This window comes from Salmo salar, chromosome 13, assembly GCF_965601325.2.
Source record: "Salmo salar chromosome 13, fSalSal1, whole genome shotgun sequence".
NCBI classification, from domain to species: Eukaryota; Metazoa; Chordata; class Actinopteri; order Salmoniformes; family Salmonidae; genus Salmo; species Salmo salar.
Window position 1 is genome coordinate 99,897,088 of NC_138303.1, and position 56,571 is coordinate 99,953,658.

Here is a 56,571-nt window from a genome sequence, read left to right on the forward strand (position 1 = left end):
AAATCTGTATTTTAAAAATAATTATTTGGCCCTCTCACAATATACACATTTTTGTGGAAATAATGACGATATAATTACATAGTTAAAATGGTATTTATGTGTTATAAAAAGCACCACAATGATTATGGTAACAAACATTATGTACTTGATTGTGACCTCAGGTAAAGATAACTAAAATGTTTTTGGATGTTAACCCGGCGACAGTAAGACCCAGTGGAAACCTCAAACGCAGACTCCTCTCTGTATACTTGCCTTTCCAGTACACTTGCATTATGGTAGCGAAGCAGGCTAGTGGCTGTGAGTAATATGCATTTAGCACCAATTTCATTCACTACGTTACCCAGTCCTTCAAATAGTACTGTAACTGATGTTTATATTCTTCCATACGGGTTTGTTTTTGAAGGTTCCAAATTCGCTTTTCTTCACACCACTGTAACTGAGTCAAGCCTTGTATCGCAGCAGGGGAGAAGAGCTGTCAAGATACTTGAATCCGTCTGGCTAGCTGGTGATGCGTAAAGTCACTATACCCTCGTCCAGAGCAGGGGCATCCCCTGCTCCAGACTACTGGATAGATGGATCGAAGAAGGAGACCCTGGCTGACTACTATGAGTTGGAGTCCGAATTGGGACGGTGAGCGTATCTCTGTACGGGTACTGTACTCAGGGTTCTCATGTTTTGACTGCTAGTGTTTTATGGTCTAATCTATAGTTCTAAAAATGTATTGGGCTACTTAGTAAACGTGATCTAAGGATACAGTAAATGGTATTGCATCTAATGAATTACCTCTATTTTGTTGTTTTCAATGGAAATATCATCTACACACTGACTCTCCCTCCCTCCTCCCCTCTCTCTCTTTCTCTCTCTCTCAAATACACACCGGAGAAAGAGAGTGCAGTGGGTTACCACAATTTCCTGCTTATCCCCTGATGCTTTGGCTAAATGAAACTATTATTCTACAGCAACAATCTAGCAATGCATGTAATTGTCATCTAAATACTGGATTGACAAATAGTTGTCAAAGTTATTAAAGGTACAGTTGAAGTTGGAAGTTTACATACACCTTAGCCAAATACATTTAAACTCAGTTTTTCACAATTTCCTTCATTTAATCCTAGTAAAAAAACAGTTTTAGGTCAGTTAGGATCACCACTTTATTTCAAGAATGTGAAATGTGAGAATAAATGAGAGAATGATTTATTTCAGCTTTTATTTCATTTCATCACTTTCCCAGTGGGAAAGAAGTTTACATACACTCAATTAGTATTTGGTAGCATTGCCTTTAAATTGTTTAACTTGGGTCAAACGTTTCAGGTAGCCTTCCACAAGCTTCCCACAATAAGTTGGGTGAATTTTGGCCCATTCCTCCTGACAGAGCTGGTGTAACTGAGTCAGGTTTGTAGGCCTCCTTGCTCGCACACGCTTTTTCAGATCTGCCCACACATTTTTTACAGGATTGAGGTCAGGGCCTTGTGATGGCCACTCCAATACCTTGACTTTGTTGTCCTTAAGCCATTTTGCCACAACTTTGGGAAGTATGCTTGGTGTCATTCTCCATTTGGAAGACCCATTTGCGACCAAGCTTGAACTTCCTGACTGATGTCTTGAGATGTTGCTTCAATATATCTACATAATTTCCATTTTCCATCCTCATGATGCCATCTATTTTGTGAAGCGCACCAGTCCCTCCTGCATCAAAGCACCCCCACAACATGATGCTGCCACCCCTGTGCTTCACAGTTGGGATGGTGTTCTTCGGCTTGCAAGCCTCCCCCTTTTTCCTCCAAACACAACGATGGTCATTATGGCCAAATAGTTATATTTTTGTTTCATCAGACCAGAGGGCATTTCTCCAAAAAGTACGATCTTTGTCCCCATGTGCAGTTGCAAACCGTAGTCTGGCTTTTTTATGGCGGTTTTGGAGCAGTGGCTTCTTCCTTGCTGAGTGGCCTTTCAGGTTATGTCGATATTGGACTCGTTTTACTGTTGATATAGGTACTTTTGTACCTGTTTCCTCCAGCATCTTCACAAGGTCCTTTGCTGTTGTTCTGGGAGTGATTTGCACTTTTCGCACCAAAGTACATTCATCTCTAGGAGACAGAACGCGTCTCCTTCCTGAGCAGTATGACAGCTGCGTGGTCCCATGGTGTTTATACTTGTGTACTATTGTTTGTACAGATGAACGTGGTACCTTCAGGCATTTGGAAATTGCTCCTAAGGATGAACCAGACTTGTGGAGGTCTGCAATTTTTTTCTGAGGTCTTGGCTGATTTGTTTTGATTTTCTCAGGGTGTCAAGCAAAGAGGCACTGAGTTTGAAAGTAGGCCTTGAAATACATCCACAGGAGCACCTCCAATTGACTCAAATGTCAATTAGCCTATCAGATGTCAATTAGCCTATCAGAAGCTTCTAAAGCCATGACATTCTTTTCTGGAATTTTCCAAGCTGTTTAAAGCCACAGTCAATTTAGTGTATGTAAACTTCTGACCCACTGGAATTGTGATACAGTGAATTATAAGTGAAATAATGTAACGGGCGTCGTAAGGATTGGACCAAGGTGCAGCGGGAACGTGTATACTCATCTTCTTTATTAACTCAAAAGAAGGAAAAAAAACAAACAAATCACATATACAAAACAACAAACGACACTAAACAGTCCTGTCAGGTGCACAGACACAAAACAGGAAACAACTACCCACAAACCCCCATAGCACAAACACCCCTATACATAGGACCTTCAATCAGAGTCAACGAGGAACAGCTGCCTCCAATTGAAGGTCAATCAACAAACCCTAAACATATAAAATAGAAAGACTGAACATAGAAATACACTAACATAGAACATAGACCAAAAACCCCGGAACACTCTAAACAAACACCCCTCTTACATAAGCACATAGACCAACAAACCCCGAGACACTCTAAACAAACACCCCCTCTTACATAAGCACATAGACCAACAAACCCCGAGACACTCTAAACAAACACCCCCTGCCACGTCCTGACCAAACTACAATAACAAAATACCCCTTTACTGATCAGGACGTGACAAATAATCTGTCTGTAAACAATTGCTGGAAAAATGACTTGTATCATGCACAAAGTAGATGTCCTAACCGACTTGCCAAAACTATAACAAGAAATTTGTGGAGTGGTTGAAAAACTAGTTTTAATGACTCCAACCTAAGTACATGTAAACTTCCGACTTCAACTGTATGTAATGTTTACACAGTGTCTTCAGAAAGTATTCACACCCCTTGACTTTTTCCAAATGTTATCGTGTTAGTGGGAATTTAAAATGTATTACCCCATAATGTCAAGGTGGAATTATGATTTTAGACATTTGTACAAATTCATTAAAAATTAGAAGAGAGTGAGCAAGTATTCAACCCCTTTGTTATGGCAAGCCTAAATCCGTTCAGGAGTAAAAATGTGCTTAACAAGTCATATAAGTTGCATGGACTCACTCTGTGTGCAATAATAGTGTTTAAAAATATTTTTATTATGACTACCTCGTCTCTGTACACCACACATACAATGATCTGTAAGGTCCCTCAGTCGAGCAGTGAATTTCAAACACAGATTTAACCACAATGACCAGGGAGGTTTTCCAATGCTTCATAAAGAAGAGCACCTATTGGTAGATGATTGAAAAAAGCAGACATTGACTATCCCTTTGAGTGTGGTGAAGTTATTAATTACACTTTGGATGATCAATACACCCAGTCACTACAAAGACACAGGTGTCCTTCCTATCTCCGTTGCCTGAGAGGAAGGAAACCGGACAGGGATTTCACCATTAGGCCAATGGTGACAGAGTGAAAAGAATGAAGCCTGTACAGAATAACAATATTCCAAAACTTGCATCCTGTTTGCACTTAGGCACTAAAGTAAAAATATGCAAAATATGGCAAAGAAATTAACTTTATGTCCTGATTACAAAGAGTTATGTTTGATGCAAATCCAACACATCAGTAAGTACCACTCTTCATATTTTCAAGCATAGTGGTGGCTGCATCATGTTATGGGTATTATTGTCATTTGCGAGGACTAGGGTGTCTTTTAGGATAAAAAGAAACGGAAAAGAGCTATGCACAGGCAAAATCCAGGAGGAAAACTTGGTTCTGTCTGCTTTCCAACAGACACTGTGAGACAATAACCAAATTCACCTTTCAGCAGGATGAGGGAGAGATCGGTTTGTTGTTTTGGAAAGTTTTGAAAGTTTCTTGAAAAGTTTCTTAGTTGCTAGCTACCTTTTGAGTTTGGATCCCGTGATGCGCTTGGCATCAGTTTCTGGGACTGCTACTATCTGTCCAGTGATCCTGCCAACCAAGGCCAGGTCTGAGGAGTTGTTTGGCGTAGCAGCTAGCCTAGCTGCTAGCTAGCAGCCTATCAAGCTAGCAGGGTTTTCTTCAGGGCTTGAACGCAGCCTGCAAACTGGTTAGCCTTTGTAGCTGGGACCGCGGATTGTCCCGGGCTTGTAGCTGTCTAGACCCCTGCTGTTTGTTGTTGTATGGAACTGCGAAGGGTAACAGAGTAACCTACATTACTAACATGGCAAAGACCAAAGCTGGTGAGACTACCATTGGGGACAGTGTTGTCTGTCTATCACAGGTGAAGGATATTTTAAGCTAACCTGAAGAACAGTTTGCAGTTCTCCCAGGGTCAGCTCGATGAGTTTAAACAAGAGGACGGCAAGATGACAGCAATCTGCAAGTCATTGAGAGAGGACTTCAGTTCTGTATGTGAATCCATGATAACAATGACAGAGAAATCTGATTATCTCGAGGGACAATCAAGGCGAAAAACATGGTTGTGGACGGAATTGCAGAGTCTCCACATGAGACCTGGATGGAGTCTGAGGACAAAGTGAGGGAAATGATCTCAGAGAAACTGAAGATGGATCACAGGAAGATTGTGATGGAGTGCGCCCTCAGAACTGGAAAACCGGCCCAGGTGACAGGCCCAGGCCGATAGTGGTCAAGTTCCTGAAGTTCAAGGACAAGGTAGCTCTTCTGGAAAGAGCAAAGAACTGGAGAGGAATGTATATCTTCCTCAACGAGGACTATCCTGAAGCTGTGCGCCAGAACAGGAAATAACTTATCCCAGCCATGAAAGCTGCCAGAGCGTGTTGGGACATTGCTTACATCCACTATGACAGGCTCATTGTCCACCCTCCCTCCCAAAAGCCTGGAAGGGATGAGAGTGCTAAGCTTATGGGTTTGTAGCTTCAACCCCGCAGCACACACACACACCAACTAATAAATGGACTTCTGAATGTATATATTTTTTCTTGCTTTGTTTTCTCTTTTCCATATTATGTCTATCTCTGATAAGCTACCCAAGAAAGGGTAGCCCATATTAATATATGTAGCCTTAAAAATACAGTTCACGCAATCAATAACTTACTAACATCAGATAACATTCATGTATGATCAATTTCTGAGACTCACTTAGATAATTCATTTGATCTGTCTGGCTGACTTACTGCAAATGGTGAAATTATGTGATTAAACTCAACAAAAAGAAGAATAAACTGTATTATGAAGCCAAGATCAATGATATTTCTGTGCAGTCTTTGATACTATTGACCATAACCTGTTGTTGAGAAAACGTATGTGTTATGGCTTTTCAACCTCTGCCATATTGCGGATTCAGGCTATCTATCTAATAGAACGTAAAGGGTTTTCTTTAATGGAAGCTTCTCTAATGTCAAACATGTAAAGTGTGGTGTACCGCAGGGCAGCTCTCTAGGCCCACTACTCTTTTCTATTTTTACCAATGACCTGCCATTGACATTAAACAAAGCATGTGTGTCCATGTATGCTAATGATTCAACCATATACACATCAGCAACCACAGCTAATGAAGTCACTGGAACCCTTAACAAAGAGTAGCAGTCTGTTTTGGAATGGGTGGCCAGTAATAAACGAAAACTAAGAGCATTGTATTTGGTACAAATCATTCCCTAAGTTGTAGACCTCAGATGAATCTGGTAATGAATGGTGTTGCTGTTGAACAAGTTCAGGAGACTAAATTACTTGGTGTTACCTTAGATTGTAAATTGTCATGGTCAAAACATATAGATTCAATGGTTTTAAAGATTTGGAGAGGTCTGTCCGTAATAAAGAGATGCTCTGCTTTTTTGACATCACATTCCAGAAAGCAAGTTCTGCAGGCTATAGTTTTGTCTTATCTTGATTATTGTCCAGTCGTGTGGTCGAGTGCTGCAAGGAGAGACCTAGTTAAGCTGCAGCTGGCCCAGAACAGAGTGGCACGTCTTGATTAGAGGGCTGATATAAATACTATGCATGGCAGTCTTTCTTGGCTAAGAGGTGAGGAGAGACTGACTGCATCACTTCTTTTTATAAGAAACATTAATATGTTGAAAATCCCAATTTCTTTGCATAGTCAACTTACACACAGCTCTGACACACACCCATCAGACATTCCATCAGGGGTCTTTTCACAGTCCCCAAATCCAGAACAAATTCAAGAAAGTGTACAGTAATATATAGAGCCATTATTGCATGAAACTCCCTTCCATCTCATATTGCTCAAATGCTCAAATGAACAGCAAACCTGGTTAAAAAAACCACATAAAGCAACACCTCACGGAACAATGCCTCTCCCCTATTTGACCTAGATAGTTTGTGTGTATGCATTGATATGTAGGCTACGTGTGCCTTTTTTAAATTGATGTAGATCTGTCCTTGAGCTGTTCTTGTCTATAAATGTTCTGTATTATGTCATATTTCATGTTTTGTGTAGACCCCAAGAAGAGTAGCTTCTGCTTTCGCAACAGCTAATGGGGATCCTAATAAAATACCAAATACCAAACCTAAAACACAAGGCCAAATACACACTGGAGTTGCTTACCAAGACGATATTAAATGTTCCAGGGCCTAGTGTCAGCTTTGACTTAAATCGGCTTGGCAATCGATGGAAAGACTTGCAAATGGCTGTCTAGCAATGATCAACAACTGACAGAGCTTTAAGATTTTTTTTAAAGAATAATGTGCAAATATTGTACAATCCAGGTGTGTAAAACACTTTGAGATTTACCCCGAAAGACACCCAGCTGTAATAGCTGCCAAAGGTGATTCTAACACTTATTGACTCAGGGGCTTGAATACTTATGTAATCAAGATATGTTTTATTTTTCTTAAATGTTTTACAAATGTTATAATTTTCCTTCCACTTTGACATTAGAGCATTTTGTGTAGATCGTTGACAAAAAATGACAAAAAATGTATTTTTATCCCACCTTTAATCCCACTTTGTAATATAGAAAAAGTCAAGGTGTGTGAATACTTTCTGAAGGCTCTGTATATATACTGTCCATTTCCATTTTTATTATACCGATAATTGTTATTTATGACCGTGGTCCATTTGGAAAATGTTTAACTTCATAGCACATTGCTGTAGAACTGTCAACACTTTCAAAGCATGAACAATAGATACAAATAATTCCCTCATCACTTTTGCTCATGAGTCATAGCGGCAAAATTAACATATTGTCCTCATTTGAGACACTCTGTGGATTTCATAAGAGCAATGTGGATGTCACCTACTACCGAATCAATCTCTAGACAATGACACTGTGAGACACCAGCAGCAGCACATGTTTATGATTTCATAGCAGATTATAACAGATACATTTTGGTGGTCTGGTGACAGCATATATTGAGACAATGTGGATTGTTGCATGTGTTATTTTATTTGCTTTTGTTTACCCCTAACCTTCGGAGAGAGGGTGAGATATGGAAACATACAATAGGGCAGGCTGTGTTTCAATGAAGTACATTCAATATTATCATATAGTATCGTAATATGAGGTGTGCTGCTTGAGGTTTAGGACTACAGTCTAAACCAAAGGTGCATTACTGATCGTTCACTTGCACTGCATTATATGTCTCTGTCTCTGCTGCAGGATCTATAAGAGCCCCATTCCGTATTCATAATGAATTGTACTATACAAGGCAGTCTGATAGCATCGGGACAACAGCTGTGCTTAAGGATCTGCCACTGAGCCCTAATCAGGGATATGTAATAGAGAGAGAGGGAATCTAATGCATAGGATCAGGGGAAATTAGAGCCATCTACAGAAGACCCATATGGAGCTGCTTCTGCTTCCCATGCTGTTGAAATGGGATGAAGCCGTCTGTTGTCTGTTGTGAGCAGAGAGATGGTGCCCTGTGGAGTTAGAATTAATTAAAGTTGGTAATTAATTTAGCTGACAGGAAATAGGGGATATAGGGCTATATTTTAACAAACCTAACGCAATGGTAACTTTAAGCGCTGGCAGTAGCGCTATAGATTCGGGGAGTGTCAGAAATATTTTGGGCTATTTTCACAACCAGAATTATCGGTGCAGTTGCTGGCAGGGCGAAAGGGCTGAGCTTTGACGAATAAACAAGTTGTGGGTGTGTTGAGGCTTGGCCCCTCACTGGCCAATCAGAAAGTGCTCCATGGCTAAATATGTGGTTCCTTCACGGTCTTTTATGTATTGCCTTAGAATCAACTCCATTTCCAATGTTAGTCCTTTGTAGTTTGTTAAACAGCTTACAGAAACAAAATAATACAATGTAGACATATCCCATCTTTGCTAAATATGTTCATTTGAACCATCTGCAATCCACATTGTTCTAAGTAATTGCATGTCTTCAATAGCATTCACACTGATATAGGGGCTAGACCTACTGTAAATTACATTATGGCTGAGCATGGACATGCCAAACGTTGTCAATAAGAAAGATTTCATTCATTATTGATAAGGCCTAAAAAGAGAGCAAATAATTTGAATCAAATTCTTAACAAAACAACTTATTTTAAATAGGCTGTCTAAATACACTTACAGGCACCATCATTTCTTCCTGTGGGCATATACAATGAAATATGTTTTACAGACATCCAAACTTTTCAGTTGCTGAACAAAGATCCAATATAAAGAGAAAGGGAGAATGTCCACTCACCGTTATACTGCTCCCAAATATGTTTTATATACAAATTGGAACCATCTTACAGATCGCATTCACACTTCTCCAGAAGTTGCATTGCATGCGTGCCACAGACATTCTCACCATAAAACCAGGACAGTGAAAGATTCTAATAAGTTTGGTTTTAATCAAATTAAACAAAAAACAAGCTGTTTGTTTTTTCAACAACAATAAATACATGTAAAATGTAATGACAAAATCGGCAGCATAAAAAAAGACACATGCATTGCTGTTGAACCAGCCTTCGGTATAGTAGGCCTAGGGTTTAAAAAAATATGGAAAACTGTTACAGGAAAATAACTTCTAAGTACAAGGTTACGGGAGTAGTAATTCACGTGAAATGAAAGCCATGTGTCACAAAACAAACAATACCTCACAGTGATAGGGTGCAAAGAACTGAACTAAATAGTGTGTGATAATGACATACAGGTGTGTGAACAGGTGATCAGAATTCAGGTGATTGGGATCTGGAATGAGCTGCATTCAGAGGATCTACATGTTTGAGGGTGTGAGTTGGAAGCAGATGTTACAAGCATTGCTAAAATAATGTAGGCCTGCCTACAATACATACAGTAGATAAAAATGGAATGTCAGCTCACTGTTTTAATCCTCTCAAACTTGATATTTTAATAATGCTTTGGTGATTAAGATTTCTTTCCAAGTGGTCTCAGGAGCCAAACCCTTTATTGACGGTCTTGACTAGCCTACTTGATTGCATTGGGCAGGACAAAAAGAAAACAGACTTAATTGAGAGTAGGGGAGGCTATGCTTGGTTTTTAATCAAATAAAATGAAATGGGGAAGAAGCATGAGTGTTTTATGTTTATAAATACGAAGTATACAGGCCCCATATCACATATTGTTCCATGCGCATATGGGCAGTGTGCATCATGCCATAACCAACTATGTTACCGCTAAAACTAGCTTTTGGTTGGTCTTAAATATCCCTACATGCGCTGCCTGAAAATAGCACTTTGGATCATGTTTTTAAGGACACACCTCAAATATTTCCACACCCCTGTCAATTGCCAAACCTGGCGTTAGGGCTGGAAAATGCTGGTGCACCAGTTTTTACATTTTTGTATTTTTATTTAACCTTTATTTAACTAGGCAAGTCAGTTAAGAACAAATTCTTATTTACAATGACGGCCTACCAAAAGGCAAAGGCCTCCTGCGGGGACAGAGGCTGGGATGAAAAATACAAATATAGGACAAAACACACATCACGACAAGAGAGACAACACAACACTACATAAAGAGAGACCTAAGACAACAGCATAGCATGGTAGCTACACAACATGACAACAACATGGTAGCAACACAAAATGGCAGCAGCACAACATGATAGCAGCATAAAACAGGGTACAAACATTATTGGGCACAGACAACAGCACAAAGGGCAAGAAGGTAGAGACAACAATACATCACGCAAAGCAGCCACAACTGTCAGTAAGAGTGTTGATGATTGAGTCTTTGAATGAAGAGATTGAGATAAAACTGTCCAGTTTGAGTGTTTTTGCAGCTTGTTCCAGTCGCTAGCTGCAGCGAACTGAAAAGATGTGTGTGCTTTGGGGACCTTTAACAGAATGTGACTGGCAGAACGGGTGTTGTATGTGGAGGATGAAGGCTGCAGAAGATATCTCAGATAGGGGGGAGTGAGGCATAAGAGGGTTTTATAAACAAACATCAACCAGTGGGTCTTTCAACGGGTATACAGAGATGACCAGTTTACAGAGTATAGAGTGAAGTGATGTGTCCTATAAGTAGCATTGGTGGAAAATCTGATGGCTGAATGGTAAAGAACATCTAGCCGCTCTAGAGCACCCTTACCTGCCGATCTATAAATTATGTCTCCGTAATCTAGCATGGGTAGGATGGTCATCTGTCATCTGAATCTGGGTTAGTTTGGCAGCTGGGGTGAAAGAGGAGCGATTACGATAGAGGTAACGAAGTCTAGATTTAACTTTAGCCTGCAGATTTGATATGTCTTGAGAGCCGGACAGTGTACTGTCTTGCCATACTCCCAAATACTTGTATGAGGTGACTACCTCAAGCTCTAAACCATCAGAGGTAGTAATCACACCTGTGGGGAGAGGGGCATTCTTCTTACCAAATCACATGACCTTTGTTTTGGAGGTCATGTGGTTTGGTAAGAAGAATGCCCCTCTCCCAACAGGTGAGACGAAATTGCAAAGTAACGTGCGTGTGACACTAGCGCCGCCTAAACGCCAGCCGAAAAAAGAGCCCATTGCATTATACTTAAAGTTTAATATAGGCTATCCCTGTTGGCTCAGATGGGTTTAGCCTACATGAGTTTACAATACCAAAAACCTGATTGTTACTATAGGGGGTCTTACACTTTGTAAGGTGAGGCCGATGTGTTAATGTCTGGTGTGTGATCAGACTAACTATATGCCTGCAAGCTTGACGAAATATCTCTTAGCACTGGCGAGTTCAATGTTGAACATATACAGTTGAAGTCGGAAGTTTACATAAACTTAGGTTGGAGTCATTAAAACTTTAAACAGCTTGGAAAATTCCAGAAAATAATGTTGTGGCTTTAGAAGCTTCTGATAGGCTAATTGACATCATTTTAGTCAATTGGAGGTGTACCTGTGGATATATTTCAAGGCCTACCTTCAAACTCAGTGCCTCTTTGCTTGACATCATGGGAAAATCAAAACAAATCAGCCAAGAAAAAATGGTAGAGCTCCACAAGCCTGGTTCATCCTTGGGAGCAATTTCCAAATGCCTGAAGGTACCACGTTCATCTGTACAAACAATAGCACGCAAGCATAAACACCATGGGACCATGCAGCCGTCATACCGCTCAGGAAGGAGACGCGTTCTGTCTCCTAGAGATAAACGTACTTTGGTGCGAAAAGTGCAAATCAATCCCAGAACAACAGCAAAGGACCTTGTGAAGATGTTGGAGGAAACAGGTACAAAAGTATCTATATCCACAGTAAAACGAGTTATATATCGACATAACCTGAAAGGCAGCTCAGCTCCAAAAGCGCCATAAGAAAAGCCAGACTACGGTTTGCAACTGCACATGGGGACAAAGATCGTACTTTTTGAAGAAATGTCCTCTGGTCTAATGAAACAAAAATAGAACTGTTTGGCCATAATGACCACCGTTATGTTTGAGGAAAAAGGGGGAGGCTTGCAAGCCGAGAACACCATCCCAACAGTGAAGCACGGGGGTGGCAGCATCATGTTGTGGGGTGCTTTGCTGCAGGAGAGACTGGTGCACTTAACAAAATAGATGGCATCATGAGGTAGGAAAATTGTGTGGATATATTGAAGCAACATCTCAAGACATCAGTCAGAAAGTTCAAGCTTGGTCACAAATGGTTCTTCCAAATGGACAATGATCCCAAGCATACTTCCAAAGTTATGGCAAAATGGCTTAAGGACAACAAAGTCAAGGTATTGGACTGGCCATTCCAAAGCCCTGACCTCAATCCTGTAGAAACATTGTGGGCAGAACTGACTCAGTTCCACAGCTCTGTCAGGAGGAATGGGCCACAATTCACCCAACTTATTGTGGGAAGCTTGTGGAAGGCTAACTGAAAAGTTTGACCAAAGTTAAACAATTTAAAGGCAATGTTACCAAATACTAATTGAGTGTATGTAAACTTCTGACCCACTGGGAATGTGATGAAAGAAATCAAAGCTGAAATAAATAATTCTCTCTACTATTATTCTTACATTTCACATTCTTAAAATAAAGTGGTGATCCTAACTGACCTAAAACAGGGAATTTTTACTAGGATTAAATGTCAGGAATTGTGAAAAACTGAGTTTAAATGTATTTGGCTAAGGTGTATGTAGACTTCCGACTTCAACTGTAGCTTGACATGTCTCTGGGTAGAGCACTTATACCATCACTAGGGCCAGGTGTTTACTCTGATCAGGAATCATTATGGGTTACCTACCTAGGGCTCGAGTTTTTCCATGCTCAATTCACGTGGTCTGGAATAACTCCTAGCCCCAGTTATACCATCACACACAGTTAAAGTTTTGGACTTTGAGCATTCTCAATCAGAGTCCAGAGGGAAGCTATTTGGCTCTGTGTCTGAGCAGACAGGCAGTGGCCCCAGCTGAATGCATGAATGTAGCTCGTCTTGCTCCTGAGAGGAGCAGCAGCATCTCTTCTGGGATTACATAATGCTGTGTGAGTACAACACTGAAACAGGAGCAGCTTGTGTAATTTAAAGGCAGGCAGCAATGAGCTGCAACAGCAAAGATGTGCCTTCATTCAGAATACTTGTTTTGTTGGTTTAGAAAACCTTGAGGGTTTATTCGAATTCCATTCAATCGGTATAACTTCTACAGTTGTAGTTACATAGTCATATTGTTGAGTAGCATTAATAATATAAATCTCTCTTGGGGGTTTAGGCCTTGTTTGCTGTAATGCACTTTACGACAAATTAATTTTGTAAAAGCTCTGCATTAGTTAAATTCAAATAACTAAGATTGAAAAGAACCAGTCATTTTTTTCAATTGAAGTTCATTTGTTATTTTCATTCATGCTGTGTAAAGCCACATGACAGGCACTAATCCTGTACAGTCCTTGTGAGGACGACAACCATCAATTGTGTAAAAGATTAATGAGACATTTATTTTAAACAATGGGCATCTGAAATAAGGTTGTCGATATCTTAGGTTGCGAGTGACATTTGCAGTCATCATATTCCACTTGTCCGACATTTGTCTCACTTCATAATGGAGATATAAATGGGATTGGATTCTGCCTGTCACTTATTAACTGAAGAGGGTGAGGTCAGTGTAGTTTCCAGGGGGAATCGTATTATGCCATTCAGATTGCAGATGCTTTATTATTATTATCCTAGTGCGTAGTTAACTAACGGTTAAATAAAATAAATATAATAAAATAAATAAATAAAAATCCTTTTGTCTGTGTCATCCTCTTCATAGACAGTTCTTATCTTAACTCATCTAATTTGTACCATATTAAGATTTTTGTAGAGAATTAAATGAAGATCCCTTAAAATAAAGGAGTATGACAAACATTCACATTTCAAACAATTGAGCCCACTTTTATTTAGTCTCCCTAGGCATACTTGTTGCCTCCCACAATGTATCAATGTCACTGCTTTTGCCTAGGGTCGGGTTTTCTTTTATTCCCTCCTAAATGCAATATTGTCCCACCTAAAGTACTGTTGCATTTTGAGTTCTTGGGATTAGATATTGGAGCCTGTTCATGGGATTAGCTATATGACGTTGTTTATGGGATTAGTTTTATGAGCTTGTTTATGGGATTAGCTATATGAGTTTGTTTATGGGATTAGCTATAGGAGCTTGTTTATGGGATTTGCTATATACATTTGTTTATGGGATTAGCTATATGAGTTTGTCTTGTTCATTGCTACTAAATGTCCTACTTTCAGTGTGACTTACTTTTGCAGATTTCCCCCCAATAAACCCATTCTGATGTTATCTTGGTGCTGTGGATGGATATGGCCATTCCAGAATGATGAATATGATCCATTAGTCGATTACTGGAACTCATCACTGATGATCTGGGATGGAGCTCTCTGGCCTTGATGTTGAAGAACAATCTGATAGTTACAGTTGAAGTGGGAAGTTTACATACACTTATGTTGAAGTCATTAAAACTCGTTTTTCAACCACTCCACAAATTTCTTGTTAACAAACTATAGTGTTGGCAAGTCAGTTAGGACATCTACTTTGTTCATGACACAGGTAATTTTTCCAACAGTTGTTTACAGACAGATTATTTCACATATAAATCACTGTATCACAATTCCAGTGGGTCAGAAGTTTACATACACCAAATTGACTATGCCTTTAAACAGCTTGGAAAATTCCAGAAAATAATGTCATGGCTGTCACGACTTCTGCCGAAGTCGATGCCCCTCCTTGTTCGGGTGGTGCTCGGCGGTCGACGTCACCGGTCTTCTAGCCATCATTGATCCATTTTTAATTTTCCATTGGTTTTGTCTTGTCTTCCTACACACCTGGTTCCAATCCCATTCATTACATGCTGTGTATTTAACCCTCTGTTTCCTCTCATGTCTTTGTCGGAGATTGTTTGTGGTTATGTGTTCGTGTATTTTGTATAGGTGTGCGATGGGTTAGTTTACCCATGTTTATTTTTATGTACGTTGGTTTCTTGGAGTTTGTTTTATATAAATTAAACTACTCCAGTTATACCAAGTTGGTTTCTCCTGCGCCTGACCTCCGTGCCACCTACACACAAGTCAATGACAATGGCTTTAGAAGCTTCTGATAGGCTAATTGACATCATTTTAGTCAATCGGAGGTGTTCCTGTGGATATATTTCAAGGCCTACTTTCAAACTCAGTGCCTCTTTGCTTGACATCATGGGAAATCAAAACAAATCAGCCAAGACCTCAGAAAACAAATTGTAGACCTCCACAAGTCTAGTTCATCCTTGGGAGCAATTTCCAAACGCCTGAAGATACCACGTTCATCTGTACAAACAATAGTACGCAAGTATAAACACCATGGGACCACGCAGCCATCATACTGCTCAGGAAAAAGAAACATTCTGTCTCCTAGAGATGAATGTACTTTGGTGCGAAAAGTGCAAATCAATCCCAGAACAACAGCAAAGGACCTTGTGAAGATGCTGGAGGAAACAGTTACAAATGTATCTATATCCACAGTAAAATGAGTCCTATATCGACATAACCTGAGCAAGGAAGAAGCCACTGCTCCAAAACTGCCATAAAAAAGCCAGACTACGGTTTGCAACTGCACATGGGGACAAAGATCGTACTTTTTGAAGAAATGTCCTCTGGTCTCCATCGTTATGTTTGGAGAAAAAAGGGGGAAGCTTGCAAGCCGAAAAACACCATCCCAACCATGAAGCATGGGGGTGGCAGAATCATGTTGTGGGGGTGCTTTGCTGCAGGAGGGGCTGGTGCATTAAACAAAATAGATGGCATCATGAGGTAGGAAAATTATGTAGATATATTGAAGCAACATCTCAAGACATCAGTCAGGAAGTTAAAGCTTGGTCGCAAATGAGTCTTCCAAATGGACAATGACCCCAAGCATACATCCAAAGTTGTGGCAAAATGGCTTAAGGACAACAAAGTCAAGGTATTGGAGTGGCCATCACAAAGCCCTGACCTCAATCCCATAGAACAATTGTGGGCAGAACTGAAAAAGCGTGTACGAGCAAGAAGGCCTACAAACCTGACTGTTACACCAGCTCTGTCAGGAGGAATGGGCCAAAATTCACCCAACTTATTGTGGGAAGCTTGTGGAAGGCTAACCGAAATGTTTGACCAAAGTTAAACAATTTTAAAGGCAATGCTACCAAATACTAATTGAGTGTATGTAAACTTCTGACCCACTGGGAATGTGATGAAAGAAATTAAAGCTGAAATAAATAATTCTCTCTACTATTATTCTTACATTTCACGTTCTTAAAATAAAGTGGTGATCCTAACTGACCTAAGAAAGGGAATTTTTACTAGGATTAAATGTCAGGAATTGTGAAAAAACTGAGTTTAAATGTATTTGGCTAAGGTGTATGTAAACTTCCGACTTCAACTGTAAATGATCCCACAGTTGAATCCCTTATCAGATAAAAGCATTTCTGAATCTGATGATAGCAGAAGCTAATTTCTCTGTGTGAGTGTGCGTGTTCCTGCATGGGTGTGTAGATCTCTGTTCAGTGTAGTGGATATGTAGATCTCTGTCCAGTTTAGTGGATATGTAGATCTCTGTCCAGTTTAGTGGATATGTAGATCTCTGTCCAGTTTAGTGGATATGTAGATCTCTGTCCAGTTTAGTGGATATGTAGATCTCTGTTCAGTTTAGTGGATATGTAGATCTCTGTTCAGTTTAGTGGATATGTAGATCTCTGTCCAGTTTAGTGGATATGTAGATCTCTGTTCAGTTTAGTGGATATGTAGATCTCTGTTCAGTTTAGTGGATGTGTAGATCTCTGTTGCCAGTCTCTGTACAGCTTAGCACTAGAACTGACAGCAACAATAAGCTTCATTCTCAGGGTGTCATCTTTCCAAGCTAAATGAACCAGCATCTTCACTCATCTGCAGTCTGTACAATGACTGCAGGATGAAATAATGCTTATCTCTGCTAGGGTTGAGAGGTTCAACACAATGTTAAATAATTCATGAAAATCGTGGAATAAGGATGACAGAAACAATACAGGAAGAAGTTTAATTAGGAGGTGGATTTATAAAGTGGATTAAGGCATGCATTGATTAAAATGAATTAGTAAATGAATGGAATAAATGGGTTGTTTATTCAAGAACTGACTCAGACATTTAGACATATTTTGTCGGACGAAAACATAAGGAAAATGGAGGATATGATAATACAAGACGTCCCTTTGTTCAGGTCAAATCAGCTTTCAATGTTCTTTTTTTTGGAAGGAGTGTGTACACAGGCCTAGACTGTACTAAGTGTTGATTGATATTACCTCTTCACTTCTTCATTGTGTATTTCAAACTCTTACTCCTTTACCAATGAAGGGTCTTTTCAATGTCGTGCAGTAAAGTGGTCTCATACAAGCAGGGCAAACACATGAATATAGATCCCTCTGTTCTGTACGACATTAACATTTAATGATTTAACAAAATTAGGCATTGTAGACGTTACAGGGAGGGATCCTAGGAGGGAGGAGGGTACGCTAGTCAGCCTGATAACAGCCTGATAACAATTTGATGATATTTTGCAATTATTGTTTATTTGATTTGCGTCATTTGCTCAGATAGGCCTAGCTTTTACCCCTGAGCTCCATTGCACAATGATAGAGTACAGTCCAAGTCTAGCTTTTCTCCTCAGACTCTTGGATGTTGTTGTGCTTGGATTGAAGCTGTGATCTGGCTGTCATGCCTGCCTTATGTCTGTTCACATGGACCAGCCGTGATGGTATTCCCCACTGGCCAAGAGAGAGAGAAGAGAAGAGAAGAGAAGAGAAGAGAAGAGAAGAGAAGAGAAGAGAAGAGAAGAGAAGAGAGAAAGAGATAGAGATAAAGAGAAAGAAGGTGTGGAACAATACCCAATAATGACAAAGCAAAAGCTGGTTTTTCGAAAAATGTAGCAAATTTATTTTAAAAAAAATTATGAAATATCACATTTACATAAGTATTCAGATCCTACACTCAGTACTTTGTTGAAGCACCTTCGGTTGCGATTACAGCCTTGAGTCTTCTTGGGTATGACGCTACAAGCTTGGCACACCTGTATTTGGGGAGTTTCTTCCATTCTTCTCTGCAGATCCTCTCAAGCTCTGTCTGGTTGGATGGGGAGGGTCGCTGCACAGCTATTTTCAGGTCTCTCCAGAGATGTTCGATCGGGTTCAAGTCCGAGCTCTGGCTGGGCCACTCAAGGACATTCAGAAACTTGTCGTGAAGCCACTCCTGCGTTGTCTTGGCTGTGTGCTTAGGGTCGTTGTCCTGTTGGAAGGTGAACCTTCGCCCCAGTCTGAGGTCCTGAGCGCTATGGAGCAGGTTTTCATAAAGGATCTCTCTGTACTTTGCTCCGTTCATCTTTTCCTCGATCCTGACTCGTCTCCCAGTCCCTGCCACTAAAAAACATCCCCACAGCATGATTCTGCCACCACCATGCTTCACTGTAGGGATGGTAGCAGGTTTCCTCCAGATGTGACGCTTGGCATTCAGGCCAAACAGTTCAATCTTGGTTTCATCTGACCAGAGAATCTTGTTTCTCATGGACTGAGAGTCCTTTAGGTGCCTTTTGGCAAACTCCATGCAGGCTGTCATGTGCCTTTTACTGAGGAGTGGTTTCCATCTGGCCACACTACCATAAAGGCCTGATTGGTGGAGTGCTGCAGAGAAGGACAACCATTTAAGAATGATGGAGGCCACTCTGTTCTTGGGGACCTTCAATGCTGCAGAAATGTTTTGGTACCCTTTCCCGGATCTGATCATCGACACAATCCTGTCTCGGAGCTCTACGGACAATTCCTTCGACCTCATGGCTTGGTTTTTGCTCTGACATGCACTGTCAATTGTGGGACCTTATATAGACAGGTGTGTGCCTTTCCAAATCATGTCTAATCAATTTAATTTACCATAGGTGGACTCCAATCAAGTTGTAGAAACATCTCAAGGATGATCAATGGAAACAGGATGTATCTGAGCTCAATTTCGATTCTCATAGCAAAGGATCTGAATTCTTATGTAAATAAGGTATTTCAGTTTTTTATTTTTAATACTTTTTTAAACATTTCTAAAAACCTGTTTTTGCTTTGTCATTATGGTGTGTAGATTTTCTTTAATCTATTTTAGAATAAGGCTGTAACGTAACAAAATGTGGAAAAAGGGCAGGGGTCTGAATACTTTCCGAATGCACTGTATATTGAAATAGAGAGAGAATGTGTGGGAGAGAGGCAGGAGAAGGAGAGAGTGAATGTGTGGGAGAGGAAGAGAAAGAGAGAGGCAGAGTGGAGGTGTGTGGGAGTAAGAGAGGGGGTGAGAGAGAAAGAGAGGGGGAGAGAGAGAAAACGAGGGGGAGAGAGAGAAAGCGAGGGGGAGAGTGTTCTGTAGTAATGGTGAATATTGGGGTCTGGACACCTGAGAGCCCAGATGCTTTCCCCTGAACACAAAAGCTGCCAATCTCTCACTCTCTCACTTTCTGCCTCTTCCCTCTCCCTGCTAATTGTAAGCCGTGCAGCCAAATTAGATGTATTTGCACATTGGAATTTAGCCTACCTTTTTATATACATCCATACTGCAGCACAGTGTATATTCCTCTTGCATTCTTGGACCCATTAACCTCTATGGGCTAGGTGGGACGCAAGCGTCCCACCCGTGGTGCACTCCATCAACAGCAGGTGCATTTCAAGAGCGGCAAATTTGAATCCAAATAAATGTCAAAATTCAAATTTTTCAAACATACAACTATTTTACACCCTTTGAAAGATAAACATCTCCTTAATCTAACCACGTTTTACGATTTCAAAAAGGTTTTACGGCGAAAGCATAAATTTAGAGTATGTTAGGACAGTACATTTACAAGAGTTGTGTGTAATGTTTTGTCAATTCAAAGACAGGGTCACCAAAACCATAAAACCAGCTAAAATGATGCACTAACCTTTTACAATCTCCATCAGATGACACTCCTAGGACATTATGTTAGACAATGCATGCATTTTTAGTTCTATCAAGTTCATATTTATATCCAAAAACAGCGTTTTACTATGGCATTGATGTTGAGGAAATCGTTTCCCTCCAATAACCGGCAGTCAAGTCAGCACCACAAATTAAATAATTAAAATTAGAAAACATTGGTAAAATATTATATTGTCATTTAAAGAATTATAGATTTACATCTCTTGAACGCAATCAACTTGCCAGATTTAAAAATAACCTTACTGGGAAATCACACTTTGCAATAATCTGAGCACTGCGCCCAGAAAAATACGCGTTGCGATACAGACTAGCCGTCATGTTGGGGAGATCTAAAATCGAAAATACTATGTAAATAATCCATTACCTTTGATTCTCTTCATCAGATGTCACTTCCAGGTATCACAGGTCCATAACGAATGTAGTTTTGTTCAAAAAAGCTCATCATTTATGTCCAAAAATCTCCGTCTTGTTAGCACATGATCTAAGCCCGCCGGACTTCACTTCATGAACGAGGGGAAAAAATATATTTACGTTCGTTCAAACATGTCAAACGTTGTATAGCATAAATCATTAGGGCCTTTTTTAACCAGAACATGAATAATATTCAAGGTGGACGAATGCATTCTCTTTTATAACGTATTGGAACGAGGGTACCCAACATGAACTCGCGCGCCAGGTGTCTAATGGGCCATCATCGTTCCATGGCTCTTGTTCGGTCAGATCTCCCTCCAGAAGACTCAAAACACTTTGTAAAGGCTGGTGACATCTAGTGGAAGCAATAGGAAGTGCCAAAATATTCCTCAGCCCCTGTGTTTTTCAATGGCATAGGTTTAAAGGTAATACAACACATCAGGTATCCACTTCCTGTCAGAAAATGTCTCAGGGTTTTGCCTGCCAAATGAGTTCTGTTATACTCACAGACACCATTCAAACAGTTTTATAAACTTTAGGGTGTTTTCTATCCATATATAATAAGTATATGCATATTCTAGTTACTGGGTAGGATTAGTAACCAGATTAAATCGGGTACATTTTTTTATCCAGCCGTGCAAATACTGCCCCCTAGCCCCAACAGGTTAAAGGAATCTTCTCTTTAAACTCTCATTATCAACTCCTCTGACACTAGCAGGGTCAGGTTGTACCTGTAAAATATGATATATGCAAAGTGGAATTATATTCACAATTAACAATACTACTTGTTTTGTTTGAATACATTTAAAGTAGATCTTAGTTAGCTTTGTCTTAGGGTAGGAGTGCTGATCTAGGATCAGGTCCCCCCTGTCCATATAATCATATTCATTATGATCTAAAAGGCCAAACAGATCCTAGATCAGCACTCCTACTCTGAGAGGCCCAGGGATTTTCATTTCCCAGAGCTAGTGGCTCAGGTGAACGAACTGCTGACCCATTTCAACTGAACACATGACAATGTTTAAACCTGAAGGAATATAGGCCTAATCTCCATGTCTGCCTACTACTGTTGTACTGCATAGGTCTATGGGATTGTGTTGGAATTTGCCTAGTTTATTTTGGAGAATTGTACTAACCAGCCATAATGGAAGTACAATTCAAACAACCTAAAAGGGTTTTTCGGCTGTCCATAGGAGAACCCTTTGAAGAACTCTTTTTGGTTCCAGGTACAACCCTTTTCAGTTCCACATGGAACCCTTTCCAGAGAGTTCTACATGGAACCCAAAAGGGTTCTACCTTGAACCAAAAAGGGTTCTCCTATGGGGACAGCCAAAGAACCCTTTTGGAACTCTTTTTTTCTAAGAGTGTAGCCACTGTAGGCTACCCAGCCATAATGGAAGTATAGAAGAACTACATCAAAGCCTATTCACCATTTCCCAGGAGTTAGTTTCTTGAGCGTTGTGCACAATGTGTTGCTACTCCCTACCCACTTGAAAGTTGTTCTTGTAGCTTAACTGTGTATTCCCTCTGCATTTAGGGGAGCGACGTCGGTGGTGTGCAGATGTCGACAGAAGGGAACACTGAAGCCGTACGCTGTGAAAACACTGAAGAAAACAGTGAGTTCTCACTGGATGTTCATCATATTCTTAGTGTAATATTTTTACCCAGAGTACAACAGGTACATGTTTCTTCCTTAACCCAGTTCTGTTTTGTTTCTGCAGGTGGATAAGAAGATAGTTAGGACAGAGATAGGTGTTCTACTTCGACTCTCTCACCCAAACATTGTAAGGGTTCTACACACTTTTGTGCTGTCCTTGCATAGAATTAACAATTGTTATTATGTTTTTTATTGATACTGAATTTATGTTTGTTTTGTTTTATTTCTTTCAGATCAAACTAAAAGAGATCTTTGAGACCCCTTCAGAGATCAGTCTGGTCTTGGAACTTGTGACTGGAGGAGAGCTATTTGAAAGGTTAGTTAACTGCCTTAATGGTCACACGCACACGCACCCACACTCTCTGTACCATTCCTCTGTTACATCACAACATGTTTTTCTCTCAGGGTTGTGGAGAAGGGCTTCTACACTGAGCGGGATGCTGCTGATGCTGTCATACAAGTACTAGAAGCTGTTGCAGTAAGTTGACTTCCTTCCTCTGACACCTGTCAGAAAGTAGGCTAATAAATGTCTAGCAAACTCTTGACATACCGTAATGCTTTTGACCTGCATAGCTGGGGGGCACCATCACACATTCACTCTGCCTGTCCCTTTATCTATACATTGTAAAGAACAAAATGGCACCAATAGAACACTTTTTCCGTAATCAAATCCTAAATTTACTATCATTTGAACCAGCATTGTTGGACCAACAGTGTAAATGGATCAAGTATGCTGGATTTCATTGAGTCATCACATAACCATGTGGCTGTCTCTCACTGTGCTATCTTTGACATGTCATCAACATGGACCAAGGCATATGTCTTCTTCCTCATGTTAAGAGTCCTGTTGAACAGGCATTCCCATGTTAGTGTATTCCATGATCCTTTGTTAGATTGCTGTTGCTAAGGAGAATAGTTAAACAGTGATTTTTTTAAACACATAGACCCCTTTCCTTGGGGCGTTAGGTAGACTAGTGGTTAGAGAGTTGGGCAAGTAACCAAAAGGTTGCTGGATAAAATCCCCGAGCTGACAAGGTAAAAAATCTGTCGTTCTGCCCCTGAACAAGGCAGTTAACCCACTGTTCCCCGGAAGGCTGTCATTGTAAATAAGAATTTGTTCTTAATGTTCTTAACTTACTTGTCTAGTTAAATAAAGGTACAATTTTCCAGTACACGACACAATGACGTCACGCACACATGCGCGCGGCAGTAAGAAAGCCATCGCCAACTGCGCCCATTCCAACATATCCTAGATGTGTTTTATTACTTCTAAACAGAATACGTGTTTTGGGTTCTCATAGGCTTACAATTATGTTTCGATTCTTGCTTGAACAGTCGCTAAGATTATATTTGGCTGTGATCTTTTCAAAATAACTATTTTGGATGCAGCAGATGTTAGCTAGAATGCTATAGCTCAATGATACAAAGAGCCATTTTTTCTGGTTGAAGTTGAAGTGTTATTTTTAACCTCTATGGCCAGTGTAATCCCGTGGCGCGATATTCAAATACCTCAAAAATGCAAAAACTTAAATTTTTCAAACATATGACTATTTTACACCATTTTAAAGACAAGACTCTCGTTAATCTAACCACACTGTCCGATTTCAAAAAGGCTTTACAACGAAAGCAAAACATTAGATTATGTCAGCAGAGTACCCAGCCAGAAATAATCAGACACCCATTTTTCAAGCTAGCATATAATGTCACATAAACCCAAACCACAGCTAAATGCAGCACTAACCTTTGATGATCTTCATCAGATGACAACCCTAGGACATTATGTTATACAATACATGCATGTTTTGTTCAATCAAGTTCATATTTATATCAAAAACCAGCTTTTTACATTAGCACGTGACTAGCATGTGACTAGCATTCCCACCGAACACTGCCGGTGAATTTACTAAATTACTCACGATAAACGTTCACAAAAAACACAACAATTATTTTAAGAATTATAGATACAGAACTCCTCTATGCACTCGATATGTCCGATTTTAAAATAGCTTTTCGGTGAAAGCACATTTTGCAATATTCTCAGTAGATAGCCCGGCATCACAGGGCTAGCTATTTAGACACCCAGCAAGTTTAGCACTCACCAAAGTCAGATTTACTATAAGAAAAATGTTATTACCTTTGCTGTTCTTCGTCAGAATGCACTCCCAGGACTTCTACTTCAATAACAAATGTCGGTTTGGTCCCAAATAATCCATTGTTATATCCAAATAGCGGCGTTTTGTTCGTGCGTTCAAGACACTATCCGAAAGGGTAAATAAGGGTGACGAGCATGGCGCATTTCGTGACAAAAAAATTCTAAATATTCCATTACCGTACTTCGAAGCATGTCAACCGCTGTTTAAAATCAATTTTTATGCCATTTTTCTCGTAAAAAAGCGATAATATTCCGACCGGGAATCTGCGTTTAGGTAAAAAGAGGAAAGAAAATAAAGCATGGGGTCGACTCGTGCACGCGCATTGTCCTCCATTGTCCTCTGATCGGCCACTTGCCAAACGCGATAATGTGTTTCAGCCAGAGGCTGCCTCGATATCATTCAGCTTTTTCCCGGGCTCTGAGAGCCTATGGGAGCCGTAGGAAGTGTCACGTTACAGCAAAGATCCTCATTCTTCAATAAAAAGAGCCAAGATGAACAACAACTTGTCAGACAGGCCACTTCCTGTTCAGAATCTTCTCAGGTTTTTGCCTGCCATATGAGTTCTGTTATACTCACAGACACCATTCAAACAGTTTTAGAAACTTTAGGGTGTTTTCTATCCAAAGCCAATAATTTTATGCATATTCTAGTTACTGGGCAGGAGTAGTAACCAGATTAAATCGGGTACGTTTTTTATCCGGCCGTGTCAATACTGCCCCCTTGCCCTAACAGGTTTTAAGTATAATGCAGTTGATTTGCGATGATGACACAAACATTATGTTAAGCAGGACATTCATACGAGCCTTAAAATCCAATTATAATAATCCAAAAGTTGTGTGAAATGCACTTATAAGCAACATGTAAACAAAGGATTTCTATAAGAACTCCCCCTTGTTCAGTCACCAACTTGCCGCACGTCGCCCCCGTGCGGCAATGTTTGCAACACAGCGGTCTGTTGAAATCAGTTCAGGGCTTGTTTGTATAGGCAGTCTGAAACGGGCTGGTTTCCCAACGAGCTGAATGAGGAGAAAAAAAAACTGGATTTCTGAAGCCTCCAGATCTTGTTTAAGTTTCCTTGTGTTGTTGAGCAAGCGTCGAGGAAGTCTCTGTTCCGTGTTGATTGGGAGTGATGTATTTACAGTGTACACGGCCACTTCGGAAACGGCGGAGAGGTTCTGCAGTCTGTCTGTTACATGATCAAAGCCATCTGGATATCGAGCTAACGTCCCAGTGGAGCATCTTGGTAGCCTCATGTCCGGCCAATCTCAATGGCACGTCTACACTTAAATCCCCACTCTGTTAGTGACAGATTTTAGTCTTTTATTATAAGCATCTCATTTGGTGTTATCTTAGTATCCCAATGTGTTTATTATTTTAGACACGGAGAATCTGGAACCCCGTTTTAGATCCGTTAAACTGTTTACTGTAAAAGGCGGTATTAGGCTAGGTAAGGTTCTTGATGTTGAGATTTAAGATTGAGACGTAATATTTTCCTCATTGGCCAAATACATCGGCTCGCCCACCTCTCACGTACTTTACTTTCTCTGGCAGAAGAAATCCACTGTCAATGAGAACACCGAGCTGTGTCGTTGGCCTATTGGCCAGAAAATCTTATTTTGAGTGGTGCTATGGCAGCCGTGGGAGACCTGAGATATCTGTGGTGGTATGTGCGTGTGTAGTGGGGGCTACTGTATTCCCTCCTGCCTTCTCTTCATCCCTCCATCCCACACTATACTTGTCAGATGAGAGAGGACACCTTATCTGTGTCAGCTCCATAGAGCTCTGTGCAGGAGAGAATTCCCCTCTGACATCACAGCCATTACACTGAGGGGTTGTGACAATACATAGTGTGGGGAGAAAATGATGCCTTCATTCACTGTGAACGAGGTCTATTCAACCTAGCCATTCCCAATGAGAAAATATGACTGTTTTGTTACATAATAAGGATAGCTCATTCAGTACTAACCTTGATGCTTAGCATTTTCATTCCAGTGGAATGGAATGTGGTTCTTTAACAGCTTAATGTTACATAAGAAACTAGGGATTTGCATAACCACTAACCCACCCACAGCGTGCAGAAGATAAGTTATACAATAGGTTGCTTTACAAACAGATGTCATTATCAAGACAGTGAGCCGTAGACGCTATACCTTATCCATGACACTACAAAGTCTTTGAACATATTGCTTTCCCTCACTTGAATCCCACCTCTTCTTTTCAATGGCCAGCTTATCAAGGTAGCTGCCTTGTGCTGCTGTTTTCTGTAACTGGGTAGACTTCTATGTCCCACATTGCCTTGTTTGATGAGTTACTGTGTTAACACTGGTGAAAGTACTCGCTGAACCCAAGAATAGTTTAAATCATGCGTACGTCCAGTACACAGTATCATCGCACAGTGTACAGGAAACTGCCAAAATAAAGGAAGCACCAACATAAAGTGTGTTAATAGGGTGTTGAGCTGCTAGAACAGCTTCAATGCACCTTGGCATAGATTCTACAAGTGTCTGGAACTCTATTGGAGGGATGCGACACCATTCTTCCACTAAAACAAATTGTTGGTGGTGGAAAACACTTATTGAGGTGTTGCTCCAGAAGTGTTCAATTGGGTTGGCATCTGATACACACACACACACAGCTTAGAATAGGCAATGATAAGGTAATTCAACTTTGCATATCCATAGAACATTTTCAACAGTGCACTATTTTTATTTATTTATGTAACCTTTATTTAACTAGGCAAGTCATTTTCAATGACTGCCTAGGAACAGTGGGTTACCTGCCTGTTCAGGGGCAGAACAACAGATTTGTATCTTGTCAGCTCAGGGATTTGAACTTGCAACCTTTCGGTTACTAGTCCAACACTCTAACACTTCTGGAGGCTACCCTGCCGCCCCAGTGCACTATAAAGCAGGAATGTTATGGTTCTCTGTAGAAAATGAATTGTGGGAGCGGGCACCGATTCATTCGGCGGTGCTGAATCCCAAAATCCCCAAACAGTCCAGCTCCATACACACCAGCAGACAAATCAATAGCACAAGACGTGTGTAGGAGTCATACAGCCACCTGGGTGCTATGGTGTTGCCTTGTGTCTTTGTCTTTATCCAGTACCTGCATGAGAACGGCGTGGTGCACCGAGACCTGAAACCTGAGAACCTCCTATACGCTACCGCAGCACCAGATGCTCCCCTCAAAATAGGTTGGTGGGGTTACTCAATACCCTGTGGGATTCACTACGATTATCCCAAAGAACATCCATTGACTCTGTTGTGCTATCAGAGACAGAACTGACTTGATCAGACATAATTAGGAAATCAATAACAACGATTATATTCTATTGGAATGATCTATTACTATTTTCTATTCTACCGGTATTCTATTCTACTATTTTATTCTAAATACCAGATATTAGGACTTCCAGAAAGAGGCATCATTTTTAATATAGCTCTGTCTCTCTCTATCATTTTGCAGCTGATTTTGGTCTGTCGAAGGTCATCGATGATCAGGTCACAATGAAGACTGTTTGTGGTACACCAGGATACTGTGGTAAGTTGAAACCCATTACTGTAATGCTTTTTCATTCTCTTGGAACATAATATTTGCTAGCTACAGGACTAGAGATTGCCATTTCAGACCAAGCAGATTTTTCTTGTATTGGTTGCATGCTTAACTTGCCAAGATTTGAGCAGAGAAGGTTACCATGAGGGGTGTATATTGTAATGTTTATCCACATACTACATAGTACATTTTTCCTTGGATAAATAATTACTGAGTAAGAATTCCCTACTCTGTTTTCACCACTGTCTCTCTCCTTCCCCCTTGTGCTGCCTCTCCCTCCCTCCCGCCCTCCATCCTGCTCTTCTCTTTTTCATCTCCCCCTCCCCCCTATCTATCCTTCCTCCCCTCCCTCCAGCCCCCGAGATTCTGCGAGGAAGTGCTTATGGACCTGAGGTTGACGTGTGGTCGGTGGGAGTTATCACGTATATCTTGTAAGGGATACCAGCCCCTCAAAAGTTTACTTGAACCCTGAATCACATCATTAAAAGACATCGGTTATTTTGACACTCAACAGTTTTATTCATTTGTTAGCAGCCCCAAAAAATACATCAAGAATTTGTGTGTTCTTTCTTTGAGGAATTACAGACCCTTTTAAGTTGTATTTTTCGGTCATTTGGTTTCTGAACCAAGGGTGTTGGTGCATTCCTGTTGTATAGCTTCTGAGTGATTTTGTTTCTTTCACATACTGATTGGTATCCATATTTGATTTGATTCAGTATGTGGTTGTGAGTTCCCCATTATACAGCAAGCCAGGAAACGGTAGTGCAACTGGTAGCAACAGCATTCAGAAGAATCACTGTTATACAGACTCACTACTAGTTAATGAATATTAAACTGTAAAAAAATAACATATTTTGAAGGCACATCAATCTGGGAGAATAAGAGACTGTGTGACTAGAAAGCCTTAGTGCAAGGAGGATTGGACCTCTAATAGAGTTGTAGCTTGGGCCCCTGCTGCTATCAGATCCTGTCAGACTGTAGCCAGCTATTGAATCAATAGACAGGAGCTGTCTGTGGTTGATGTATGCCTCGTATTTCATCCTCCCTGAAAGGCTATGTGGCTTTGAACCATTCTTCGATGAAAGAGGGGACCAGTACATGTTCAAGAGGATCCTCAACTGTGAATATGAGTTTGTCTCCCCCTGGTGGGACAATGTGTCCTTCAACGCCAAGGACCTGGTGAGTTTTATTGACTTTTACCAGGGGTGTATTTATGATACCAATTCTGTCACAAAACGTTTTGTCTGTTGCAAAATGTTATTCAATGAAAACTAGAGTTTCTATTGGACAAATTCAGGTTGGTCCCATCCCGTTTTGTTCCGCTTGCTTCTGTTTGTTTCTGTTTGGTTCTTAGTTAAGACACCCCTGGGGTCCTGAGGTTACCACAGTCACGCTGGCAAAAATGTTCCCCTGGTACTTAGGCGTAATTGATAAATCAGTAATTGGTGGAGAATGAAAACCTAGTTCCGTGGGAGACCTACTGGCTGCATTGTAGAAGAGAGGAAGTAGCAAGCGAGAGGCATAACTGGACCCACAATCTGTCTTCTCCAGCAAGTGGTGCTTTTCCTCTTTTTTTGCTCACCAAGAGATGAGTTTTGTATGGAGGTTAATGAGAGTGTCGAATTTAAATGTATTTGTTTTTTAAAATGTTACCTAACCCGGACGACCCTGGGCCAATTGTGCAACACCCTATGGGACTCCCAATCATGGCCAGTTGTGATACAACCTGGATTCGAACCAGGGTGTCTGTAGTGACGCCTCAAGCACTGAGATGCAGTGCCTTATTTGATCGAATAGAAGTTTCGTAATGCTTAGGTTTTTACGAGTTTACTGATATACATAGGACATGTGACATCCCGGCAACTTTGGAAAAAAACACTTTCTATCAGAGTTGTGCCTTTGGCTAGAATGGTCCCACCTGATCTTGCCTCCTCCTGACTGCCTTCCATTTGTGAAGACGTTTCTTTTCATTGTTAGAGCGCTCAATATAATGGATTATCTGTGATTGTGCCATTGGGTCAGGTGAAATGTTTCCCAGGTGAAATGTCAGTGTGAGTGTGTGCATGTTGGGGGTGGCAGGTAGCCTAGTGGTTAGAGTGTTGGACTAGTAACCGAAAGGTTGCAATATCGAATCCCCGAGCTGACAACGTAAAAATATGTCATTCTGCTCCTGAACAAGGCAGTTAACCCACTGTTCCTAGGCTATATATTGGTGTGTCTGATTATCAAAGAATGTAAAAAAGGAGGGTAACTAGAAATGCAGGGCAGACAGACTACATCCATCTCTTACTGTACATTCTGAATTTTATCTCCACATTATGAACTGAACTGTTATGTGGACAGAAACCTGCGTAAACAGCATCCAAGAAAATAATGAATTCAGTCTCAGTGACCCAGTTACTAACCATATATGACATACTGCTGTCCTGTAGGTGAGAAAGCTGATTGTCCAGGATCCATATAAACGGCTGACGACCTTGCAAGCGCTGGAGCACCCCTGGGTGACTGGGAAGGCAGTTAACTCAGCCCATATGGACACTGCTCAGAAGAAACTGCAGGAGTTCAATGCACGCCGAAAACTCAAGGTAGATGCAAAACAACGTTTCTCAATAGGATTTTGTACAGTGGTTGAGGGCAAGTAGTACCTTGTCTAATTTATTGATGTCAGGAGATTTTAAAGTCATGATTGTGTAGTTGTGTCAAGATCCTTTGAATGTATTTTGAATGCAAGCATAGACAAACATAAACTCAGCAAAAAAAGAAACGTCCTCTCACTGTCAACTGCGTTTATTTTCAGCAAACTTAACATGTGTAAATATTTGTATGAACATAACAAGTTTCAACAACTGAGTCATAAACTGAACAAGTTCCACAGACATGTGACTAACAGAAATGGAATAAGGCGTCCCTGAACAAAGGGGGGGGGGGGGTGAAAATCCAAAGTAACAGTCAGTATCTGGTGTGGCCACCAGCTGCATTAAGTACTGTAGTACATCTTCTCCTCATGGACTGCACCAGATTTGCCAGTTCTTGCTGTGAGATGTTACCCCACTCTTCCACCAAGGCACCAACAAGTTCTCGGACATTTCTGGGGGGAATGGCCCTAGCCCTCATCCTCCGATCCAACAGGTCCCAGACATGCTCAATGTGATTGAGATCCGGACTCTTCGCTGGCCATAGAAGAACACTGACATTCCTGTCTTGCAGGAAAGTACGCACAGAACGAGCAGTATGGCTGGTGGCATTGTCATGCTGGAGGGTCATGTCAGGATGAGCCTGCAGGAAGGGTACCACATGAAGGGGGAGGATGTCTTCCCTGTAACGCACAGCGTTGAGATTGCCTGCAATGACAACAAGCTTGCCTGCAATGACCCTCCACCTCCAAATCAATCCCGCTCCAGAGTACAGGCCTCGGTGTAATGCTCATTCCTTCGACGATAAACGCGAATCTGACCATCACCCCTGGTGAAACAAAACCGCAACTCGTCAGTAAAGAACACTTTTTGCCAGTCCTGTCTGGTCCAGCGACGGTGGGTTTGTGCCCATAGGCGATGTTGTTGCCGGTGATGTCTGGTGAGGACCTGCCTTACAACAGGCCTAAATTTACAAGCCCTCAGTTCAGCTTCTCTCAGCCTATTGTGGACAGTCTGAGCACTGATGGAGGGATTGTGCGTTCCTGGTGTCACTTGGGCAGTTTTTGTTTCCATCCTGTACCTGTCCCGCTGGTGTGATTTTCGGATGAACCGATCCTGTGCAGGTGTTGTTACACGTGGTCTACCACTGCGAGGACGATCAGCTGTCCACTCCCTGTAGTGCTGTCTTAGGCGTCTCACAGTACGGACATTGCAATTTATTGCCCTGGCCACATCTGCAGTCCTGATGCCTCCTTGCAGCATGCCTAAGGCAAGTTCACGCAGATGAGCAGGGACCCTGGGCATCTTTCTTTTGGTGTTTTCCAGAGCCAGTAGAAAGGCCTCTTTAGTGTCCTAAGTTTTCATAACTGTGACCTTAATTGCCTACAGTCAGTAAACTGTTAGTTTCTTAACGACTGTTCCACAGGTGCATGTTCATTAATTGTTTATGGATCATTGAACAAGCATGGGAAACAGTGTTTAAACCCTTTACAATGAAGATCTGTGAAGTTATTTGGATTTTTACGAATTATCTTTTTTATACATTTTTTTTTTTTTTTTTTACCTTTATTTAACCAGGTTAAATGAGTGCTATAATACCTAGATTCATCAGCATAGTCAGAGTGGGCCTACACATGAATCGTAAACTGTGTCAATGAATGATATACTGTGTACTGTGTGTTCGTTGACAGGCTGCAGTAAAGGCCGTGGTGGCTTCGTCACGATTGGGCAGCGCTGGCAGTCACGGCAATGCTGACAACAGCAAGAACATCAACTGCAACAACTCCGCCAATCAGAAAGAGGCACAAGAGGAGCAGCCACGGAACGACCAATCACAGTCAAAGATCCAGGAAGGATCCTAACTGTGGATCTCCTCTGTTGTTGTGACCCTGTGCAGACATTCTACCCTCCTGTTGGACTGTGAAATTGCTGAGAGGAGCTATGTGATCTCACCTGTACTGGAGATACTCTGCCTGGCTTTATTGCATGTGACTGATTTATTAAACGATGTACAACCATATTGACTCGGTACATTGGAACGACATGCCTACAAGTATTTAAAGTAAATGTGAAATCAGAGTTTACTACTGCACATTCCCATTTCATAACTCACACAAGTAGCTTCATTGGATGGTTTATCTCTTCCATTATACCATGTTATAACTGCAAAATGGCCTCCAAGTGTTCCCAGTATTAATTTGCCAGTTTGTAAATTAATTCATAACATTTGGCAGAATAAGCATAGTAGGTCAATATGTGTTCTGGTAATCATCATGCTGCTTTGGTGACAGAATATAGACTGAAGAATCGATCTAGGTTGATTTTCAATACTGGTTGAGTAAGTCGACAGTATCTGGAGAACTGGTTGGACACATTTTCCAGGCGGTCATAAATTTAACCTTTATTACAACTTCTAAGGAGAATGCCTTATTATTGTATCTTATTAACTGGATTTTACACTCCCTTTGTAAGAAATATTTCATATCTTGTTAAGAAATGTTCAAATCAATCAATTGCACAATGATTGTGTTGAAATTGACTTTCAAGGAACATAAGGTTATTTCATAGTGTAGAGTTGTTTTATCATTAAGAACTTTTCACTTTTGTATACCAAAATATGTTGTGTACAACTGAAAAGGCACCCCAGTTTTTTTATTGCCAAATACACCATTTGCAGGGAAATGGATGAGTAGATAAAATTTGATTTGATTTGATGTAGCTATTCAGTGCCAAAATTGTTTGAGGCTGCTGCTTTATTTGATAATATCCCACCTCTGTCATATACAATTGAAGAGACTGTAATCTTAGTGCAAATATTTACCTCTCATTATAAACTGGGTGGTTCGAGCCCTGAATGCTTATTGGCTGACATCAGTGGTATATCAGACCGTATACCACGGGTATGACAAAACATATTATTTTTACTGCTCTAATTACATTGGTAACCAGTTTATAATAGCAATAAGGAATCTTGGGGGTTTGTGGTATATGGCCAATATACCACGGCTAAGGGCTGTATCCAGGCGCTGCGCATTGCGTCGTGCATAAGAACAGCCCTCAGACGTGGTATATTGGCCATATACCACCCCCCCTCGTGCCTTATTGCTTAATTAACCCATAAACTGACATGCTGTGTTATGGAATGATTTTTTTAATCTACAAAGAAAAAGCTGTATATTGAATTTTAGCATGCTTTTGCCCTCAGTATAAAGGAATGATGTGGATAATATATGCATGTAGGAATGTTGAATTGAACTGCTGCGGTTGCCTGTAGAAATGCACTATAGTTGGCTGACATCACATGACGGACGTAATCTGTGTTAAACAGTGAAGTATTAGAGCCCTCTTAAGACATTAACTTGATATTCCTTTTATATGCTCAAGGAAACATTAAATAATTCAATGTTGTCTTAAAATGGTTACCATTAACATTGATTTGGTAAGGACTGCAGGATTAAAAAAATAATAAACAATATGAAGTTACATATGTTTGGGCAATTTTGTATATCAGACGGCTTATGTACTTTTTGAACTTGTATACAAATGGTTTTTATTATTTTTAGTGACCTACCATTTCCAGTGTTTCCGCTACATTGTAGATGAACTAGGTGGGGTGGTCTCCATCGCTCAGTACTGGAATATGCCCCTATACTGACCAATGTCTATGGTATAATGTATGTAACAGGTCAGTGTGGAGAGAGAGTGAAATGTAAGGGGCATCTATGGATCCTGTGGTGCAAAGGTGAGAGCACTACCCTGGGCATAGGCAGTAGTATTCTGACATACACCATGTTACAGAATTACCCCTCTCTCTCAAACTTTCCTCCCATTTGAACCAAGCCCATGCCAATGGGTAAGCTCCTCCAAAGACCATCCCACTGCTGCCACCAATGTAAGAGGCCGAGGTGGAGAAAGAGTGATGGGGCATGATCATTGGGCACGATCCATGGATCCTGCAATTGGGCACTACTCCTTATAGCAGAACACTCACATACACCTTGCTTACAAAACATATACAGTATATATATACATGCATAGATGGCGGCAGGTAGCCTAGGGTTACTGTCTGCTCCCGCTCTTCCTCCCCCTGGCGCTCGGATCCCCAGCATTACGCACTCAAGCCACCATCAATACGCACACCTGCCTTCCCCCCCGTCACGCACATCAGCAATCATTGGACTCACTTTGACTCAATTACTATCTGTCTGTTCCCAAGCTCAATTCCCTGCTTCGGGATTGTCATATGTCCATGTTACCCGTGTTCTGACGCTGTTCCTGTCTTGTTCTATGTCTGTTCCCTATTAAATGTTTGACTCCCCGTATCTGCTCCACTCCTTACACCTGGAGGTTAAACTCGTTGGGTCAGTAAACGAAAGGTCGCTGATTTCAATCCCTGAGCCGACTAGCTGACAAATCTGCCAATGTGCCCGCTTTACCCTAATTGCATCTGCAAGTTGCTCTGGATAGGAGCATCTGCTAAATGACGTGAATATATATACTACCTCACTAACCGGCGTCTGTATGTAGCCTTGCTACTTTTATAGCCTCGCTACTGTTTTTCACTGTCTTTTTACTGTTGTTTTTATTTCTTTACTTACCTGTTGTTCACCTAATACCTTTTTTTGCACTATTGGTTAGAGCCTGTAAGTAAGCATTTCACTGTAAGGTGAACCTATTGTATTCGGCGCAGGTGACAAATAAACTTTGATTGGATTTGACGGTAGAGAAATTAACATTCCATTTTCTGGCAACAACTCTGGTGGATTTTCCTGCTTTCGGCATGCCAATTGCACGCTCCCTCAAAACGTGAGGCATCTGTGGTATTGTGTTGTGTGACAAAACTGTACATTTTAGAGTGGCCTTTTATTGTCTTCAACACAAAGTGCACGTGTGTAATAATCTTGCTGTTTAATCAACTGTCAGGTGGATGGATTATCTTGGCAAAGTAGAAATGCTCACTCACAGGGATGTACAGTGCCTTTGTAAAGTATGTTAGGTTACAGCCTTATTCTAAAATTGATTAAATAGTTTTTTCCCTCATCTATCTACACCCAATACCCCATAATGACAAAGCAAAAACAGTTTTTTAGAAAAAACTGAAATATCACATTTACATAAGTATTCAACCCTGCACTTAGTACTTTGTTGAAGCACATTTTACAGCTATTACAGCCTCGAGTCTTCTTGGTTATGACGCTACAAGCTTGGCACAACTGTATTTGGGGAGTTTCTCCCATTCTTCTCTGCAGATCCTTTCAAGTTCTGTCAGGTTGAATGGGGTGCGTTGCTGCACAGCTATTTTCAGGTCTCTCCAGACATGTTCGATGGGGTTCAAGCCATGGCTCTGGCTGGGCCACTCAAGGACATTCAGAGACTTGTCCCAAAGTCACTCCTGTGTTGTCTTGGCTGTGTGCTTAGGGTCGTTGTCCTGTTGGAAGGTGAACCTTTGCCCCAGTCAGGTTTACATTGTAGAATAATAGTGAAGACATCAAAACGATGTAATAACACATACAGAATCATGTAGTAACCAAAAAAGTGTTTATTTGAGATTCTTCAAAGTAGCCACCCTTTGCCTTGATGACAGCTTTGCGCACTCTTGGCATTCTCTCAACCAGATTCATGAGGTTGTCACCTGGAATGCATTTCAATTAACAGGTGTGCCTTGTTAAATGTTAATTTGTGGATGCGTTTGAGCCAATCAGTTGTGTTGTGACAAAGTATGGGTGGTATACAGAAGATGGCCCTATTTTGTATAAGGTAGTTGTTGTGAATTTGTTAGAATACTTGTTAGATTTTACTGCATAGTCTAGAAGCACAAGCATTTCGCTACACTCACATTAACATCTGCTAACCATGCGTATGTGACCAATAAAATTGGATTTGATATGATTTGAAATAAGCAAAGAGAAACGACAGTCCATCATTACTTTAAGACATGAAGGTCAGTCATTCCGGAACGTTTCAAGAACTTTGAAAGTTTCTTCAAGTGCAGTCGCAAAAACATCAAGCGTTATGATGAAACTGGCTCTCATGAGGACCGCCACAGGAAAGGAAGACCCAGAGTTACCTCTGCTGCACAGGGTAAGTTCATTAGAGTTAACTGCACCTCAGATTCCAGCCCAAATACATTTTTCACAGAGTTCAAGTAACAGACAGATCTCAATATCAACTGTTCAGAGGAGACTGTGTGAATCAGACCTTTTTTAATTTAACCTTTATTTAACTAGGCAAGTCAGTTAAGGACAAATTCTTATTTACAATAACGGCCTACCCCGGCCAAACACGGACGACACTAGGCCAATTGTGCGCCATCCTATGGTACTCCCAATCATGGCCTCATTGTCAAATTGCTGCAAAGAACCACTACTAAAGGACACCAATAATAAGAAGAGACTTGCTTGGGTCAAGAAACACGACCAATGGACATTAGACCGGTGGAAATATGTCCTTCGGTCTGATGAGTCCAAATTTGAGATTTTTGGTTCCAACTGGTGTGTCTTTGTGAGACGCAGAGTAGGAGTAAGGATGATCTACGCACCCGTGGTTCCCACCTTGAACCATGGAGGAGGGGAGATGTCAGATGTGATGGTGTGGTGTGGGGGTGCTTTGCTGGTGACATTGTCTGTAATGTATTTACAATTCAAATCACACTTCACCAGTATGGCTACCACAGCATTCTGCAGCGATATGCCATGCCATCTGGTTTGCGCCTAGTGGGACTATAATTTGTTTTTCAACAGGATAATGACCCAAAACACACCTCCAAGATGTGTAAGGGCTATTTGACCAAGAAGGAGAGTGATGGAGTGCTGCCTCAGATGACCTGGCCTCCACAATCACCTGATCTCAACCCAATTGAGATGGTTTGGGATGAGTTGTACAGCAGACTGAGGGAAAAGCAGCCAACAAGTGCTCAGTATATGTGGGAACTCCTTCAAGACTGTTGGAAAAGCATTCCAGGCAAAGCTGGTTGAGAGAATGCCAAGATTGTGCAAAGCTGTCATCAAGGCAAAGGGTGGCTACTTTGATGTCTTCACTATTATTCTACAATGTAGAAAATGGTAAGAATAAAGAAAAACCCTTGAATGAGTAGGTGTGTCCAAACTTTTGACTGGTACTGTATGTATTTTAAAAACATTTTTTTTTACGTCAAACTAGTCAGGGATTGCATTGGGTAAATAGCTTTCTTGTCTCACATTTTGATTACAGTGGCTGAATCATAAAATGGATTCTATTTCTATGGGCTGATTTTTTTTTCTCCCCCTCTTCAGTTGAACAACCACATTATTGTGAAGGGCTCCCCCTAGTGTTTCTTCAGCAGACTGCGAATGCTCTGTCTCACTACTTACTTCTTCGTGACAGCCAGGGAGGGGGAAGCACAGAACTGTAAGCTCAGGATCCATCTTAAAGAGAAAATACGAAATAGAAGTCGCGTCCCAGGTTTATCTCTTAAAAGCTGTATATTTTCCGCGTGATCCGTGCTAGGGAGGCCAAGGAGGGGGCTGTGTCATCGTCTGTAGGATGTCCCGACATGAGGGTAAGTGAAAAATAGACGTCCATAGCTAACATTAGCTTCCTGGGGTTGGTCAGTGGGTTGCCATGTTTTGTATTGCAATGTATTGGACAGGGCTCATGATGGCGGCCACCATGAATTTTCTCAACCTCCTGATTGCTGAGGATAACCAGGCTGATTCTTGATAACGACAGTCTCCGTATTTATGAACAGCCATGTTTCAAAGAAGTAATACTTCTAGTGAGCGTCCGTTTCTTATTCTAGCGAGTTAGCTAATGCTAGGTAGCTTGCTAACTAACGTAGCTAGCTAAAGTGATGGTCCGACAGTCAGTTGCTATAGCTAGGACGTTGGCTAGCTAGCGTTCTTCAATGACAACGTCGTTAGCCTAGTAGTTAAGTTTCCAGACTGGCCTTTTTTAGGAAGGGTGGATGCGTGGTGTATGTTGGTACGGCCACATTGTTTTCGTAGGTAGTTTCGTTAACAAGTAATTTAACTGTACTAAGTGCTGAAATACTCCATGCCACCCAAGAAGGGTTTGGTCACTGAATGCACTGTCATTAAGGTAGTTTGAGGCCTCAGTCACAGTGGCCCAAACCTAACCAGGCAGCTAGCTAACTGCTACCTAGTTTGTTAGCTGCTACCTAGTTTACTAACTACTTCGCCCGTCTTCTACCTTCACTCAATGAACGTTATCTAGCTACCGGTGTTATAGTTAAATTCTTTAGCTAATTAGCTAACTTATTGGATCAGTAGAGTATGCTAGCTAACTGCAAACAGAGTGAATAGTACAAGTTAGCTAGCTAGTTAAGTTGACCCTGTTCGAGTACGGTTTTGGAGAACACCCGGCCTCAACCTACTTGATAGCTACTTAGACATCTGTCTGGCTTGCTATACTTGTTGGACAACGTCATATTAGGTCTGGATGAATAGCCAGGTCTGGATTTTTTTAATCTTCTATAACGTTAGCTAACTAAGGATCTGTGCACTTATGAAGGAAGGCCTGTCAGTGTATGGTGAAAGTGGTCTCTGTCCCTCCATAGCTATGTCAAAATGACATACAGTTCCAAATAGTATGTTTTCCTAAGCAGCACACCTTTATCCAGAGTCCAGACAAGCATTGTATAGACAGCCATAGGTGTGACAGACACCAGACCTCTGAAAAACCATTTGAGTAGTGTAGCAAGGGGTGTAACTGATTGATTTGGTGTCATTTTTTCCATTATTGCTTTATTGTCATCAAGGATGGGAAGTCAAGGGCTGTTGTAATCACAGAGCAAGGGCAAATTCTCAATTTGGAGAATTTAATAATAGATCAGTACAGAAGTTCTCAGAAATGTCTGACTGTGGGTGCGTTCGTAAATTAATTCTGGCTATCTTTTATTTTATTTAACCTTTATTTAACTAGGCAAGTCAGTTAAGAACAAATTCTTATTTACATTGACGGCCTAACCCGGACGACGCTGGGCCAATTATGCGCCGCCCTATGGGAGTCCCAATCACGGCCGGTTGTGATACAACCTGGAATCGAACCAGGGTCCGTAGTAATCCCTCTAGCACTGAGATGCAGTGCCTTAGACCGCTGCGCCACTCGGGAGCCTTACTTCGATTTCAGAGCGCTCTCGTCTGGAGGAACCCTTGCTCTAGATGACATGAAAACAGCCTAACTAGGGCGAGTAAAATTGTCAGTGATGTGTTCTCTCATAGGTGTCTGGAAGTAGCTGGCAAGCTAGCCAACTTTAGCAAGTTAGCTTGGGTGCTTGACTGCCGTTGTTAGGTCAGAACACTCGGATCAACCCTATTCCTCAGCCAGAGCATCCAGTGTGCGCTCCAAGAGCGAACCGCTCTGAATTTACAAACTGGACAATATGACAACTCTCTGAATTTACGAACGCCCAGAGCGCACTCTGAGTTTACTCTGGCACTCCAGAGTGAATTTACGAACGTACCCTAAATGTGAGCAATGAACAGCAGCATAGCCTAACCTTTTTCAGTTTCAGCACTTTGTATCTTGCTTTGTCAGTTACCTAAGGAGGGACATGTGTCAAATGCCTTGGCTTTATGACAGCGGTGGAATTGTCTCATTTCGGCAGCAGTAACAAAGTGGAGGTGGTGGTTATAGCAGTTTACATAGTGCCTGATGGAAGGAGGAAACTACAGTATGTGTATCAGTACAGTATCATAGCAATCACCACGTGATATGATAGAGAAAAACCACAAAGGGACAGCTAGATGACAGTTTGGTGTCTTGTCTTTCTTTTAATTTTCACTTTGTCTATACACACTGTTTCTTTTCTCCTGATCATCTCTTGTCTGTCCATCTGCTGTTTAGGCCTGTTTAATTTACTGCATTGTGATATAAATGCCTGTTTTGCATTTGCAACAACAAATGCAAAAGAATACGTACAAATGCATGAGAACCGGACAAGATGGGACCCTATTATTCTGTTCTAGCCAGGTACACACACACACTGGCATTCATTAATGACCTGCTATTGATGTTCGGTGGATTTGAAAAATTCCTCTCCATTCACATTTGTGGGTTAGTGCCAGTGCCAATGTCATCCAACCTCTCTTTCTGACTGTCTGCACACAGTGTCCTACTGCACCACGTTAATGGGCTATTAGCCTGTACATTTTGACAATGAATCCTCCCCCTTGTTTTGCAGGTGTGAGCTGTGACGCGTGTTTAAAAGGGAACTTCAGAGGGCGCCGGTACAAGTGTTTAATTTGCTACGACTACGACCTGTGCGCATCGTGCTACGAGAGCGGAGCTACCACAACGAGACACACGTCGGAGCACGCCATGCAGTGTATATTAACCAGGGTAGACTTTGGTAAGGACATCTGCAGTGTAGATTAAACATGTTACATTATGAGAAGGGACAGGAGTTTTTTTTCCCTGCCCATGTGACCCAGCAGGGCTATCTTGTAGTTCTTCCTGGTCAGGTGGCCCAGCAGGGCTATCTTGTAGTTCTTCCTGGTCAGGTGGCCCAGCAGGGCTATCTTGTAGTTCTTCCTGGTCAGATGGCCCAGCAGAGCTATCTTGTAGTTCTTCCTGGTCAGGTCATGTGGTCCGGAAAACTCCTCGCCCTTAATGTTATTATTAATTAGATTTTTGTTGATCCTTCTGCTTTCAGTGTATTTGCATGGTGAATTTTAAATGTATTTTTGTCTTTGTTTTCTACCTTATGCACATTGAGCATGTGAAATGTGCTCAACAAATTCAATATGATTATTATTTGATATGAGGTTCCTTGTATTATGGTGATTATTATTATTGTGACTAAAGATGGATGGTTTTGCTTTGCAGACCTGTATTACGGCGGCGAGGCGTTCTCAGTAGAGCAGCCCCAGAGCTTTTCCTGTCCTTACTGTGGTAAAATGGGCTACACAGAGACATCCCTACAGGAGCATGTCACCACAGACCATGCAGAGACTTCCACAGAGGTGGTAAGTGGGGGATATCATCCTAGTGTTTCATCTAGCATCACTAAGACATGACAAACTGGTCCCTCAGTCTAGCTCTGTTGCTCTTCTGCCTGAAAAAAATGTGGCATCCATATCTTTCAATAGAATGTTTTGGTGTTTACCACCTCAAAAAAAATCTAGGGGAAACATTGCATCCAATGACATCTCATACATCCAAATTGGATCCCAGGGCTCATGGAAGCATTAACACAATTCTCAAATAATTATTTGACAACTGATGCTTGTGAATGGTCAGTTGAATATATATCCAGATGGTGCTTACTGCTTCATTTCAGATCTGTCCAATATGTGCTGCGTTGCCGGGCGGGGACCCCAATCACGTGACTGACGACTTTGCTGCTCATCTCACACTTGAACACAGAGCACCTAGAGACTTAATATCCTTTTACGCAGCTCAACTCTATCTGTGTGTGTCGGTCTGTCTGCACGTGTGTGTGTGTGCACGGTCTGCTTGTGTGTGCCTACCTACCTTTGAGTGTGTACACCTTTGTGGATGTGACTACTATACACGTCTGTGGATGTGACTATTCCAGTTACTTGCGAGCCCCTTGGTCTGTACTCCTTAACCCACTGTGTTTTACGATGAGTCCAGTGGTGTCCGGCACGTGCGTCGGATGTTCCACCACGGTCGTGGGCTGGGCGGTCCTAGGGCACGCAGGACCAACATGCACTTTACTAGCAGCTCCACTGGGGGGCTCTCTTCCTCACAGAGTTCCTCTTACTCCCCCAGTAACAGGGAAGCCATGGACCCTATAGCAGGTGAGCAGTGCACCTGGTCTGACCTGTCTGTCTGTCAGTATAACTGCAACAGGGTCTTCCTAATAGATAGAGATTCTATAGTTTCTCCCCTCTTGTGGCTCCTATGTTACTCATGGAGTCATTTGACATAAAATAAGTAAAATTATCTCTCCATGAGACTGAATGGCTCCTGTCTCCAATGAAGTATAACCAGTACAACCACAGTGTAATGTCTCTTGTTCAAAGCACTGTGACACCCCTACAGTAGTGTGATGTCTCCCAACAACTTGTCTATACTGGAGAATGTTCATTTGACTGTCACCAAAATGAACTCTAAATAAATCTCTTCATCTCCCCTCCCCACAGAGCTATTGTCTCAGCTGTCGGGCGTGCGGCGTTCGGCGGGCGGCCAGCTCAACTCGTCGGGCCCGTCTGCATCTCAGCTGCAGCAGCTACAGATGCAGCTGCAGCTGGAGCGCCAGCAAGCCCAGGCGGCCCGCCAGCAGCTGGAGACGGCCAGGAACGCCACACGACGCTCAAACCCCGGCGGCAACATCAGTGCCACCATCCCACCTCCCAGCGCCGTCGCCAACTCGGCCGGTGTGGCCGAGAGCAATCCCATGGCCTCCCACAGCTCCCAGTTCCTGCTCACACGGTGAGTTGTCTACTCGTGGACAGAGCCTTCTACTTAGTGTTTTTAAAAATGGATCAATGCTCTGCAGACTTGACATCTGAGGCCCTTCTGGACTTCTACTACATTGTTACAGCTCCCAGGACCCAAGTTGTTCCTATCAACTCCTTGTGGCATGGTCTCCCTTATCCTCCTGTTTGTCCCCCTACGTGGTGTCGTCTCCCCTCTACGCAGTATCGTAGGGGGTCGTCTCCCACCCACCCGCGGTGTCGTGGGTCGACACCTACGCGGTGTTGTCTTTGCTATGCCAGATTAAGTGATATGACATGCTATTTTATAAAATAATTTCTCTGTAATTAATATTACCTGATTAAACTAATCATGTAAATGTAATTAACTAGGAAGTTGGGGCACCACGGAAGAATGTTTATAGAGCTGTTGTCTTCCGTATAAACTCTTAAAGACCTGGTAATCTTTTATATCAATAGCAGTCACATCTGAACGTCGTAAAATTCTTGGTTATCTTCACAAACACTGTCTAACAAGTTGAATCAGCAGTACAAAATTTGGTTTAATTATTTATTTACTAAATACCTAAACAATCACACAGAATTACATATACACAGGATGGATCATACATTGATTACTAATTATGTCATACAAGAAAACGTCCCTAGTGGACAGAACCGATATGACGGCTGGTTACACAAAGAAAGGTGGTTGGGTTTGAATGAAAGCGCGGGAAGAATGAGGAACCAACGGATTGGGTCTCTGTCGGACCTCATGAAGCTATGCTATCGTAAATACAGAATCTAATGCATTCTAAATAACCGCCCATTTGGAAAAGGAAAATGCAAGAAATATTTACTCTGAGCTGCGCTTCGATAGATTGGTCGTAGATGGAAGGCTGGGTTGCCCAGCAGAGATCTCCCTTGTCCTTTGAAGAATATGTATTGTGGTAGAATGGATACGTTGTAGTACCCTGTCTTTCTGAAGAGATTGTCCGTCCTTTCCTAGCCCACGTTTACAGCTGCTGCTGCTAACTCAACGTCTAGGATGTATCACTTCTTTAACCTCTTGGGGCTATGTGGGACGCTAGCGTGCCACCCGTGGTGCACCCTATCAACAGCAGGTGCATTTCAAGAGCGGCAAATTTGAAACCAAATAAATGTCAAAATTCAAATTTTTCAAACATACAACTATCTTACACCCTTTGAAAGATAAACATCTCCTTAATCTAACCACGTTGTCCGATTTCAAAAAGGTTTTACGGCGAAAGCATAAAGATAGATTATGTTAGGAAAGTACATTAATAATAGCTGTGTGTAATGTTATGTCATTTCGAAGACAGGCGTCACCAAAACCATAAAACCAGCTAAAATGATGCACTAACCTTTGACAATCTCCATCAGATGACACTCTTAGGACATTATGTTAGACAATGAATGCATTTTTAGTTCTATCAAGTTCATATTTATATCCAAAAACAGCGTTTTACTATGGCGTTGATGTTCAGGAAATCGTTTCCCTTCAATAACCGGCAGTCAAGTCAGCACCACAAATTAAATAATTAAAATTAGAAAACATTGGTAAAATATTATATTGTCATTTAAAGAATTATAGATTTACATCTCTTGAACGCAATCGACTTGCCAGATTTAAAAATAACCTTACTGGGAAATCACACTTTGCAATAATCTGAGCACTGCGCCCAGAAAAATACGCTTTGCGATACAGACAAACGGCCATGTTGGAGAGATCTAAAATCGAAAATACTATGTAAATAATCCATTACCTTTGATTCTCTTCATCAGATGTCACTTCCAGGAATCCCAGGTCCATAACGAATGTAGTTTTGTTCAAAAAAGCTCATCATTTATGTCCAAAAAGCTCCGTGTTGTTAGCACATGATCTAAGCCCGCCGGACTTCACTTCATGAACGAGGGGAAAAAATATATTTACGTTCGTTCAAACATGTCAAACGTTGTATAGCATAAATCATTAGTGCCTTTTTTAACCAGAACATGAATAATATTCAAGGTGGACGAATGCATTCTCTTTTAAAACGTATTGGAACGAGGGTACGGCCATCAACGTTCCAAGGCTCTTGTTCAGTCAGATCTCATAGTAGAAGACTCAAAACACTTTGTAAAGGCTGGTGACATCTAGTGGAAGCAATAGGAAGTGCCAAAACATTAATCAGCCCCTGTGTGTTTCAATGGCATAGGCTTAAAGGTAATTCAACACATCAGGTATCCACTTCCTGTCAGAAAATGTCTCAGGGTTTTGCCTGCCAAATGAGTTCTGTTATACTCACAGACACCATTCAAACAGTTTTAGAAACTTTAGGGTGTTTTCTATCCATATATAATAAGTATATGCATATTCTAGTTACTGGGTAGGATTAGTAACCAGATTAAATCGGGTACGTTTTTTTATCCAGCCGTGAAAATACTGCCCCCTAGCCCCAACAGGTTAATGAATAAGAGTTCAAAGTTCAAACCAAGTTGCCATACTCTAAGCTCATGCTATATTCTGGCTGGTATAGTCGAAATTCATCCTTCCAGCGTGTCGATTGTCACCTCCACGTTGAAATTCGCTCTTTTAAACATATGGACATCAGTCCTCACGTCATAGGGAACACAATGTTAATTTCGTTAGGTTGTAGTCGTTCAACCATTAGCAACCAGAGCTCACGCTGAGGTTGGCTTAGTTCTGTAGTTGATATTAGCCCTTTTAAATGTATGGACAGCAGTCCTCACGTCATCGGGAACACCAGGTTGACTTTCGTCAATGGGCTTTTGAAGTGGTGGAGAGAATGGCGTGTTTCATAGTTCACAACCAATGTCTGTTCAATTAGGCGAGGCCACTGAGTGAGCAGAGTTTACTTATGAAAACTATACTCTAATTTAGAAGCTAAAATTACATTTCATATTTTCACAAATAGTTTCATATTTAAACATTTAAATTGCACAACAATTCTATGTGAATCCGATAACTAGAATGTGTAGTCTTTCCAAGATACAGTTTGTCGTCCTATCATCAGTAATAATGTCTCAGACGACAACTGATCTGACATCATATTCTTTAAGTACCAACGGATACTTTCAACTGGTTGGATTACCGAAATATGGTTCCGTTCCCAACCTTTTGATGTTACCAGACTCTATGTTAACAAAAGGCTTTCCAAGAGTCAAATCTGTAGAGAGAAAAGGGGGAAAGGTATTTATGGGGGTCATAAACCTCACCAACAGGACGTCATGACAGCGGTGTCGTCTCCCAACCCCCTTACCTCAACTAAAGTTCAACTGATTATGATTTTTCAACGCCGATACCGATTTATTGGAGGACCAAAAAAAGCCGATACCGATTAATCGGACTGTGTGTGTGTGTGTGTGTGTGTGTGTGTGTGTGTGTGTGTGTGTGTGTGTGTGTGTGTGTGTGTGTGTGTGTGTGTGTGTGTGTGTGTAATAATGACAATTACAACAATACATCAATAAAAAGCATTTTAACTTAATATAATACATTTAAAAAATCTATTTAGTCTCAAATAAATAATAAACATGCTCAGTTTGGTTTAAATAATTCAAAAACACAGTGTTGGAGAAGAAAGTAGAAGTGCAATATGTGCCATGTAAAAAAGCTCACGTTTAAGTTCCTTGCTCAGAACATGAGAACATATGAAAGCTGGTGGTTCAATATTCCCAGTTAAGAAGTTTTAGGTTGAAGTTATTATGACGCGTCGACTATTTCTCTCTATACCATTTGTATTTCATATAGCTTTGACTATTGGATGTTCTAATAGGCACTTTAGTATTGCCAGCCTAATCTCGGGAGTTGATAGGCTTGAAGTCATAAACAGCGCTGTGAAGCAAGCATTGCTAAGAGCTGCTGGCAAATGCAGTGAAGTTTGAAGGAACGCTTACGAGCCTGCTGCCGCCTACCACCACACAGTCAGACTGCTCTATCAAATCATAGACTTAATTATAATAAACACAGAAATATGAGCCGTTGGTCATTAATATGGTCAAATCTGGAAACTATCATTTTAAAAACAAAATGTTTATTCTTTCAGTGAAATACGGAACCGTTCCATATTTTATCGAACGGGCGGCATCCCTAAGTCTAAATTATTCCTGTTACATTGCACAACTTTCAATGTTATGTCATAATTATGTAGAATTCTGGCAAATTAGTTCGCAACAAGCCAGGAGGCCCAAACTGTTGCATATACCCTGATTCTGCGTGCAATGAACGCAAGAGAAGTGACACAATTTCCCTAGTCAATATTGCCTGCTAACATGGATTTCTTTTAACTAAATATACAGGTTTAAAAATATATACTTCTGTGTATTGGTTTTAAGGAAGGCATTGATGGTTAGGTACATTTGTGCAACGATTGTGATTTTTTTTTGGCGAAGGCGCTTTCGTTAAATCATCCCCCGTTTGGCGAAATAGGCTGTGATTCGATAGTAAAGTAACAGGCACCGCATTGAATATATGCAACGCAGGACAAGCTAGTTAACCTGCTAATATCATCAACCATGTGTTGTTAACTAGTGATTATGTTTTTTTTATAAGATAAGTTTAATGCTAGCTAGCAACTTACCATGGCTCCTTGCTGCACTCGCGTAACAGGTGGTCAGCCTGCCACACAGTTTCCTCGTGGTGTACAATGTAATCGGCCATAATCGGCATCCAAAAATACCGACGACCGATTTATGAAAACTTGAAATCGGCCCTAATTAATCGGCCTCTACTCCCAACCCCCCATACATGGTGTCTCCCAACCCCCCATACATGTTGTCTCCCAACCCCCCATACATGGTGTCTCCCAACCCCCCATACATGGTGTCTCCCAACCCCCCATACATGGTGTCTCCCAACCCCCCATACATGGTGTCTCCCAACCCCCCATACATGGTGTCTCCCAACCCCCCATACATGGTGTCTCCCAACCCCCCATACATGGTGTCTCCCAACCCCCATACATGGTGTCTCCCAACCCCCCATACATGGTGTCTCCCAACCCCCCATACATGGTGTCTCCCAACCCCCCATACATGGTGTCTCCCAACCCCCTTTACATGGTGTCTCCCACCTCAGTCTGTTCTCAGCATCCACAGGCCTACCCAGGTCTTTTCTCCCACTACCTTTAACTGTCTCTCCCATTTCCTTCACGTAGTCCCTCTGGTCTGTGTTAACCAGGTTTCCTCCTCTGTCCTCCTACAGTTTAAATGAGCCCAAGATGTCGGAGGTGGAGCGGCAGGCGCTGGAGGGTGAGCGCGCTGACCGCAGCCTGTTTGTCCAGGAGCTGCTGTTGAGCACGCTGATGCGCGAGGAGAGCTCCTCTTCGGACGAGGATGAGCGGCGAGACTTTGCCAGCTTTGGGGCCATGGGCTGCGTGGATATCATGCCTTTAGACGTGGCCCTGGAGAACCTCAACCTCAGGGAGAGTGGTACCGGCGGTTACAACAGCAGCTCTAGGAGCTCTAAGGAACCTCCACCTCCTCCTCTTTGATGATATCCCAGCTCCACGCAGACTTTGTCCTCTGTGCTGCCACTGCCAGTGACGGGCGGGCGGCAGCAGGATCTTTTGGGGTTTGTTTTTTGGTGATTGTAATTTCAGGTTTGTCACCTTTGTTACATTTGTGTACAACCATAAAAAAGGAGAGCGGGAGCGATTGGGGAAAGTGCAAGTGGATGAGTGCGCAGCGCTAAGCGAGCGAGAGATTGAGAGAAAATATATATATATATATATATATATCTATATATATATATCAAATGTTGATAATCAGTTCTACACAACTAATTTTTTCCTTTAGCAGGTAAGCATTAGGTAGATGTGGCAGATCTCTCTTCCTGTTCTCATGAAAAATGATCTCCTTATAAATACCAAACATTCAAACCCTGAAGAGGAACCAGACACCCTATGGTGAAGCTGCTGTGTGTATTTATGACATAACAAATAAAAAGTGCTTGGATGGTTAACCATAAACTACTGCATGAGGTTCTTTGCATCGTGCATGACTTTTAATGACCTCATCATTAAAAAGGGAGAGAGAAAATATCGCGACGCTTTCTCTCACCAACCATTTTAAACGGTTACTTGAAACATGATTGAGTTTTTCCGAAAAATGTGATATCGCAAAAAAAAAACTGACATGCTGAATAATTTAGGAACTTTAAAAAAAATTTTTGTTTGAAATAGAAAAACACAACATATTGGAATCTGCAGTAGCTTTAAAAAGAAAACAATGCAATGTGTTTATCTCTCAGCTCCGGTTGGTCCTTCCCTCTCTGTGACATCGTCTGAATATAACAACAACTTGCTGCTCTAACAGCAAAACTCAAGAGAAACTCGAGATGTCTGCGTTCACTTAGCAGATAAAATAATACAATACTAGGAGCAGAAAAACAAGATCTTGTCTCTGACATTTTTCCTAGCTGTTGATTGTTTTAGTGATAAGCTGTGTGTAACCACCAGATGTTGTTTCTAATTTATGCACCTGTACAGAAGAACTAGTCTCCCATTCTCATCGATCGCACTCTACTCTTCTCCATCTCTCTGCTTCTGTAGGCCCAGACACCCAAAGTTTATTTGTATTACTTTCTTTGTTGAGGAAGGGGAGCGCGAGACTTTCCACATTGCAGGCATTGTTTTTTGTTCGACTGAAGAAGAAAAAAATATTTTTTCTCAGCTAAGGATAGCACCTTCTATTTATTCTTTTAGTTTCTCTGATTCTTTTAAGCCTTGTAATGAATCATACCACCTCCATGCCTATACTCTTATCCTCTGTAAAATACAATGAGATGTATATTGAATTTGTGCGTTAACTTTCATAATGGTTCTAGGATATGGGCAGACTTTTTTTTTTTTTCTTTTTTTTTTTAATGTAAATTTAGAATACAATAAACTGCGCACAGCTTTTGATGAAACCAAGCCCCTCCCTCTTGATCTTTGTGGTGTCTTATTCAGCTACTGTATAGGGCTCTTCACACTACTGAGCTGAGCTGTACTGAGCTGGCCTGGTTACTCATCCACCATAGTTGCTGGAAAGGACAATGTGAGAAGAAAATATCCAACCCTTACCCAGTACAGTTTTGGTTTGGATCTGCTAGTGTGAAAAGGGTATATGTGTCACCATGTGCTAGGCTTTAAAGGGATACTGTGAGATTCTGGGAGTAAAGCCATTGTCTAGTTCCCCCGTGTCAGGTGAACTTGTGGATACCATTTTTGTCTTTGCGTGCAGTATGAAGAAAGTTAGAGGTAGTTTTGTGAGCCAATGCTAACTAGAGTTAAGCAATGACCGGATGTCTACAGGTACAGTAGCATACTCACAGTACCTACGATTGTACGATTTCATCTGACTCTGGGTAAGTAGAAAAATTGCTTAATTGCTAGAATATCGCAGTATCCCTTTAAGGAGTTATTTTATTTAACTGGGTGTGTACCAAACAAGGTTACAAAAGCAAGGCTCAACAAAATACTATTGTGCAGCACCAACTTCCCTGGTTGTAAAGACCAGTGGACAATGGACACCAATGGACCCTGTGTATTTTGACCTCTCACTACCTATGCACATCAATGCCTGCACCTTTTTTACTACTAGTATGACTGAGCAGTGAGCAACACACTGCACTCACTATGGAAACAAGTAGGCCCTAGTGCCTATAAACAGTCTCACCCTTGTCCTACAAACAATGCTGTGCCTGTAGACAGTCGTTTCCCTGGACCTGTAAACTACACTGAGATTCTTTTCAAACACAGGAGCTAGCTACATACTAACCATGCTAAACTCTACCTGCATGGCATTTGGAAAGTATTCAGACCACTTGACTTTTCCCACATTTTGTTACATTAGTCTTATCAATCTGCACAAAATACCCCATAATGACAAAGCAAAAACCTTATATATATTATTTTTTTGTGCAAATGTATTAAACAGAAATACCTTATTTGCATAAGTATTCAGACCCTTTGCTATGAGAATCGAAATTGAGCTCACGTGCATCCTGTTTCCATTGATCATCCTTGAGATGTTTCTACAACTTGATTGGAGTCCACCTGTGGTAAATTCAATTGATTTGGAAAGGCACACACCTGTCTATATAAAGGTGCCACAGTTGACAGTGCATGTCAGAGCAAAAACCAAGCCATGAGGTCGAAGGAATTAGCTGTAGAACGCCAAGACAGGATTGTGCACAGTTCTGGGGAAGGGTACCAAAACATGTCTGCAGCATTGAAGGTCCTCAAGAACACAGTGGTCTCCATCCTTAAATGGAAGAAGTTTGGAACCACCAATAAGCTTTTTCTGCGGGGTTGTGTTGGTGGTGTAACTGTGTTAGAGCTGTCAAATCTGTGAGCTCTTGTGGTCATTGTCACAAACCACAGAAGTTCAGAACGAGAACTTGTAAGCTATATGGAAATGACACATTGTAATTCATTTTAAAGAAATAATAGATTAAAATCAGTGTATGGACTTGTAACACAGCTGCATGGGATTTCTACTCGTGCATCCAATGCCGATGTCTGCAATGGGTGACGGCAGGAGCCGCTTGTTGATTTGACAGCTCCATCACAGTTCACCCTCCTACACGCTTTAAATATTTTTTTAAAAAGCAATGAATAACTATTTGTCAGCTTACGCGGGTTACCGCTGATCTGATTGAATCTTGGCCTAAATGACTGCAACAAAGGTTATGCTCATTAGGGCACACTGTAGCAAAATGTTTTGCAAAGGAAAATGAGTTTTTCCATTTTTTTATATTGGGTAAGTTCAGATAGAGAACCACTCTGTTTTGTGCCTAATGAAATCGACCAAGCACTAGAAGAATTTGCGGTCCCCAAATCTTAACCTAGTTAAGCTGCAGGTGGCCCAGAACAAAGCAGCACGTTTTGCTCTTCATTGTAATCAGAGGGCTGATATAAATACTATGCATGGCAGTCTCTCTTGGCTAAGAGTTGAGGAGAGACTGACTGCATCACTTATTTTTATAAGAAACATTGTGTTGAAAATCCCAAATTGTTTACATAGTCAATTTACACACAGCTCTGACACACACACTTGTGCCACCAGGGGTCTTTTCATAGTCCCCAAATCCAGAACAAACTCAAGAAAATGTACAGTATTATATAGAGCCCTTATTGCATGGAGCTTCCTTCCATTTCATATTGCTCAAATAAACAGCAAACCTGGTTTCAAAAAACATAAAGCAAACCAGCACAACGCCTCTCCCCTATTTGACCTAGATAGTTTGTGTGTATGCATTGATATGTAGGCTACATGTGCCTTTTTAAAAATGTATGTAGTTCTGTTCTTGTCAAATGATGTTCTGTATTATATCATTCTGTATTATGTTTCATGTTTTGCGTGGACCGCAGGAATCCTAATAAAATACCAAATAACCAGTTGGGGAGGAAATGTAAGAACTGTCCTAGGGACCACTTCATCCTGCACAGCAAACACTGGTAGTTTTGATTTGACTGTGTATCAGGACCTTTGCTACGGGCCAGCTGCCGTTGTCACTTAACTGTGTTTGTTAGATCCCAACTTTGACCTTGGAATTCCTTTCATAAAACTGCGAGGGCTGGTTCTTTTAAAATAGCCACCAGACCCAATTGAGGGTGCACGTATCAAGTATCAATCAACACTGCTTAGATACTCTGCCTGTTATTCAGACAGAATAGAGAGTTGGGTCGTAATCAGTAGGCACAAAGAAAGTACCTCCCTGGAAAGAACAGCTATCTGAACAAGTAACTCCTTTTTGTTTTCTGTTGCAAAAACATTTTGCTATGGTGTGCCCTGATGGTGGAGCAGGAGCAGTAAATCAATGTGATTTATGAGATGCATGGATCTGGTGAGGCTACTGGGGTACAATGACTGAAATGACCTCTGCCAGCAATTCCATGATAGATTGGGAGCGTGCTATGGAATTCTGCTGCAGGTTGGTAGCCTACTTGCAATATATCATGTGAATTGATTTGATGAGATATTATTGGCATATCCGGTTTACAATTTCACATAACTTGCTAACAATTGAACAGCTGCACAAAGACGCCCATATCTCAGATAATTCAATCAGCTTGGTGTTCTATAAATGATTTAGATGTACACAACCTCACGGAACATAATGCATGAGATTGGTATTGTAAATTATAACTGACATTCTGAAAGGAGACAACTTATTGTAAGACATACCACCTTTATTAAATGCACAGTGTTACAAGGAACAATTCTATTTACTGCAGAGAAGTTACTCGCATGATGCACAACAATTTGATTGATAGAATTGAATGTTACGTAAGCAGTGACACTGAATCTGTTGGGAGAAAAAAAACACACACCGCAGCTTAGGGGCATCATACTCACAAACGTATGAACGTATACACTCTGACTCTCACTCAACATCATTCAGCCAGCAAGTAAAACATGTCTGCACAGGGATAAAAAAAATTATGCTTTTTCATATTTACAAAATAACCAGTGGCAATCCCCCCCATCCCGAGAGATTACATTCAAAAAAGATCCCATCCCTTATAGATTACATTCAAAATAATATACTATTATTCATGATGCAAAGTCACAGTTATTCATCTGAAAGAAGACCAATAGGCCAGAAATAGACGAGTGGTTGGGTGGTGAAATGATGGCCTCTGTCCCCATTGGTTCACCTGGTGGCTGGATTTGGTCCTTCGACGTTCCATGTGACCAAGACGTTATGGCCTTCTCACAGACAGACGGCACTCAGTCAGTCATAACCTCTATGGTCCTTCCACCAGATAGGAAAGAAGGGTGAGCTGGGATATAGGACTGAATCAGTTCCTTCTTCATAGAGAAAATACCCTTTTAAAGGAATCTCTTCTCGAGTTCCAGTTCCATCAAAAAATGTGATAGTATTCTCACTGATATGAACAAGCACAAATAAATGATATTTGTTTTTTTAGCACTAATACATTTGTATTTACATATTGCCAGTGGCCCATAACACATTTTTGTCACACGTTTTTTGACAAAGTACCTGTTTGAAACAGAATATACTATAGAACATATTATTAGTTTAGACAAATATACGAACTGTACATAATGGAATGCAGATTACAGGCTATTCCGAATATTCAGAGCAGACACACATGACTATAATAGAGAATGGTCTAAAATGCTGGAACTGGTCAAGAAAGAACCGACCATTGACAGATCATGGTCGCCAAACAAATATGTACACTTTTTCAGTGTTATGTTGCGGACAGTCCAACATAGCTGAGGGCAGGTTTTTGTGGTGCTTAGCAAAGAAAGCAACAGGGATGATGGCGATAATACAACAATTGAATTGACAGTGGCTCAAAGCATAGGAGTTTGGGTGTGCACTTCTGACTCACTAAAGAGCATTATGAAGTGAATCTATTGCCACAGCAAACATTAATACACTGGATAATCTCCATATCAAAAGCCAAAGGTTATGTGAACTGGGATCGTATGTACCGTAGTATCACTGATAAAACAGTGTAGAGATCATTTTTATGAGTAAGAGTTCGGCCGAGATTCTATCCAATTGCTCCTTTTCGGCTATGCATGTTAGCGTCGCCGTGGAGATTGCTTTCAAAGTAAACACTGCAGATGTCGGCTCAATTGGAAATGACCGTTAAATGCAAACTGCGCTACAACGTGGATCTTCCGTAGTCCGGATTGAACCCTGGCCTTAGCCTACTCCAGTAAAGACAGCATAGAGTTAGAGAAAGTGGAAAGATTTTCATTGATATCACTGCAGAAACAATCTGATTTGAAACGCCTTACATACATACACTTAGCAGATGCCTGTGACATTAATGGTCCTTTTCCATATTGACCAGTCATAATAGGGAATGCATGATCACCATGAAGATTCAGTCAAAAGCAGGGGAGATGGTGGTTGATAGGAAGTTGTTTAGGTAATTATATACAGTGAGGGAAAAAAGTATTTGATCCCCTGCTGATTTTGTACGTTTGCCCACTGACAAAGAAATGATCAGTCCTTATTTCCCTCATTAAAATGCAAATCAATTGATAACATTTTTGACATGCGTTTTTCTGGATTGTTTTGTTGTTATTCTGTCTCTCACTGTTCAAATAAACCTACCATTAAAATTATAGACTGATCATTTCTTTGTCAGTGGGCAAACGTACAAAATCAACAGGGGATCAAATACTTTTTCCCCCTCACTGTAGTGGTACATACTGCCTCAACTCTGTCAGAGTTACCAAGTCATCACATCCTTGATAGGACCTGTTCAGGAAGCCTCACAGCTCTACTGTACAACATGGGGGGATAAGACTTAAGCTACTCTCACAACTGATCCTAACCACTGCAATAGCTTATAGGACAAAGATCATCAACTACACTGAACAAAAATATAAATGCAAGATGTAAAGTGTTGGTCCCATGTTTCATGAGCTGAAATAAAAGATCCCAGAAATTGTCCATACGCACAAAAAGCTTATTTTGCTCAAATTTTGTGCAGAAATGTGTTTACATTTTTGTTAGTGAGCATTTATCCTTTGCCAAGATAATCCATCCACCTGGCAGGTGTGGCATGATCAATACACAGGTGAACCTTGTACTGAGGACAACAAAAGGCCACTCTAAAATGTGCAGTTTTGTCACAACACAATGCCACAGATGTCTCAAGTTTTGATGGAGTGTGCAATTGGTATACTGACTGCAGGAATGTCCACCAGAGTTGTTGCCAGATAATTGAATGTTAATTTCTAACGTAAGCCACCTCCGACATCATTTTAGAGAATTTGGCAGTACATCCAACTGGCCTCACAACCGCAGACCATGTGTAACCAAGCCAGCACAGAACCTCCACATCCGGCTTCTTCACCTGTGGGATCGTCTGAGACCAGCCACCCAGACAGCTGATGAAACTGAGGAGTATTTCTGTTTGTAATAAAGCCCTTTTGTGGACAACTCAGACGGCTGATTCAGATATAGCTGGCTTTAGATACTTACAATAGTTTTTCCACTCAGAAATCGACTGTTTGGAATTATGAATTTAAGATTTATTATTGTTGTTATTTTTGTTGGGTGGGCCTGGCTCCCCAGTGGGTGGGCCTGGCTCCCAAATTGGTGGGCCCATCCATGGCTGCGCCCCTGTCCAGTCATGTGAAATTCATAGATTAGGTCCTAATTTATTTATTTCAATTGACTGATTTCCTTATATAAACTGTAACTCAATAAAATCATTGAAATTGTTGCATGTTGCGTTTATATTTTTGTTCAGTATAGATTCAGCTGCGGGCCGATGTCTTCATTGAGCAGATGCTCAGGGGGCCGTAAACATAGTTATAAATAATTTGTAGACTACAAATAGACCGCATGAAGTCCAGACCTTGCTTACATTTGTATACGGTCACATACAGTTGAAGTTGGAAGTTTACATACACGTATATGCATAGTCACTTTAACTATACATTCATGTACATACTACCTCAATTGGGCCGACCAACTAGTGCTCCCACACATTGGCTAACCGGGCTATCTGCATTGTGTCCCACCCACCACTCGCCAACCTTTCTTTTACGCTACTGCTACTCTCTGTTCATCATATATGCATAGTCACTTTAACCATATCTACATGTACATACTACCTCAATCAGCCTGACTA

The 56,571-nt window shown here is 41.3% G+C and overlaps 2 protein-coding genes across 4 annotated transcripts; both read left to right on the forward strand.

Annotated features, from left to right (window-relative positions):
- Positions 1–247: 247 nt before the first annotated feature.
- Positions 248–32,684, forward strand: LOC106568343 (calcium/calmodulin-dependent protein kinase type IV). Its single transcript, XM_014138606.3, has 12 exons — positions 248–297; positions 404–630; positions 22,091–22,169; positions 22,275–22,337; positions 22,444–22,526; positions 22,616–22,688; positions 27,469–27,559; positions 27,832–27,906; positions 28,274–28,349; positions 28,971–29,097; positions 30,351–30,503; positions 32,243–32,684. The coding sequence occupies exons 2-12, from the start codon at positions 509–511 to the stop codon at positions 32,411–32,413; spliced, it is 1,113 nt and encodes a 370-aa protein (XP_013994081.1). The 5' UTR covers positions 248–297; positions 404–508; the 3' UTR covers positions 32,414–32,684.
- A 5,179-nt stretch (positions 32,685–37,863) lies between these two features.
- Positions 37,864–49,866, forward strand: LOC106568344 (E3 ubiquitin-protein ligase KCMF1). Of its 3 annotated transcripts, none has more exons than XM_014138609.3 (7): positions 37,864–38,088; positions 40,732–40,899; positions 41,376–41,515; positions 41,830–41,931; positions 42,136–42,313; positions 42,659–42,947; positions 48,156–49,866. In XM_014138609.3, exons 1-7 carry the CDS (start codon positions 38,073–38,075, stop codon positions 48,442–48,444), a joined length of 1,182 nt encoding a protein of 393 aa, XP_013994084.1. In that variant the 5' UTR covers positions 37,864–38,072; the 3' UTR covers positions 48,445–49,866. The 3 variants fall into 3 exon arrangements, with proteins under 3 accessions (XP_013994084.1, XP_013994085.1, XP_013994083.1); XM_014138610.3 differs by lacking the exon at positions 37,864–38,088 and adding an exon at positions 38,133–38,292; XM_014138608.3 differs by lacking the exon at positions 37,864–38,088 and adding an exon at positions 38,148–38,304.
- Positions 49,867–56,571: the final 6,705 nt, after the last annotated feature.

Bases quoted from the DNA above. Each gene is read 5' to 3' on its own strand.
- LOC106568343 (XM_014138606.3), top strand. From the start codon at position 509: ATGCGTAAAGTCACTATACCCTCGTCCAGAGCAGGGGCATCCCCTGCT. The intron at 22,689-27,468 runs GTAAGTTGACTT...GTCTTTATCCAG, and splicing joins AAGTACTAGAAGCTGTTGCA to TACCTGCATGAGAACGGCGT. The intron at 30,504-32,242 runs GTAGATGCAAAA...GTTCGTTGACAG, and splicing joins ATGCACGCCGAAAACTCAAG to GCTGCAGTAAAGGCCGTGGT.
- LOC106568344 (XM_014138608.3), top strand. From the start codon at position 38,280: ATGTTTCAAAGAAGTAATACTTCTA. The intron at 41,516-41,829 runs GTAAGTGGGGGA...GCTTCATTTCAG, and splicing joins CAGAGACTTCCACAGAGGTG to ATCTGTCCAATATGTGCTGC. The intron at 42,948-48,155 runs GTGAGTTGTCTA...GTCCTCCTACAG, and splicing joins TCCCAGTTCCTGCTCACACG to TTTAAATGAGCCCAAGATGT.